The sequence below is a fragment of the Eurypyga helias genome, unplaced genomic scaffold (assembly GCF_000690775.1).
Source record: "Eurypyga helias isolate BGI_N326 unplaced genomic scaffold, ASM69077v1 scaffold17052, whole genome shotgun sequence".
NCBI lineage: Eukaryota > Metazoa > Chordata > Aves > Eurypygiformes > Eurypygidae > Eurypyga > Eurypyga helias.
The window spans coordinates 1-71,734 of record NW_010234219.1 but is presented as its reverse complement, the minus strand read 5'-3'; the positions used below and the strand labels follow the sequence as shown (position 1 = coordinate 71,734).

Below are 71,734 nucleotides of genomic sequence, written 5' to 3'. Positions count from 1 at the left end.
CTGGGTAGGATAGCAGAGATCTCTGCTTTGCTGCTGCTTTTGAAGGAGGGAGTAAGAGGCATCGTGTCTGTCTCCTGCTCTTTGGAGGTGTAGTTGGAACTCCAGTATGTAAGATGGAGTCTCAGAGACAGTGTTTACATCAACTGTGTTAGCTTTTGACACCAGGTTGGAAGCCTTTTGATAGATCATAGAAAAAGCAAGGGCAGGAACATTCTGAAAGAACAAATTTTCCAAATGAGGAGGAGGAAAGTGCCTGAGACAGTAGGTGACAAGCTAAATGGATTTGCATTGTGAGACCTTTTTCTAGAGGAAAATTAGATCATAATGTCCTGTTCTGGTTTGAATAAAGAAAAAAGGAGGTCTTGGATTGCTCCAATTTGCGTATGGAGCAAACACTTGGTTTGTGTTTTTAAATGCCACATCAATGAATCTGTGCTACTTCGTGTAACTGAGTAGTGTACCTACTTACTACTTCTCCCCTTTTGTGAATTATTACTAGCTTTGAGTGCATATAGGGGTCATGGTGGCTCTCCTAGATTTGGAAACCTAAACTACATGCATATTGAAAACATGAGAAGATAAGAGGAAGGGGAATATAATGCACTAGAAAAGGGAAGGTGCGAAAAGATGCAATCAGGCCAAAACTTTGGCAGGAAAAGTAGGTGAAAAAAGGCTTTAATTCTGGGAGGTTGATAAAACTGGCAAAGAATATATTTTAAATTAAAAAAGAGGAAGTTGAACTTAAATGCCTAGAAAAGAGCTTGACAAGGATTTTGGCAATGTGGTAGGCTCCCAACAGACATCATGGCAGACCAGAGGCAGACTGAAATAATTCGGTGAAGGCGTACAGCAGGAGTTTGAAGAAAAAAAAAAAAGGACCCAAAAAAAACACCCCCAGATGCTTGAGTGCATTTTAAAAAACTGAGTAGATACCATATTGACTGATCACTCCTGCCAATTTTTTTCCCCTTAGTTTGTTAGAAAAGCTTTGTGGTAGTTAACTCTGTTAATTTACCTTAGCAGGTTCAAGCTGTGAATGTGGAGACATTTTAATTCTTATCATACTCATTCAAAACTCCTAATAATGAATTAAGTGATGGTAAACTGGTTTTAATGCAGTTATAAACTGGAGTTCAGCTGTTCTGGGCAAGGTTTCTGCTAGTCTTGTCAAAATTCATGCAAGTGGTGTAATGTTAAGAATCTCTTGTCTTTTTGGGATCCAAACATAGTATGTAATGACTGACATCAGTGTGCAAAATATTATGTGATATCTTCTTGCTTGAGGAAAATCTGAGTCCAGAGCTTAAAAGAACAATGAAGGTTGCTCCAGAAATGCTGTGGAGTTAATAAGTTAGGGTTGCTTGGCTTGGAAAGGAAGATCAGGTGCCTTGACACAGGATTGTAAAAGATATTGTGAGAATTGGATATGGGGTTTTGTTTTTGTTTTTTAATGCTCTATACAGTAAAGGATAACTAGAGCTCTAGTTAATAGAACTGTAGTTGAGAAGGGTAAAATAAACACTCTGTAGGGATCACTGATCTGTGAACGTACCTGTCTGTGGCACCATGAAGCTGGTCTCTTGTCTTGGGCACAAGACTGACTAGGTTAGCCAGGCTACTGTGTATGCAAGCATGATCTTTTTCCCTGGATTATTGGTGGGGCCAGGGTAGGCAGGTGGTGTAAGTCCAGCGTTATGGAAGATGGACTGACTTTAGTTCCTGGTTTGAGCAGGTTAGAGTCACTGTTACCAGAAGGTAATGCAGGATGAGAGAGCAAAGAGCCGCAAGATCCATAACACACACTTCTGCAGTTGGTCTTCTATATATCTTCAAGCAAGGGCAGCAAATTTCTGTTTGTTACACTTTGGTTGTTTAATTCTGCTTGAGGTGTTCTAATCTGTGTATACAGATAGGTCACCTAAAGCAGCCTTTTACAGGGAACGCAGTATCGTTTCATCCTCTCTCCTTTGCTTTAAGCATCCGAGGTTGCAAGCAGCTGACTCTCTTGCATTTTATGCTATTACACATCTGTGATTTTTCTGTAGAAGTGTGGTGACATTAATTCACATTTTGGTGTCTGGTTTGAAATGGGAAAAAAACATATGTCACAGTATGTAACTTGAAATGTTTTAGTTCTGCACTGATTCTTACTGGGCAGTTCCCTGTAATCTTTATTTAGAAAGGTTATAGCAGACATTGAAAACTGTTCCAGTGAGCTTTGAGGAGAGAGTTAAGAGGTTGAGACCAAACAAAGCCAAGAATAAATGACATGGAGGAAAGAAAAGTAGCTTTTTATGTGTGTATATATAAAGCGAGTTGGCTAGATTTAGTATAGCAAGAAGTGTGGTAACAGGATATACAAATTGCAGTTTTAAACCAGTCCCCGAGTAAGCACCGAGTAAGTGAGGCATTGTCCTGTTTCTCGAGTTTGTAGCCAAAGGCTTGAAGACTTTCAGTGTAGGCTCTATCAGACACCTTAGATTACACTTGTGATAGATCACCTTAATGACTCTAGGAAATAAATAGGAAGCTCAGAATGTGGAGATACCATTCAGTGTTTTCTTCTGGTAAACCAAGTACTGAAAGCAAACTTCTTCCTGTTGTTATGCCTGCCAGGCTACATAAACAGGGAGTTCAGTTAGTTGCTGCTGAGGTTTACCACTTCTCTATGAGAGAGTTGCCTTGGGGGAGGTGTTTTCAGAATCCCGAAGCAGCTGTACATTTAGGTTTTGTGACTCAGAGCCAGCCTGCGCCTGGTCTTTGGGAGTCTCCTAAGGATGTACTCCTGTGTCTTCTGTATTCTGTACGAATGTTGGGAACCTAGGGCTTGCCTGGGTTGGATTCACCCTGCCCTCCCCTTTTTTTTTCCTCTTATCCACCCACTGCTTTTTCATACTGAGGGGGAAAAAGTATGTCCAGGTGAGCAGAGATTATTGGCTGAGAGCACTGTTATTAGTGTTACACTGTATATGACCCATCTCATTAGAAACAACTAATTTTTATTTAAACTGATGGTGAAATCTGATGTCTCAGGCATACTGGCAGGCTTGGTGCAGTTATTTCCAAAGTGCAGGTGAAAGGATTGTATTTGGCAGTTGGTTGAACAGATGTTTTAGTTACACTTGGTGAGCTTTTCTTTTGTACAATCACTCTCCATTTGCACTGAGAGAGAAATACATTCAGGTTGCCCCTCCCTTTGTGCTTCATTTCGCTTTAAGAAGTGGTATATTTGGTGCCTTTTTGGTTCCCATATTCTAGAAACTAACACTGCCACTTACTTCTGTTTATCTTTTTTCATTCTGGGTACCTGGGTACTTGCCCTTTTGTTCTGACAAGCTTCACCCCTTTGCACAGGCCTGGGGATGACCATCAGTGTCTGGGCTGACACCAGTGTTTTCACAACTGCCAGAAAAAGATTCTCATTTCACAAAACTCTTTTCTCTCCCCTCTACTGTATCTTGACTTGTGTTTCTGTTGATGGCTGGCAGCCATCATATAATGCTTTAGATTGCCTTCACCTTTGGATTTCCCCTTCCAGTGTAAGTGTTATCACCTCTGACCCTTGCATTTTTGGGAGTATTTGAGCTTATTCAAATGCCAGTTCTTTCTGGATGCAAAAGGGTTGAGAATGATGCTCGGGTACCTGCCTGTACCTGTTTGTTACTATGCGAGCTTTTCAGCTTGTTGTCAAACATGATGGTGCAACTCTTCCCACTTTTTCCCCAGTAACTTGGACAGGGAGGACAGCTTGTGGCAATGCAGCATTCCCACCCTGGCCATTTGCTTCCAGAAACAAGCTGCTTGGAAGCGGATGGAACAGTTTGCAACTCTCCTAGTTTTGAGGGTACTGAACCTGATATGAGATTTAGATACAGGGTATCAATGGTTTGCTTTCAGATTTAATTTGTTAAATTTTTAACTGACAGGTTTTTCGGCACTTTGCTGCAAGTTCTGTAGTGCTCAGTAGCAACGTATGGTCTCACTTGAGGGTACAACATAGATTTAAGCAAAGCTGCGTGTTTTGGGTCTCAGAGTCCCAAAGCTCCTATTTTTAGCAATACAAGGATCAATTTAGTGACCCCAATCTTGAGCCATATGGAGTAAGAAAAATAAAGTTGGGTTTGGTTTCTAGGAAGGGAACTAGTTGAGAGAATAGAGCAAAAATGACAAGACAGAGAAATAGCTTTTAAGGAGCTATAAATAACCAAGGCAGGGAACTCTAAAAGGGCATGGATGAATATGGTTCCCTGTACACCTTCATCTCCTCAAATCTTGCTTTAAGTACATACAATAGGGTGCGTGGCTTTTTAGTACGCAACTGTCTGTGAGTTACAGTTGTCTGTCAGCGGCCTGCATGCATGTTTTTCAGCAAGGCATTAGCACATTATTTTTTGTTGTCCCTTTATTTATGCCTCTTGTAGGCAGCAAATTGACTGCAGAGATGATTTATCCTTTTAATGGCACTTAACAAATGTTAGCCTGGCTGCCTGGTCAGTACCAGCACAAGTGTACCTTATCCTGCATTGCTGCTCTCCTGTTTTGGAGCCTCTGTGACAAAAAGATGTATTTGTACCTCCCAAAGGGGTTTCCAAATATTACACCATCATCCTTTTTTTGCAAACTGACTCAGAGCTCTTTTCTCTCAAAGATGGAAAATTACTCAATAAAGCTTTCCAGTTTCTTTGTGTAAATGTAAACTTGCGGTAGGATGGCAACAAAAACATCACCTCTAGTTTAGCAAAACCCTCAACAGCAAACTTTAAGCTGGCAGGTCATTACACATTTGCCCTGTTCTTACGTTCTTGCTACGACCATCAGTGTTAAATGCCTGGTACAGTATAAATTCTTTCAGTGCTTTCATCTCATCTCTAGTAAGGTATTTTGAAGAATATCTTTTAATGGTGTTGTAAAATGACTGCACAATTGAATGTGGTCTTTGGTTCAAGAGCATGTGAAAGACTTCTTAGTGTCATCATCATGTTAAGTACAGCAGCTATTTAACAGTGCTACAGTACAAAGTAGATGAAGTACCTTTTCTACTAGAGTTGAGAAAGGTGATTCAAATTAAACTATATCCGAATAGGTTAGGTCACAGTTTATACTCAAACACGATAGTTTCTCTGAAATGTAGTTAAACACTTAAATATATCTGCATTGTGGGTCTGGATCCCTTGGTTTCTGTAGTACGCTGGGCTTGAGTTCTCATGGTTCAGGCATGCTGGATCCTGCCACTGACTTCTGTGTAGGATATTTTTCTTTCATATCTTATCAGTTTATAGGGAAGTCATCTCAAACCCTTGCCTTTCAAGACTGCTTAGTGAACTGTTAAGGGACTTTTATTCTTGCAGAGCCTTATAGCACATACAGGGTGGGTTTTAATTTCCCCTATAATTAGTAGTCGTGGCACGATTCTCTTCCTTCAGCTGAACAAAGAAACAGGTTTCTGTCAGTATATTATGTCTGCTCCCTTTTATGCCTCCTACTTGAAGAGTCCAAATCTGCTTGTCCCTTAATTGGATTGCTGCTTTTGCTGCAAAAGAAATCGGAGTAGGGGAGCCTACTCAGTAGGGCTCCAGGTTGTGTTGAAAGCTGTAAGGCTGACTCTTACCTAGAAAACCTGAAAGATCAAAAATGTACCACTTTAACCACGACTGGAACTTTGGGGGGTTTTGTTGCCCTTTCAGCACGTAGTCCGTGTGAGGACAAAGCCAGGAGATCCAAGTGGCTGGATTCCCTGTGATGAGCAGGGAGCTTTGGCTGCAGGAAGGTGATTTCTGTGTGTGGATTAGGATGCGCAGTTAGGCTTGCGTTAATCTTGGCTGATACCGAACTTGAATTTCGTCACATAGATAGCGGTATTTGATGCAGTAGAGGAGCTGCCCTCGGAAGTTTATTTTTGTACTAATAACCCAAGCGGTGTCAGTAGGCCATGTGAGATCAAACACCGGTCTGCGGAAGGATCCGATTTATGACGTAACCCTGATGCAGCTGCACGCACTGGCAGAAAGCAGTGAAAAGGGCAAGGCTATTTCTATTGGAATCCCATATACAAGTGATAAGTGTTGGCAGGCAGCTTGATGTGGATGTCTGAGTTAGCAAAACCTTCTTGTGGTCAAAGGCATGTTTTTAGAGTAATGGACATGTCAAAACAAAGGAGCTGAATGGCACTCAAAAATCCAACTTGGAACAAGCATCTCTCAATTTGCAAATGATTGTAAATCTGGCAAACAAGTTGTGGCATCTCTGCTACTTTTTGGTAAGTTTCCTTCATGGCTTCCTTTTCCCTGTAACTGGAATACTATAATGGGTGTTCTCCTGGAGGATAGCCTGCCTTTGGACTGTCTGCTGCTGCTTGTATACCTTGCATAGCTTGTCTGACCAGGGAGATCAAGAGCTGATCAGCTGGAGAGGTGTTACTGGGAAGTTAGCAGTTAGTAGGGAGTAATTCTCTCCAACTATGGAGACCACAAACTTTTGAGGTAAATAAAGCGTCCCTCCTCTAAGCCCATCTCCTGCAGTGGGACCTGTATTTTACGTGTTGTTATTAGGCAGATCTTATTCTGTTAAAATCCTATATTAAGAAATATGTTGTACCTGAAATGTATCATACCTTCTGCTAATAACATTTCTTGTGCATATGGAGAGAATTTTTTTTTTCCTAAATGATTTGGTCTCAGCCTGCTTCAGATTGTGTGACCTCTTACATAATCCAACATTTCTGCAAAGGGCATTTCTTTAAAAAGGTCAGTGTATTAAAATGTCCTGCTTCTTCATCATGACGAGACAAAGCAGTTCGTACTTCTGTAGAACGCATAAAAGGGAAAAAAGAGGTTTGCCATTCAGTATGTGCTTCCTTGATGCTAAAGAGAAATGTAATCAGTGTCCTTTCAAGCACACGGTTGTTGGATCAGGAAAGGTCAAAGCAAAATCGAGGAGTACTTTAGCTCTCTCCCCCTTTAGCTCTAATGGATTTAAAATAGTCTGAGGATTTAAAATAACCAATGTGAACAGAAGATTTTTTTTTTCCCATTAGCTTTAGGGTGCAAATCTGGTGGTCTTAAAAAAATGTTAAGATCTTTTAGCGTGCAGGCTTCAGTTGCTGTGTTACATGTGAATGCTGGACAAATCTAAATTGCTGTCTACCATAACTCAGCTTTTCAGTGTTGTAAAGCTGAATTCCTTCCTCCTTTTTTCCAATGAGTGGGTTACCAGTGGCTAACAATTACTGTTTTGCAATATACAGGAGCATTTCTGCTCCTGCCCTCTTTTGCTTTAGAGAAATTATTGTATATTCCTTAGCTACAACAATATTATCTGTGTGGTGACCTAAAAAGAGGAGTTAAAACTAATAAATGCTGTCTTTTTTCTACCTGCATGGATGATTGCAAGTCTTCTGACCCTCAGTTGTGCCAGGGAGAAGCATAAAGGCAAAGAACAGGAGAATAATGCCTGCCTAGTCTGAGGATGATGCAAGCTTAATCTTTGGAAAAACCTTTGAGAAACTCTTCTACAAATTCTCTGTGGAAGGAAATCTCTTGTGATAAATGCTTCTTGATGCGTTCAAACCAGCTTCCTGACAGCATGCACTTTTGGACAACCAGGCATGCCAAAGCAGCATTTGCTACACAACGACACAGTTTTCCAAAGGCTCGGCCTGCGCTGTGCCAGAGTTGGGCAAGCAGCAGTCCCAGCTCCTGCACGTGATTAAGCCTGATACCAACAGCCAGTTTGAGTGTTTGTTCTGTATGTGTCTGTAGATAAGGGGATTTTTTGCTTTGGGATTAGAGTAGTTCATAGCTCAAGGTCTTACTAGAGGGAGAGCGTGGATACTTAGTGAACCTGATTACCACTTAGGTCTGTTTTGAATCTCTAATGGGTTGACTAGAGAATGCAAACTGCCTTAAGTCACCTGACACTTGCATCAATCCTCCAATGCTCAGCCTTTCAGTTTGTAGTCAGCCAGAGGAACATTTTCTGTTCATGTGTGTAGCAGGCAGAAATGTGGTGATGGGATTTTAAAGTATTTTAATATTAAGACTGGCTCGTGTTCTGCTGGTGTTGCCCTGAATCGAGATGAGTGTAGTGTGAGGAACAACTTGCTGTTTTCCTGCAATCTCTCAGATGGCTTTGTCATCTGCATTTGTCTAATTGGTGTTATGTAAATTGTTGGTCTACATGAACTGCCAAATGAAGTTACCCAGTCTTGCCTTTTTTTAAAGCACATGACTGAAATGACACATAGCTAAATATGATTCTGTTCAGGATTTTCTCCTGTGATACTTGTGGTGTATGTGAGCTACTTCAGAGGTGGCTAGGAGTAGTTCTTGACTGATGTTCTTCAATATTCTCTTTGAAATATGAAGAAATGTGCTTTTTAAGGCATTGAACAAATGCACAGACTTGCTGTTGATCCGGATACCATCAACTGTTTCACAGGCAAGTTACTGCATGCTTCAGATTGATCAGAGCTGGCTTCATAATGTCTCTGCTGACCTATCGTTTATTTGGGGAGTGTTGGTCCGTGTTATGAGCAAATGAGAGGCTTTTCTATACTTCCTATAGAAGCAAATACTTTATGTCTGCAGTGATACTGAACAATGTCCAACCAGGATATCTGAAGCAGAGAAAATCACTTTAATACATAAACTCACAGGGCAGAAAGGCTTGGAGCTTTCTAGTTTAAGCTCCTCCAGCTCCTCTGAGCAGATGGGCTTAAAACAAAAAGCAGACTTTGATAAGGAAGAAATTATAAATTGAAAATAGAGCTTGCACTCAGTAGAAAATGAGCTATGATAGGGACTGCAGAACGCACTTGGGGACAAGCTTGTGCAAAAGTAGCATCTTTTTACACCATGTCTACTCTTCATTTGTCATCTGAATAGTTAGTTTATGCATGTAACCCACTGCTTTAGTTATCAGCACTTAAGTCCTTTGCAGTAAAACAGAGATCCTTAACAAAGAAAGCACTTAAATGTTGATGTCAAGCTTTGCTTACTGTTTTGAAGTGGAATGAATTTGGTTTGTTTCATTGTCCAGCAAGGAAGTGAAATAGCAAGTTTACCAGTTGTTTGTAAAAGACCTAAGTCAGTGTTACAGTTACTTCTTCAGACTATGCTCAGTAGGCTGATAGCAATATAGAGCCAAAATGAGGGAGTGGGTATTAATTTCTTGTTCTGACTAATCCTCTCTTGCTGGATATTTTATTTTCACATCTTCTAACATATGGTATCAAACATACAGATATTGGGTTGTTGCTAAAGTAGAGGAATTGTGAACGCTGTCCACAACTCATGAAATTGCATGTGAATCTGAGGAAGATGTCTGGACAAGATTTCTGAACCTTAGCAGTTTATATAATGAGAAGGTATTGGGGGTGAAAGTAGTTTCCTGAAATTGGAAGTGTGTAGCTATTCTTGCTCTGACACACCAGTGTCTTTTCTACCCAGTAGTCTTTCTATGAACCATGCTTTCATGCATGTTTTTTCCAGTGAATTATGGTTACTGAGATCAGTTTTTGCACAATAAAAGTGACCATAAAATAATAGTTGCAGTTGAAAGTCATTGTGGTATGAAGTTAAGCATTGCTTTTTTTTTTTCTCTGCTGTTCCAAGGAAACTCTTGAATAAAAGCATCTGCGGTGTGAATGTATGTGGGAGAAGATAAAGGGGCAGTGTAAGGGCCTCAGCCTGATCTAAGGGTATCACGATTGGGGGATGCAGCTGGACCAGAGGACCTTCAGAAATCCTTACCAGTCTGAACTCTCTAATTTATAACCCAGGAGCTGATCACTGTGTCCTTTCTCCATCCCTCTGTGCAGAGAAGGGTCTCTTGGCTATGTGGGGCATATTCCTAGGGTGACCTTACAACAAGGAAAACACTGAAATCATTTACTTAAGGGCTTTCTGAAATTTACTTCAGCAAATAAATGAAGTCAGTTTGCCCATAAATCTTTTCTTCTTAAACTAAGCAAGGTTTTCTAATGCACAGAAATGAGGAATGTTGGTCTGAATCCAGAAAATGTTAATCCTTGTGTCTGTGGACCTGGAGAAAAGTAATCCCCAGGTTTCCCTCTCTGTGAAATGAATCTAATGCTGCATCACGGGCTGATGCATTTTGTATGATGCTCTCTGGGTAATTTTACCTCGTAGCAGGTCATAACTTACCTTCAGCTATATAAAGCTGCAAGATGAGATTGCAGGAATTAATTTCATGTATTGCTCCAATTCTCAGTGTGCTCATGGGTGGTGTAGGCTCATCTGGATAGATGATATGCAAGCTGAAGTGATGTTTTTAAAGCTGCCTGTGCAGCTGGCTAAAGAATAAGGGCCAGACAGACCAAGAAAATAAATGAGTGTTTTAGTTTATGAACCTGGTGTGGTGCATTTAGGAGCCAATAGCCAAAGGTTGATGTGGCACGTGTGTGCTGTGGCAGCTGGTGAGTCATACCAGCAAGGAGTAAAACTTAATCACTTCACTGATAAAGGATGGGTCTAAAACTAACCCATTTCTTATCAGCGGTATGATTAAAACCCATGCTTTCTAGTGATAAGAGATTGGGAAACCATCAAACCTACTAGACAGGGTGAAAACAGGCAGGATATTTCAGTGCTTTCCATGGAATTGAGGCACCTTCACGCTTCTCCTCCAGCTGGCATGCTGGCTGTCACTTTTCTTGTAGATTTGCCTCATTTCAAATACTTTTTGTTTGCTGATCTTTGCAGCCTCTTTTCAAGATTGTCTCCTCTTGCTATTTGATGGTCTTGTGCTTGGTTTTTGGCTTTAATTTTCCTGCTTGATGTACGTAAAACTGAAAAAAATTAATTTGTCCTACCTCGTTAGGGGTTTTTGCAATACCCCTATTTCATTTAAATGTGGTTGTTTCTGTCTTTGCTGGAACTGGCTTAACATTTCCTTTCCTCTGCTTGCATGTACCTACACTCTCTTAAGGTAAAACCCAGCTTTATCTTTCAAACCCCTTTCTTTAGACCAGGCTTTAACTTGGGAACATCAGTATCCCCCCCACTTTGCTTCTCCACTGCCACTGGCATTGATTGTTTTGCAACCCAGTGTATTGTTGTGTTAAATCTTGGTAGCAAAAGTATATTTAAATCAATAGCGCAGTCATTTCTGCAACTTGAGGCTGATTTTTGCCAGGTGCTGCTTTCTGTATATTCTTAGACTGGCAGATCGCTGCTGGGATATTTTATGCTTGTTGTTGATACCTCTATCAAGATGATTTTTCATGCGTTCTTTCTAGCAAGTGAGGAAGTTGAGAAGCTGTTTGGGCATTGTGATGCTGGTCCTAAGCTATTCAAGAATTCTCTGTTGCTTTCTCATTTGGGCTCCAGCCAAGGTAGAACTCAAGCTGCTCTACAGGCTTCAGAAGCTGGTCAAAATTAAATATTTCCATGAGTTTTTAATATGTATCAATATCTAGCTGTACACTGTATCTAATCCTACAGTTCTGTGATCACATCAGCAAGAGGATAAGCCTTGTTCTTTCTCCCACCCGCACCTCTACCAGAGGTACTTGGTTACTGACTTTTCTCTGGCTTCTCTCAGTGAGGGAAATGGTGACAGTTGGAAAGGATGCTGCTGCCATGGGAAGTTGGAAGGGGTATTGGCGTAAGTAAAACTCCAATTTGTTTATATGGTGGAAATGTAGCTTGGCCTGGCCTCCCTTGCTTTAGGAGGGAAAACTCATCTGAAAAGGTGTCTTTCATTGATAAAGTGTCATTAATGAAAAGTTAGCTCAGCGGTAAAGCTCAGCTTTTATATTAGTTTCAACTCACAATCTTTTAGGATTCTTGTCCACTCTCCTCTTCTGAAGTCCAGATTTATTTAATATGGAGCTTTTCCAGCTTTCTGACTGTGAGAGTCTGCTGTACATGTTTCTCTTACTGCATATGGAAATTCACTCCCCGTTCAAGTGCACCTGTCTCTCAAAATTCATCTTTTTCTTACTCGGGATTTAGTGGCTCTTCACTACAAATCTACAGAGTTTGCACATGTGAAGAACTCTGCTGCCCACTGGGTTTCATTAGTCTTTGGCAGAATTGTATGTGGAGACCATTGTGTTTCTAGTTTTAGAGCATTAGTCCTTTGCTTTCCTCACCTTCCATCCTCACAGTTGGTGGATGAGATCAAATCTTCAATAAGCAAACATCACTTCAGAAGTGATTTAATATTGTTGTCACTTGTTCTTAATTCTGTTCTTCAGGCAGATAACTATCAATTAACAAAAAAAAAGGTTATATAATGAAAATTTACACTATCAAATCTTTAAGAATATTGTCTTGTAAGCACTTAAAGGTGCTTCTTCCTTTTGTACTTGACATTAAGGATTTGAGCTATTCTGCTACTTCCCATGGTTCCATGTGATCTTAAGGTACAGTCTATGGATTATTGTCTCCTACTTCCACCTTCCCAAGAGCCCTGACCTTTGTGAGCTTTTGAATGTTGGCTGCAGTGTTGCTCTGCTCTTCTGTACTGAGCTGACACTTGGAAGCTGAAGCTGAAAATGATTCTTGCATCCAGTGCTTCCTACAGTTTACCCGTTGGAAATAAGAGCTATAAATCACAGATAAGGGCAGGCTTTCAGTTTTAAACAGATCCAGTATAGTCACTTAAACAAAACCTTAACCTCTTGGCTTGATCTGTTTGTGTTTTGATATGTATTGGTTCTTTCAATGTTCCTGTCTCTAGAATTGTGCAGAACATGGTAATAACAAAGCGGCAAGTACTGTGCTTGGAGAAGACTAAGTAAGGAAACGTTGGGCTCTGAAAGCCTCTTATGTAAGCAATGAAATCTGTATAGTGTCGCTTTGTTTGGTTTTGAACAATTATGGAAATCACTGACAGTTGCCAAAAAGCAGCAGTACTTCAGTTTCCAGACTCCTGTTGTGTTACAGGGAGCATTCTCTCTAATGTTTAGCCTTTGTCTTTGAGTTTGTGGTGGTGTTTTTGTTTGTTTGTCTCTTAACTTCTGCTTGGTACTGGCAGATTTCAGCTCTTTTTGTAGCTTCTGGCTGGATATCTTAATCAGAAATGGCCCTCTGGCAGATGTACAGTAGCTGGAAGCATCGCCTCAACTTACTGATGCCGTTTGATGTATTGCCTTTCCTGTTTCTGAACGACTGAAAATGCAAAACATGAACCTGAGAGTCTAGTGTAGAGTTTTTAATAGCACTGCCAGTCCTTTGTAATGCTAAGTTTTTATTAATTTGCATATGGAGGCTTTTCTACCACCTTCATTGCCATTTGTCCTTCCAGGATTTTATTCTAACCTGGAATATCTTTTTACAAAGCATTTTTATTTATTGTTGGGGTGGGGAGGGCCAGCAAATAGAGATGTGCAGGTTTTTTTCTTTGCCATTGTCATGAGTTACCTGTGCTGATGACATGGTTACTCAGATGAAGATAGCGTTGTATTGAAATTTATCATAATCTAAGACATTGTTTTTCAAGAGGATTGGAAGCTGATGGGAATGTAGGGTTTAGAATTTAGAGACCTTTTGATGCAGTTGTGCAGTTTAATACTTCTAAATTATTTTTAGGCTTTGTGCAAAAGTTGTTATACTTTTAACAGCTTAGTGAACACAGAATCATATTCAAAACCAAAAGCTTTTGACAGCTTGTTTTATTCAAATCACTGATACTCCTTTTATTAAGAGGATTTACAATACTCTTTCATACCACGTCTCTTGTGTAGCCCCAGCAGCAGTGCCACTAACAGTCTTATTTTAAAATAGACAATTACACTCCTTCACCCTGCCACGAAGGCTAGGTGAGAAGCCTTTCTTTATGCAGAAATGGTGCCTTAGTAGCCGGAACAGCTGGAGAAGCAGGATTGAATTGCAGCTTTAGGAGTTTGGATCACTTGGCCTTTGACTTTAGGGATGCATTTCACGACAGGGGAGTTAGTCATCTTTGTGCATCAGTGTTCAGTGGAAACTGGGAACCTGTAGAAGGGGGATCACTTGCTGAGCAGTCTTTCCTCAGCTACCGTCCTCTCTTCAGCTGTGAGTGGCGTATTATGGTGGAAGGCAGGGAAAAACGCTATAGTATAGGAGAGAGAACTGTTAAGATTTGGAAAGAAGCTAGCCTATGCCATGTGCTACTGCTTTAGCCTTTTGCATCTAGTAAATCACGTTGAGATAGATGCCGGTCTCACTGTTTGATATATGCCTCTATGGGAATTCAAAGTCTTCCTTGTTCAGCATCCTTGAAATGTGGACAGTCCAGCAGAGCAAGATCACAACGCAGTCTCCTGTGTTACTTCAAGCAGCAGTGTGAAAACAGTGTGATCCTTGTTAACCTCAAGAAACAAGAGTGGTGTTACTGTGGTTTGTAACTGCTAGTAATTAGGGCACTGCTAGTGCAATAGCTTTTCTTCTCTCTCCCTGGAGCAGTGGGTTATTTGCTGTGGTGTTTCTACTGAGCGTAGAGCTCGCCTCCTTTAGTGCTGGACTGCAAGCCTGGAGAATCCTTGTCAAGTGAGTTTGTAATTGGAACAGTTTCTGAGGCTGGTATTTTTTGGTTTTGAGTGTTTCTTGTAGCTGTGATTTTCAGCTGCTGCACAGTTGCTCTTCAAACAGGACTGTGCTGGCAAGGGACAGTTTATACATGTGCTTTAGAAACTTAGTCTTGTTTTCTTGCCCAAATGGTGCTTTAGGGATGCATCTGTCGTGCAAACGTCCCTGTAACTAACTGTCATTGTACAGTTGTGTGTTTCACGGTTTCATGAGTGTGGTCAAACGAGGGGTGGGGGAATGCTGTTTAATGGGTGTGCATCAGAAATTTTACTGGGGGTTCAAGTCCACCTTCCCCTCTTGTAAAATCTGTTGAATTGTCTTTCAATCCTCTTCCTGAAAACAAGCCGTGAGTTTGAGGAGAGGGCTGAAGCAATCTGAGTTCTATCAGCTGTGTGGCACTCTAGCTCTGCTTGCTGATGAGAAGCCCTGCTGCCCAGGGAACACAGCAATACGACGGGTTTTGCTGCATAATCTGTCTGGCCAGCTGTATTCTAATCTTTTGGTTTTAGGGGGGGCCTGGCAGGGGAAGAGACTAGCTTTAAGGCAGCACTGTTTTCAATAGATACCTTTGAAAATAGGATTGAAGGACAACTTAGTATTGCCTCTGCTCTTAACACAGCTCTGAAGTCGGTAAGTATTGAAGGATTTCGTGCCCTAATAAGGATATTTTGGCCTGATCACACATGTCAGCACGGCATCTCGTTTCAGAAGGCAAAAATCATGTGGTCTGTTGAAGCACCTTTGCTGTCCATTTGCTAACTGACGACAGTCTTTTGGCCTGTGTGTGTATATACCACTGAAATTCCCCTTACCTTAGAAGGTTGTGAGATTGCTGGAGCTGTGGTGAGCCAGCTACTTCAGGAAAGTAGGTCACTCGTGAATTGGGGAATTCTCGGCCTCAGAAGTCCAAAGTAGATGATAGAAAAGGTCAAAGCAGAGTTCACAGTTGTGAGCTGTGTAGGGCAGAAGGTTAGAGTTTTACCTTTTTTCCCCTGTCGAGAGGTCATATAAAGCAAGAAGACTCTTCAGAGAAAAGACATCTGGCCACGGACACAGCACTTGCCCATTACAAGGTCCACACAACTGAGAACTGCTCTGTGACTTGGAGGTACCTCCTAGCTGGTGTGCGTTGCAGACCGTGGCCTCCACAGTACACCTGCCACGGCTGGACTCCCCGGAGTGGCGAGGATAAGCACTTGGTGCCAAGAAGCCATGCCTGCCATGAGTGCTCTGTTGAGTGGGAGTGCGCTGGTCAAACCATCAACCTCCATCCACAAGTGTTGTCCTTTCTCTATGAAAGTTGTGGTAATGTAGATGCTAATGTCTGATCTAATGCTGTTTTTTGCACCTCATTGCTTTGTTCTTGATAAGATCTTTTGTTTTCTGCTGCTCTGTCACTGCGTTTCTGCTGCCCCTCCCTCTAGCTGGGTTTGTCAAGTCGCCCATGTCAGAAACTAAACTCACGGGGGACGCCTTTGAACTGTACTGTGATGTGGTTGGGAACCCCACTCCAGAGATCCAGTGGTGGTATGCTGAAGTCAACCGGGCTGAGTCTTTCAAACAGCTGTGGGATGGCGCTCGGAAGCGCCGTGTCACCATTAACACTGCCTACGGGGCGAATGGGGTGAGTGTGCTGAGAATAACCCGCCTTACCTTGGAAGACTCTGGGACGTACGAGTGCAGGGCCAGCAACGATCCCAGGAGGAATGACTTGAGGCAAAATCCCTCCATAACGTGGATTCGAGCCCAGGCTACTATAAGCGTCCTTCAGAGTGAGTCCAGCACCCCACAGTAGTGGTACCGTAGTATCTAGAGGCAGTCTAGTGACCATTACCCTCCTGTTACCCCAATAAATCCGTCTGCTCCCTTTTCCTGGTGTTTCAAACCTAAGACTGCTCCCCCACCTGTAGTGCTGACATTGTCTGCCTTGTGTCTCTTGTCCTTAGGATCAAAGGACTTGGGAAAATCTATGGATCTGGTTCAGAGCTTCTGTGTGAAAACAAACCCAGTGTTGAATTTGTTTCTTCCCGACCCCCTTTAGTTTTGTAGTAGGTTTCCAGCCGCCCTAATGCTGGTTTCTCCACGAGTGCCTTTATATTTGGCTTCTGTGTTCTTCCCAGGTCTAACAGTTTTATTTTTATTTCTTTTGTTCTCTTGGAATTCCTCTGAATGCCTTCTCACGTGGTTTTGGTTGCATATATGCGTCTGTACAAATCCTTCCCTTTCAGTTACATGTGACCTTTAATGTTTAGATTTTTCCATGAAGTCGTGGTGTTTCTTTTCCTTTCTGAACAGCAGCATGTTCCTAATGACTTCTCTGATGCAGCAGCACTGAACTGATGCAGCTATTCCTAATCCAGCCTGTGAAAGGAGGCAGGGGGAGAATATCCTCTCCCAGTGTTGAACTAATAACTTTAGCTAAACGGCTTTCATCCGAGAATGCAACTTTTGGCAGCAGAAAAGCTTTCAAAAGCAGAGAATGTGGCTGACCCAGAACTGCTTTTTGTTCTTTATTGTTACTTCTCTGCATTCAGCTTGCTTTCAAAGCAGTCCCAGATGAGTTTGGAAATTTATATTGTCAGAGCCAGTAGAAAAGAACCCTGTTTCGTTTTGTGTAAGATGCGAAACTCTTGCATTTTCTAACAAGATGAAGCAAAACCTAATGAGTTACAGGAAAAGTGAATTAAATCTGCAGTGTGAGCCTGCTGCATGGAGGTACAGGAGAACTTGCTTTCCCGGTGATTTCTCAAGGTCCCAAGGTGGCAAGGAGTAGAGCGTAAGGGTTGTCTTGCTATTGTGCTCTGTGCATAAATAAACTTTTTCTGTACCACTTTGAGTTTTGTCTGGGTACAAAAATGTCAGACTCTAGAATTATGTCCCAGTTATGGTTTTGGATACCTTAAAAACCAACCCAAAACTCTCCCTGAAGTGTGGTGCTTCAGTCAGCACTGCTGGATCAGAGACCTTCCTTTTGGAAAATGGAAACAACATTGATACATGTGGAAAAAGAGTGAATCCAATGATGCGGATTGACTTGAAAATTTAAGTGCCATTGGGTCTTTCAGCTCAAACCTGCTCAGCTTTCAGTCCCAGTGCTTGATTCCTCCTTTGTCCTTTGAGGTCCCAAAGGACTCGGATGGGTGGAGTGCTTGCATGACCTACAACAGCGAGAGCTGTGTAAATTTGGGAAATGATACGACTTCAAGACAAAGCTATAAAATTTGTCTTCTAGGGAGTCTCCTGGAAATCCCCTCTGTCCCTGTTACGACTTAGTTTGAGTGTGGCAAGTCTGTGGTGGTCCTGTGTTCCTCTCTCTGTGTCCAGTCAGTTTTAGTAACCTTCGGAGGGAGAAAATCCTTTTCATATGAAAGTCACCAGTTGGGAATGAATTACTGTGAAGATGTCTCCATATGGAAACTGGGTTTTTCCTCTCTCAGGTTGTCGATACTAACCTGCTTCAGGGGTTGGAGTTTAACCTTTTGTCTTCCTTCTAAGTTAACACCGTCTTGTTGCATCTGGTGGTACTAATTCTGGAGTATGTATCGTGACTCTGTTGCTAAGTGCCTTCTGCACGGGGTAATTCTTCTGCTTTTGTGTTTTACTCACGGGGGGGGAAGTGTGAACAAAATGCTTCACTGCTTTTACTCTGTAATACTGTGTTAAGAGAGCTGACCGGATACTGCTTGGGAAACAGACCACGTGGACGTCAAACTCCTGCGTGACCATGCTGTAAACGGAGATAAGGGTGTGAAGCAGGTTTCCAAGCCATCCCTGGAAGGTGGAGACCATCTTATCTGAAGCTGCTTAAAACATCTCAGCTGCTGTATATTCTGTGTGAACAGAATTTGTCTTTGAAATGGGAATTTTCTGACCAAACAGTGTTGGAATTTCCAGCTAACGGTGGCCATTTTGCTGCTGGCCTTATGACATTGACATCACTGAAACAGAACATCACATGTATCAAAAGAGCACAACCTCTTTTCCCTGACCTTTACATCACAGCTCGTCTCTAATACCAGAACTCCAACACAGAGAGGTCAAGTGCAACTAAATTTTTAAAAGTTAGCACCCAAGAACTAGCATCTGGCTCCTGTCATTCCTAATTTAGATAAAGAATTTCACGTATTGATGGCTTTTTTGGTTGGTTGGTTGGTTGGTTTGGGTTTTTTTTAAACTTTAAACCCTGACTTTACATTAATTGCCCGTTTAAAGTGATCTGTAAAAAGACTTTTCAGCATGTTGCTCCTTCAAGTGGATATCCTTCTTTGGATGTTGCTGTAGTATTCAGTTTGCAGTTTGTCTTCCAGAGTGACATCAGGCCAGGACTGCCTGATTGCCCTTTTTTTAAATTAAAAAATTAAAATAACATAAATGCAGGTAAAAGATGTAAACGAGACTGCCACTGTCTTTGGTTTTCTTAATCTAAAACTTGGAAAAGTTTTAAAAAAGTTGGAAGTTTTAAAAGTTGGAAGTCAGGCATAAAAGCCCACAGAAAATTCCAGCAAAGCAAGCTTGAGACGGCTAGAAATATTTTACGGAGATCACAGCGTCACAGAGGCGTAGGCAGGAGCAGGTGTCAGCAGAAGCAGTTGTTGGAGTTCCAGGCAGGGGTGTGCGTATGCTCTGGTTCATTAGTGGTAGAGGCTGAAGAGTCCGTTATCGACAGAATTTGAAAGCCAGATGATTACCACTGTCAAAACCCGTCTGGATAAAGTCTTAGACTTTGTTTTCTGTAGGGGCTAGATTCAGGTGTTCTGTGATTTCTCCCGCTGCCCCTGTTGCTAGCATTTGTGACATGCATTCTGAGGGCACCATGTATGTGCTCCGTTTCCAGGATCGCTGCAGGCTGCTCACCGCTTCGGGTTGTGACTCAGCCCAGGCAGCATCAGCATCTGCTCGAGCAGCGCTGGCCAGATGCCCTGCAGCCTCTGTTACAGCAGCCTGAAGCCTGTCCTGCCAGCGTCCTCCCCCGGAAAGGAAAACATAACTATTTCACAGGCTACAGACTGGAAGACACTGCTTTCATCATCAAAATAAAAACCTTTAAAACACCCCAGTACGATCAGTGAATTCTAGCAGAAGTTATTTGTCTAGAGAAGTGTTCTGACACAGCAGTACACTGGAGAACCTGCCAGCTTTTCTGCGGTGAACTGATAGTCCTAGTTTTAAATAGCTGCGTAGCCAGCCTGCTGAAGAAAGGGGGAAAGGATGCACACGAGTCGAATGCCTTTATCAGGTTATTGGTAGGCAAAGATTTTTTTTCTCCCTGCCTCACTGGGCAGTAATCTAAGTACTGTACTGCTGGATAGATGAATGCTTTATGTGATTAAAAATGCAACATTTCTGATGGTACTGGTTATTTCCCACTTGCCCTCACTCTAGTTAATAATTTGTTTGCCAAGTCCTTTGCAGATGAATATCCAAAGGGCTGCATGGGTATGACTAAATTTATATTCCAAACGTTACCACAATACATAACAAAATTTACGGAGTTAAAGGTCCTTTGCTGAGTTGCAGAAGTCACGCAGACGTTTATTACTGAAGGACTTGCTTTTGCGCTTTGCTGCTGACCAGAATGTAGAATAGGCAGGCCTTGCGTTCAGAGAGCTCGGCGCTGCAGGAATGTGGTTGGTGAAATGAGTAGCTGGCAACATTGGAATTCATTTCACCCTTTAAAGTAAGGAAATACATCAAAGACAGAGGATATAGTGGCATTTACATGGCAGACTGCTGCAGCAGTGGCCCTCAGTTCAAGCTGAAACTGTAGCCAATACTAAATCTAGACATTTTTGGAAGACTAATAGCTAGAATTCATAAATTTCCTTTAAGTTCTGTTATCCTGTGTTCAAGGGTATGTTTTGTGTTTGGTTTGGTTTTTTTTTTACAGGATACTTGAAACCAGCTATGAGCCATCAGTAGGTCTTTTATCCAAGTTTGGGAAGAAACTTGCTCAGACTCTTCTAAAAATTCATTAGCCTTATTTGTTAGGGAGTAATCTTAAGAAAATCTTATATCAAAGATAAGGCCAGTGCCCCCATACTAATCTTAGCACTTCTGAAAGGCTTTTCTCTGTGAAGTGTGAGTTGATGTTACCAGGTGAGATTGTACTGTAAACCGCCTGGGTTCAGTTCCTAATGCAACCAGCAAAGTGTGTAACTTACGGTCTGTGTATGCAGCGAGGCTCACGCTTTTTTTTTTTTCCCCATAAATATTTAGGTTTAAGGTTACTTTAGAAACAAAATAGTTTCTGACTCAGATTCTGACATGATGTACATTCTTACTTTTTGTTGTTAAGCATTGGGGGCTGCTTTCAGCCACTGTTGGTCAGACATGTGCCTTATTCACACTGGGTTTTTTCTCAGATTTCAGACATCAGAAAGTTATCCTATTTGCAATATCTTGTGTGCACAGGATATTTTCCTTAGATAGATATTAGCCTTCTTGCAGGGAGAAGCCCAGAAACATTATTCAAAACTATCTAACTTTGAGGGCTATTCTGCATAGAAAAAATGGGTTTGTTTTAACCTCAAGGTAGAGGAACCAAGGAATAGCCAGAACGAAGTTGCTTCTGAAGGACTAGCTGATTTCTTGTGTATAGTCATGGGACAAGCGTTTTCCCATGTTAGGGTCAGTTGCGTAAAAAATGATTAACGGTATTACATAAAAGTCTGCAGTGATGTTAAATAATTAAAAGAAACAATGTAAAATAAACCTCTTTTTTCCATATAGGGGCGCTGATCCATAGGTGTTGCCTTCAGTAGTGGTCAGCCATTTTATTGTGACTTTCTTGATGTCTCCCAAATCAGTGCAGTGACGTTCCTTGTGTAGTGTTTTTCCCCTTCCCGATTCCCCTTTGAATTTTAAACCAGTGTGGCATAATTGCCAGTGAAGATTTGTTGCTATTTAACGTGTCCTTTGTTTCAGAGCCCAGGATCAATGCCAGCGAGGATGTAGTCATTCATCTGTATGGTCCGGCCGTCACATTGCAGTGTAACCTCACCACAAGTCCCAGCCCCCTTTCTGCCAGTTACTGGGTGAAGAACGGAGAGGAGATCCCTGGCACTAGAAAATCTTCAAACACTACAGAGTACAAGTAAGCCTCTCTGGAATAATCTTAGTGTTACGCTGGAGAATGACAAGCCTGGTAGACCTATGGCTTTTGGGATAGGTGATGGGATGTTGGGACTCCAGGGTCTCTGGTTCAGCTTCACAGTGATCAGACAAATTGAGTTGATCTGCTTTAGAGGCTCCACAAAAAGTATGTCTGAATAGTGTTAAAAGAACAATTCTGGAAAAGTTGTTGTCTACAGTTGTCCCAACTGGCTCACGTAAACACAATGTCAATGAAAACATATGTGAACTTCTGTGAACTTCTCTTTTCAGTCTAAACTCATTTGGCTCTTCTCTAGAGTATACGTGATGTGTGGACATAGGCACAGGCACACGGCCTAGTTTTCTTCACCTCAGAGTATCTTGTGCAGTCTCTGTCCTGCTTATGTCTGCATAAAGATGGATCTGCAGCTGTGCATCTTTATTGTGCAGGGAAATGCCACATCTAAATCACTGCTGAAATCCGCTGGTTCAGTCATTTTTTGGCCTTGGGAGATGGAAGATGGCATTCTCTGCGTTGTTACCGATGAGTTGTCAGACCACTATAGGAAACAATACCAAATCTTGATTAAAGCAGTACAGCTGTATCACTTGTGCTTCTATTTGTCAGTACATTCGTGTTTTCAGCATTAATCTGTTCCATGTATGCAAGCTCTGGCTTTGTCTCTGCCTTCCATCTAAGGTGTGAAGGAGAATGAAAGCAGAGTCACCTCTCTTGTTTCACTGTAGCTTGTATCGAGCAGAAATCCTTGGAGGGTTTCTGTATACCTGACATGGGCTTTCTTGCCATGGAGTCGACTAGGGCATGTGAAACGTGCTCAGTGATGCCATCAGAGAGCTGGTTTGTGTCTGATTTTCTTGCATATTTTCCTTCCATTTTCTTGGTGGCGACGTGGATACAAATACAACTTTTTGTTCAGTGTTAAGCTGAGATGAAGAGCACTTAAGGCATGTCTTAACCACTGGTGGTAACTTGCTCTTTGGGGATATTAGACCACTTCAGACCCTCTATTCAGCTGTTATGCCAGAAAGAGGTGCTTATTTCTGGTCAAGGCCTGCTGTATTATGGTGCATCTGTACTCTAAAGCAAGGAAACACGCCTGCACACTCAACTGGCTTTCCCCATCTCCAGCGGAGTACTGTGGGCTCTTTGTAAAACCAGTGGTGCTTACTGGCACAGGAAAGTGCTCAAGGTTTTCATTGCCTTAGCAAAGCATCCTTTCATCCCCAGGATTATGGAAGTTGTGTTTCATTCTGCTAAAAACGTGTTCAAGTTGTTTTCCTTTTATTTTCCACTTTAGCTCACTTTGTATTATCTGTTCAGTTTTGCAGTTAAAAAAAGTCTCATTTAGTTCCATAATTACATCCTGTTGCTTTCTCAGTACAATGTTTAACACTGGGTCTGAGTTTTAAAGGCTTTGCTTTCTTATCTAGTAATTACCTTAATGAGCAGTCTTGTCCAAAAGCACTGGCTTGAGTGGTACAAAATGTACGTTGCATCAAGATTACTGAAAATTGCACATTATTATTCAGGTAACTAAGTATCGAGGCTGACTTCTCTCAAATCTGTTCCAAGCTAGGGTGGATTTTTCCATCCAAAGTCCTCTCTAAATGAAGAATTAAACTTGGCTTCAGTTTTAACTTCCTGGAGAAGGAAGAAGGAAGGTGGGCAGACTGTAAGACAGTCACTTTGTTCCCAGCAAATGATGGGTTCATAGAGCGTGCTGCAGTCACAGGACAGCTGGAGAATTTGGGAAAATGGGCATTTGCAATGTAGACCTCAAATTCCTGCTCCTGGATAAGCCGGTTTGCTGTATATTGTGGTTTCAGGCCTTCTGGGGCATTTCTTTGCATGTGGTCACACTCCATTTGATCTGTTGGTTTGATTTCATTACTTTTTTGGGTTAGATCCAGAAATACCAAATTCGCAAGAAATGTCAACATAGTTGTAGTTAAAAGAGGTTATTTAACTTCGGCATTTTTTACGTGATTTAGTCTTTTGGAGTCTTTTGCATTTTACTTATTTTCCTTAAAAAACCAAAAACACACCAATGTTTCAGGTTATGGGTGTTTCAGTCATTAAGATGTGTTGTTTGGTATGAAATTAAGTGAGTTCATGGAAGTTGTGTTGTTTACCATTCAGAAGGCTTCAGAATTGGTCAGTTAAACTACTTGCCTTAAGCCCCTGTTTCATACAACATCAGAAACTGAAGACATCTTTCCTAATTCTTCATACGTGATGCAGCTGCTCTTGCTGGAAGGCAGCAGTAGTCAGAAAGCTCAGGGTTAAGTACAGCTTTTCAGTTCACCACTTCAATTAAAAATGGCATGAATTATTTGTAGTGTATTCTTTTACAAGCAGGAAGCGCTTGGAAGTGGTTCTGGCAGGTCCTGTGCTTTGATTCTAGTATCCTGTCCCTAGTCTACGTTCATAGCTTAGAGGAGAAAAGCGGGGACATCTTTTTGAATTCCTTATCAGTTAATTCAGGGTTGGATAGCAGGTTGCTGAGATAAATTGAAGCAAATGTGTGTTTTGCATCTGCTGTAAAGTGTATGTGTACAAAAAGCTGGGCTCTCCCTAAAACCACAGGACTGAAGGAAGTTTTTGGCCAAACAGACTTGTTTCAGGTGCTTGTCTGACTTTTAAAATGTGCAGCTGTGTCAGTTTACACTTGCTTTAATGATTGATGGTAATAATGTTCTAGTAGAGGCTGCCATAGTTTCACACATTAAAAAGAACTGAAAGAATACAATGTCTTACTTTTTTTGCTTCTTAAGCATTGACTATAGTGGGTAGAAGATCAGTGGTCAGAGTATGTTTACTTAACTATTAAGGTCTTAAGTGCGATTACTGAAAGACAGGTGTTCCCTGCCATCCCTCGCTGTCCCTTAGGATGGCTTAGTAATGGAAGAGCTGGCTGGGGTTGCCCCGTTGCAGCTAGGCGAGGAGCGCACGCGTGCCAGCCTTGCCCAGCGGCGTCGGCAGGCACTGATGGTCAGGGCTGCTGCCCGCTTCCTAGGGATACTTCACCTGCCTACGGTTAACCGGCATGATTGCTTTGATGTCTGACATTCAATGATTGTTCTTTGTAGTTAAGAGAGTCTTTAATTTAGTGAAAAGTTGGGTATATTGCTGCTTCTCTGAAGGATGTGTTAACTTTCTAACCCACTCTAGCCTTTCGCCAGCGACTCTGGAAAGTGCGTGCTGTAAAGATGGTGAAGGCTTGAGGCAAAGGATTGTGTTAAACTGAGCAGTTTTTTCCATGTGTCTGAGCAGTTTCCATGTGTAATTAAATTATTTTGTTACAGTGCTCTTCTGCAGGGTTTCTGTTCATCTGCATGCTATTTACTTAATGTGCTTTAAACAAATTATTAATTAAAAAGGAAAGCCAAGAAGCCTTTCAGCAAAGGGAGGGAGGGATGGGGAGCATTCTACCTTATTTTGTGCTGTGTGGAGGTTCAAATTCTGCATCACACCGTCGTATGCTTCTCAAGTCTGAGTCGTCATTTGTAGGTAAACAGCTGAAGAACATGTGTCTTTTCAAAGGACAGCAAAAGCTGGTAGACTTGAAGTTTGCACCGTTTTGAATGTAAATTCATCTTGGGGTTTTTTTAGTGTGGGTGGCTGGTGGTTTGGTTTGTTGTTTTCATTTGTTGCAGCTCTTCCTTCCTTCCGACTGGCTTTCTACTCTTTTTCCCTCTACTAGTTGCTACTGCACTGGGCTTCCCTAAGTAGTGGCAGATTCCTGTGAGGTGTCTTCCTACATGAGTTGACCATCTTTTGCAGTTTTTCCACATCCAGTCTGAATCGGAGAAAACTATTAATGGGACAGTCTCATACCAATTATGGGGAAAAAACCCCAACAGCTTCCGAGATGACAGTGTCAGCCTTGATTGTACTTGGTGTCTGTTGCTTTCCAGTTGGCCATGTATGATTTTTTTTCAATGTAGGTGGCACATACAAATCACACTTCTCCCTCAGTGGCAGGTGATATCTGCCTAATATGCTAGTGACTAGAGGATGACTGGTGCATGATTAGCAGGTGTCAGGATCCTTCTTTGCTTTTAAACTGAATGCAGCTTCTCCAGCTGAATCGGTACTGACTTTCCAGACGAGAGCTCGCCCTTTTTCTAGGCCGAGAACATCCGTTATTTCAACAGGTGTACGTCTGCACAACATACCTTGGATTAAAAAGTAATAGCTGTGAAATTCAGTTAAAAGATTAAAGGGGGAGGGGGAGGGAGATAAAAATTCCTAGCCTGCTCGTTTTTGGTTGCTAACACAGTACTTAACACGGCTCATGTGTTCTCTCCCTGTCTGCAGGATTTTGAAGCCCAGAGCAGAAGAGTCAGGGGAATACTTGTGCGTGTTTGTGTTTTCAAACTCTCCTATAGCCAACGCCACTATAGAAGTGAGAGGTACTCTTTTTTTGTTTTGCTTTGTTTCCTCTCCCTGAAAGTGAAGTGCTTTCACTGTCTCTGCCATCTCGTTCCATCTCTGTACGAGAGAGCAAACTCAAGAGGCCTTTCCTCGTGAAATCAAGCCTGTGTCTCATCCTTGGTTGTAATTTCAGGGAAAGTGTTGCATGCAGTCCTAGGGGAAAGGTCTTGCACGTAACGGGAATATCACCATTGCACTGTGGTCTGCACAGAGGGTTTAAAACGCCTTCTAGCAGACACTTCTGTATTCCTTTGGAAAATGTGGCTGTCACAAGAGAGCATGCCTGTCCAGCAGGATAAAGATTGCTGCGGAATGTGTTTGTGTTCATGCAAAGACAGCTGCGCTTTCCTCCCTGCTGCTCAGTAAACGAGGCCATCTGAATGTATTCAACGTACTTTCAATCTGTCCATTCTGAATACGAAAAAGGTATGAGCCAGCATCTCACGTGTGGCAGCTTGGAACTGATGTACTTGTAGGTTTATGTCTGCAGAGACTATTTGGCTGTTGGGATAGCCTGGGGTCTGGTTTGGACAGATGTCCTGTACCAGATTGTGCTTTTCTAGTTTCGTGCACTTTGTCTTGTGCATGTTGATGCTCTTCTGACATCTTTAGGATTCTAAAATTGTGGATGGAAAATGCGAAATGTACAAGTAGCACATTTGCTGCTGTGCAATACTCTCTTTCAGGCTGTTTGCACTGGTTTTTACTGTATTTGTTGAACAAAAGAACATTTTAGATGTACAAAATAGAAGTAACATGGAGCGGATGGTGTTTTTATACAGTGGTGCCGCCACAATGCAGTTATTTGTTTGTGGAATAACTGTGGAAATTCACTGGCCCACTGCTCTGCAGTAGCTGTGGTTGCCCCTTACGTGCTGCAGTTAAGATGTAATCGATGCATTGTGGGAGCTTTGTTAGTCAAAGACAGAGGAGATCATGCAAAAAACATATTGATGAGTCTTGCAACCAGCCTGTGCGTGTCTGGGACTATACTGCTGCTTGTTTTATGAAGGGGTACTGTGAACTTATTTAAAATCTAAGTTAGCATTGCTTACTGTCTTCCTTACATCCCCATCTGAAATGTAGAGCCTCTGCTGCTGTTTGAAATAGCAAATGGGAAGGAGGATGCTTCGCACTGTTTCAGAGCATCCCTGCACCAGTGACGCAGCCTATCCTGATCCGTACTGTGATCACTGCCGTTAAAATGAGGTGCCATGGATCTGTAGCAGAAGCTGAAAGCTGACCTCTTTCCTGGGGAGTTCTGATGGCATGCTGCATGGTCGGGTTCCTGAATCCAGAGTGAGGAAGTGGGAGTAATTTGTCAGTCCGTGTGTGCGCAGTATTATTCTGAATGCTGTCTTTCCTCTCCAGAAAACAGCATCTTTGGAGCCATACAAACAGTTTCCGGGGTTAGAGAAATATTGCTATATAAATAAGCATTCTGACTGATACTGCACCAAGAAAAGCTTGCTGATTTCCTCTGTCAGTTTTACAAGTGTGTTTTTTCCAATGACCCAGCATAAAACAACCTATCAGACTGTACGCGGTGTTTAACCAAACCTGGTGCAGAAGCTAGCTCTGCAGGGGAGGAGGTCAGCTAAGATGCCTGCTCGTGCGAATGCATCACAGGTTCCTGTTGGCCCAGCGAAGAGCTGTTCAGGATGTGAACATAAGGGAAATGCACTGTTGTTGATTACAAACCTGACTGCATCACTAAAAATAATTCCTGCCTTGCTTAGTTGTATTCAAACTTAACTTGTACTTCTGGGGAGCTTGTCCCTGGGGAGTCAAGATCCATCAGTGTAGGGGTTGGGGTTTTTCTTTTTTCTATTGGGAGATTTTTTTTTTTTTTGCATTCTGCTCTTAACGCTCTAATTGCTACATCTTCAAATATTATCTTAATTAAGATCTTAAGTACTTTCCTTCCACTCTAGGCTGCTTTGGGTGACAAACCACTTCCAGAGACAGGAAATTTAACTTTGATTGCAGGTTGAGTAAGACCCTTTTCAGCTTTGTGTAATCTCTCCAAAGACCTGTTAGAAACGTTTGGCTTAGGGCTTCTCTGCTGTCCTGTGCCAGGCGGGGACACCAAGAGAACCTGGCAGAGGGGTTTACAGGGACATAGGGTTTAACCTTGCAGAAAGAAAAAACCCAGTATATCTGATTGAGGTACTGGAACGAAGGGCAGAGGGAGAAATAATAACTAATCCTACTAACAACTCCTCACAGGTAATTTATATATAAATACCAATGAATAGTCATCAGTTAAAAGTTAATGATTGCAGCACCACTCTGGGGAGGCAGTACACCTGCAGCGGGCTCAGCAGTCACATTCCTAGGACTCAGTACCCATATTCTCCAGCTCCTACTTTACAGCATCATGAGAGTGGCTGATGGGCCTTGAATTCCTCCTCTGCAGAGATGGGTACCAGGGCTTGTCTAGAGTGGGAAGTCGTATGCAGAGCGAACTGGAAATTGGAATACGTGTACCTTTTGAACTGAAAAGATGCTTTTCTAACTCCTGTTACTTGGAAATGTATTTAGTATTTAAAGCATAAGTTAAACAGAACTTTGCAGTCTCCTTGCAGTTTTAGTGCTGTACATAAATTCATTGTGATTGGGGAGTACTCGTTTGATTTACTGCTCCTGGAAGAGCCATACAGCTATACCTGTATAGCATCACACATTTCCTTGGATGTGTCTCTGAATAATATCTGTGCTAGTTCCAAAGAATTACACAGGCTTATTTTACTTAGCAAAAGAAGGCATTCTCTGTGATTCCTGCAGTTTGGTGTAAATATTGTGCATCTTCTGCCAAAGCAGTCCTCATTCTCAAAGCAAACCCGTTTTGATACTGCTTCATGTGTGGAGATGTTACCTAATTGTTAATCAAGGCACATGTAATGCACCAGTGATGCATGACTCTTGTCTGACCATGCAGATGCCCTAATTGAATGCTTACCTGATGTGTGGCCTGTCACAGTACTTGCGGACGAGCAGTCGTACACAGATTTAATTGCTAGTCATAATTGCATTGCAGTTTTTAATTGTGGATGTATGTAAAGAAGATGGTTCTGAATACAGAAGTGCTTGTGGACCGAAATAGTCACTTTCTGACAACTTGTGAACAGCTTTAACGAATGCCTCACAGCAGATGTAATCCAGGATATACCAGTGCCATTTGCCTTTTATGTAATGTTGCCTATTTTCTTCCCGAATCTGTGTGCTGCGTAAGAAGATAAAAATGCAGGAACATGAGCATGGCTGTTCGAATCGCTAGGTGTGCTTGTATATTTAAAGCAGATTTTCTTGGTAAAGAAATTCCTGGGGCAGCACTAGTACAACAGCAGTTGAAAATGCTGAGGTTTAATGTCAATCTCAGGGAATTCCCAGAAAGGGCATGAGTCTGGCTTCCCTCGTACAGTCAGCTTTTGGGTGAAGTGTCTGGTGGATGTTCTGAGTATTTCTGCTCAGATTATCTCAGAGCTGTTTGGGGCATTGTCTGAGTGCAGCTCTAAACCTGAAACAACAGGCTGAGTAAATGCTGATATTAGGAAGATTCTGACTTTAAATAGGGCTTTTTTGACTTCATTGCGAAAGCAAAGGGTGGGAGAAGGCCAAGAGCACTGCAGGTAACCAGCTCGTGGTATATGATGTGGTGGTTGTCAGGGACTGCGACGATGGTCCTGCCAGGCACTAGCTGAGATGCAGTGTGCTTCCGTTCCCTGTCTGGAAGTAGGCTTTTTTTAATTGCTCCACTGCCACACGGTGGAAATAGCTGCAGTGCTTTTGCTGTGCTGTTGTGATCCTAGAGCCTGAAAACCTGAAGATTAAAAGGGGAAAAAAACCTCCAAACAAACAAAAAAGGCAACTCTGAAGAATTCTGCCTCTGCAGTCTTTGTGCTCTCATCAGGATCTTGGGAGGAGGACACAAGTTTGCCTTTGTTTTCTGATACTCCACCAGCCAGCGTCCAGTGCAGGAGCACCAGTGAGGACCAGATGGGATAGAACATGCCTACGGTTTTCCTCTGGCTGCCCAGAAGTAGTGCGAGCATCAAGAAAGATGTTGATGTACGTAGCATAACTGACGGAGGGTGCCTGTTCTTTCTGCCCAGCAATGGCTCCCTTCTTTGCATGCACCTGGACAGGTAGGGCTTTTTAATGCCTCCTCCTGTAGGGCCTTTCTGCCATTGTCTCATCAAGGGGATTCTCCTGACTCCCCATCCCTCACTCATTTTGCATCTCCTTCTGTCCTCCCCGGTTGCTGTTGATTTTCCCTGTAGCAAGTGCTCAGTCCAGTCCCATTCACTGCTTCTGAGGGACATAAGCGTTGTTCGAAAGTTTTATTATTCAGCTAAGTTTTGCTGAGCCTGGGGCTCTTGTTTCACATGCAATACCTGCTCTCAGTGTTCCTGTTCCGCTTGCACTCCGGCTCCAGCTCAAGCACCCTGCTGGAAAACCACTTGGAAGATCGTGGTTTCTTGACTCCTGGCTGTCTTGTGAAACTCTGCAGAGGTTTCTTAACGCCGTACCAGAAATTAATTAAGAAGTCGGGCGTTCTCGTAGCACAGGTGCATCTTAGGAGTGGTCGCAGGCACTACACAGAAAGCGCACGTTGCGTTTCCCGGTCTCGCGGTGCCGCTGGTGTCCTGGCGCTCCGCCCAGGCTATAAAGGTAGACCTGGATTAGAATTACAATGCAGAAAAAGAAATCTTCCAGAGCCATTTTAACTAGGTCACCTATAAGACATAATAGTTCCTACATGCAAGAATATTTTTAGGTGCTTTTGCCCTTGCTTTAATTTTATCTTTTTAATGGGAAAACTTGAAGGGATTTCGTGAACTGGGACATGGTTTGGAGGTGTTATGCATATTAGTTCTCCTTTTTAGTCATGCTAGGAATATATCTTGAAGACACCTGGAAATTAAGGGCTGAATAACTCCTAATCGGGCAGTGACATTGCACGCCCTGTAATAAGAGAAACCCCACCCATGTTTCAAGGCTGTGTTCAAAGCATGCTCTTCAGAAAGCACTTGCTGCAGAGTGCATTTTGTGCATATTTGGTGCTCGGAGCATAAAGGCCCAGTGTTCACTGTGGCACAAACCCCTTTCTGTTGTGATTCAGTTTAAAACTGTCAAAAGAATGATGCTCACAGAAGCTTACTCTTGTGTCAAGAATGACTAAATCTGTATTCGTTTTGATTTTTTTTTAAGTTGCAGTTAATTTAAAGTAGCCCTGCCTCTTTCTGCTCTTCCAGATGCTGTTTCAAACAAACGTCCAGTGTTTAGTTTTCCTGTTTCACAGTGTAAGAATGAAAAGCTTGCTTTCTTTTACCGGGGTATTATCTTGGTTTTGTTGATGTAGGTGCTGACGTAGCATGTTGTGCCCACGTCTCCACGGCCAACTGTCTCTGGACAGAGAATGTGGATTCTGCTGCTTAAAAGCCAAAGTGAGATCTAAATCCTTTCTGAACAAAACCTGCTTCATTCTGTGCTTTATCTGTTACTGGCACTGGAGCAGAACGGTGTAAGAAAAATCTTGGCTTGAAAAGCTCCACAGGAAAGCATCGCTCTGTTACTAAATCTGTGATTGAGGTCAGTTGCAGTGATGCTTAAATTGTCGTTTGTGCAGCAGAATGCAATTAGCCCAACAGTTTGGTAGAATAAGTTCTGGATGAATGTCTCGGCCATAGCTTGAAACTGGCTGCAGCAGATATCCTGGAATATTAATATTCCATGTAGTGCTCCCCTCAGACTGCGTACAGAAATAGCTCCTGTCCTAGAAGAGCTGGAAATGGCTGCTGCAAAACTGTGCCTGGCAAGAAGGAGGAGAATGTATTCTCGTCGCTGGTGCTCTCATTGGGATAACCTGGCGAAGATGGCCTGTTCTTAACGAAATATAATTATCCCTTGGCTGTAGCAGAACAGTAGGTCACCCTGCAGTAGAAGTTATGGTGTCCTAGAAAGCTTTTGTTCTTTCCCTCTCGGCAGCCTTAGAGACAAATTGGGCCAGCTGCAGAGCGCTGACGTACGGTACCCGTTTCCCCTGCAAGGGTCTGCTTTGACTCGCTGGCTGCTGGTAGGTGGCAGTGAAAACCAACGTGCTGACAGATGGAGACTGTGCAGCCTCAACTTTAAGCTGATGAACCCCATTTCTTCTTTTCCTAATGGAGATAATTTGCAATCACTTCTGACAGCCCTTCAGTGCCAGTTTTGGGACCGTTTCCTTGCCACCTTAGGTTTGTCTCTTGTGCTCCACTGCTGCTGGCCTTTCGTTTTCATTAGGTGGGATGCGGTCTCTGCATATCGTCCTCAAGTAAGCAAAAACCGCGGAGAGGTCGTGGGGCCCGCCTAGTTCCTGCCTAAGAGAGCGCTTTCCAGGCCTAGCAAGGAGATGACGGATGAACTTCACTTCTTGTTGAACCACCATCTTTTGGAACCGATGTTACATTCCTCTTGGAGCCTGCAGACAGTGGTTTGAAGGGACATTGCAGGTGCATACTGATGCTTAATATCCTGAAGATGTAATGCCGCACACTCAGCCCTAAAGCTGATTTATTTTCTTCAAGACCTTCAGCTTGAAAACTTAATTTCATCCAAGTATTATTCCCCCTGTAGGCACAGGTTGTATGTGTTCACTTAGCAAGTATGGAGTGTTCTTTCCTTCCCAGCTTGCTGCAGTCTCTCTACCTGGCAGCTGCTTCTTGCACAAGAGCGGAGAATTGTCATGATCCGTGTCTTCATTCAGGTCAGGTATTTGACTCCCGAAGTATTCTCATGTTTGGTGTTGCAAGGTACATTTTAGGTGTCACTTTTCTTCAAGATAAAATAAACCCTCTAGCATCTTGTTTTTACATACCATGGTTACCGTTAGCATCGTCTTGCAGCAGCTCAGCATTTTTCTGACTTCATCTGTTGGTCTTGCTGTATGGTCAGGTGTATTGAATATTGTTAGCAAAGCCATCATTTGCCTGTGTGGATACTTACAGACATGGGTCGAATACCTCCTTCACCTTCTTCCTTATGGGATGATACAATCCTAGTGTTTTTTCTTGGGTAACGAGCTCCTTTTCCGCTCCCTGCTGGAAAGGTGTTTACTTAAAAATCAGAGGAGAAAAAGGGAGCATGCTTAACATATTAAAATATTTTTAAATGGCATAACTTCCTTAAGGGTTCTACCATAAGTCCTGGAGTTAGTTTTAATTTCTGGTGGGCAATATCTCTGCTAAGGAGCTGTTCTCTGCCTCCTCTGCAGCAGCATCCAGTGTGAAGGATCTGTCGGCGTGCCAGTGCGTACTGACAGCTCTGGCTGTTGCTGAGTTGGAGCAAATCCGTTAGAAAATGCACCTAAGAATGAATAATTCAGCAAGTACGTGTTTGTTTACATGGCAAGTGGTCAGAACTTCTGCAGAGCTCATGCATGTGTTGGAAATCCTGTTGGAATTTACACAGGGTTTTTGAGAAAAGCCTGGGTTGATCAGCCTCCCCGGTGGTGTCTTTTCAGGCAAATACACACATACTAGAGGAATGCTGTAGCTGAAATATTCTTATAACCATGGGTTTTCTGTTGTTCAGAAACTTACTTTAATTCTGCCTTTAGCAACATCAGCAATCTGCGTTACTGTCCAAAAAGAATTTTGCAGGAGCAAGGCCTTGGATGCTTTCTTCATTTGAAAAGCCCTTACCTTTGAACTATGGTTATGTCTTTAGTACTTAAACTTGCCAGACGTTTTCACAACGAGTTGTAATGTAATTTTTTGAAAGAGTGGGTTCAGGTGATGTTGTCTGGTTGCACAGGATGTTCTGCTTGTTCTTGTTTGCTGCCATTGATGACAAGTGTGAAATTTGCTTAATTCTTTTAGCTTGCAGCTGCAGATGAGCCGTCGCAAACCGGTGCTCCTTCTGCGTACCGGTATGTAGGGGGGACTCTCCTTCAAGAGACCCTTGTAATAGATTCCAGTCCCTGGGGGTCTTTTCCACGAGCACTCAGCTTGGACTTTGACAGGATTAACAGATCAGCGACCTGCGATCACACAGCAGGCCACGTGTGACATAATTAGCGAGCTAGGAAGCGAATGGGCTTTAAAGGTGGTCACTACGGCACCAAAGCCATCTGCTTAAGGGAAGGTTCAGCTCGGGCAGTCCATTGATCCATCGTAATCTCTCGTGAGGTATTAGGCTGCAGCGGGCTGCTGTGGCAAACGCAGCAAACGGCAGCGATGTTATTTATAGCTAAATTAACGCAGGAGCCCCTCTGCTGATGTTCAGGGTGGTTTGCTTGTCGTTGCCCAGTTTCACCTGCAACCCTCCTTGCAAATAAGGATATTCTGTATAGGCTAAATGAGACGAGCCTGCTGGAGGGATTTTGACTTGTGCGTTACAGATACCCAGCGGTACCCAGGACAGAGCTCTCTCTAGGGGTAACAATCATAAAGTGTGACAGGTGGGAGCGTGCCTGTGGACCAAATCTAAAATCTTGCTGCAGGGAAGAATACCTTGATTCAGCTTTCAGAAATTCATGTTAAGAGAGCATCAGCTCAGAGTCCTGGCGCAATGGGCAAGTTGTAACTGGAATCTGACAGCTCTTGTTTGAAAGCTGAAGGTACTGCAGACCCGCAGGGACCTCCTGAGCGGTGGGAGACGTGGATGTTTCTCTGGTTCCAGCACCCGGGAGCATCTGAGCCATCTTAGTTTTGTAGGGTTTTGGTAGACAACTCCATTTTGATGCCGAGATTTCTCCCTTGTCTGTCAGTTCATCTGGCTACCCAAGCCTGAAGGACATTCCTGCAGATCTTCAGTTGAGATGCTGCTTGGAGAGACATGGGAATTGCTGTTATCCTTCTGTAAGGTGTGTGGGAAAGGAACAGCTTCCAGGGAACTTGTCACTTACTTTCTGTGCAGATTCTCAGAGCTTGAAATAACTCACTCTTTAATGAGCAGCTTGTAAACATCAACTGTGTTCTTTTATTTCGCAGCTATTCCTGACATCACTGGCCACAAGCGAAGCGAAAACAAAAATGAGGGGCAGGAGGCACTCATGTACTGCAAATCTGTGGGCTTCCCACATCCTGAGTGGGTGTGGCGCAAGAAGGTCAATGGAATATTTGAGGTAAGAAAACTGGGGTGTCAGGCGTGTATTAACCTGCCAAAGCCCAGAGTAAGGAAGGAAACAAGCACCTTGGGTTTAGGGATAGGTATTATTGAGGATGCCTTGCGACTTCTCCAATTGCAGTTCCTCTAAAGCCTGATACATGAGTGAGTGAAGCTGAATTTTTTACAGCAGCAGTGAGTATGAAATGGTTATTAATATTGCTGCTGTGCGAACAGAGCTGCTCATTGCGCTGCTGCTGGGCAGAGTGATGAACTATCCAGAAAGATATGATGTTTGGTGGTATTTGCTATAAATTGCAAAATGTGAGCTATGAAATGTGATTTTTAAAAATGCATTTGGTTATAAATTTCTGAAACTGTTTTCTGGTTTTACTGTTTGAGCTCACAAGACTTAATATGAGGACATGGCAGTGACACTTCTTAGGGTTTAAGTGGTCGTATTTTTTCTGTGTGACTGATCTAGTGGGCAAAAAACCTTGACCAGCAATTGAAAGAGCAGAAGAGAACCTGGAGGTTGCTAAATCCTCAGCCCACCTATTTTTTACGTTGTTGTATGACCTGCGAGAGGCAGCCATTTGATTGATAGAGGGGAAAAAATGTAAAGCAAGTGATAGCTTTTCTTTTTTCCTCCCTGCACATTGAAACCATTTTGTCCTCTGGTAGGGAGTGTGTCCTCTCTTCTGTTATTTCTACTCTGTTTAGGTCGACCTGTTTCATCTTGCTGCTGGTTAACTGGTGAGTGGAGTCGCAGCAGTTTCTCTTGAGGCAGAAGGCTGAGAACATGGTAGCTTAGTTGGTCACAAGCACTGGCATATTTCATGGCAGATTGTGTTGAAGTAGGATAAAAATACACCTTGCCAGTCAAGGTGGGAGTTTGTCTTGTTTTGAAGCACCGCCCACTTGAGTGAGGGGTACGAACAAACGCTGACCGGGGGTTTTTCTGTTGTGTTAAGGAGCCAGGCCCTTTGAAGAATCCCTCAAATCTCTTTGAGTTTCCATGACAGAGAAATGAAAAGGCACCAAAACTTACTAAAGCTCTTGCTCTTTTCCATTTCCACCTTTCTCCTTTTACCAGGACATCAACAACTCCTCCGGCAGGTTCTTCATTTCAAATAAAGACAACTACACTGAGCTCAGCATCACAAACCTACAGATAAACGAGGATCCTGGCGAGTACCAGTGCAACGCAACCAACCAGGTTGGCTCTGTCACGGTCACAACCATCCTTCGTGTCCGCAGCCACCTGGCTCCTCTCTGGCCCTTTTTGGGGATCTTGGCAGAAATCGTTATCCTCGTGGTCATCATAGTTGTTTATGAGAAAAGGAAGCGGCCGGATGAAGTCCCAGACGGTAAGTGTGCTCAAAGCCACTTGTAAGGAGGGGGAAGGAATAAACAGCAAGGCAAACTTGTGGAAGCAGAAGAGTGGAGCTTTGTGGCAGGAAGGATCAGCAGCGCAGGTCATTCAGCTCCGAGCGCTTTGCTTTCTCATCTGTTCACTCTCCAGACATTAAGCCCAGCAAACGCAGGGGGTCCAAGTGCTGTGCAGAGTCCTAACGCTGGATTTCCCCAAGATCTCAGACTATGGAGTGGGAGGGTGGTTATTTCATTATCCTTAAAGCTTTTCTTACATGAGGTGGGTCTAGCACTCCCGTCTCTTTCCTGCTGTGTGAGCCCTGAGAAATCCTGCACGTCAGCCCTAAGGAGCGTAGAGCAGCACAAGGGGAGAGCTGGAAATGCTCTAATCCCTGACGGCACTCCCTCGTCCGTGTGGCATCCGGATTGGACACTGGGCAGGTTTTGTAAGGAAACCTTGCACTTAAGGGGATTGGGACCGCAGAGATGCTTCAGAAACAAAACATGTCTTCAGCGTTAAAAGGGTGGGTGTAGGGCTCTTGTTTTGGGCTGTAACTGAATTTGTATTAAGTAATGCTCTGGAAAGTATATCCAATTGTAATAGCCACTGAGTTATATTTTCTAAAGATTGGATATTTATTATCAAGTTTGATGGTAGCACTAATTAGTTACTGTGTTTGGTATACAAAAAAGTAGTATCTGTTCTATCTTTGAGCTTCTCCCACATGCCTTCCTCTATTAAAGATGGGGGAAGGGGCAGTGTGAGGCTAAAACGAAAGAACCACATGGGGAGCCAAGCTTACTACAGTGTTTATCCCGAAAAACTGTCCAAGGAATCCTTGTCAGAAGCAGCTGGCATGCCATCGTGCTGTAGGAACACGACGCGTCCCAGTTAACGGAGCAGGCGCTTTAGAGTGCGTGGAGGGCAACGTGCTGAATCCGCACGGGAAGCGCGGAATCGTCGGTGTCTTCCTGGGTTGGACGTGCCCTCTGGCATGGTGCTAACTTCCCAAGGCAGCTCTGCTGCAGCTTGTGCAGCAGTGACGACTTGTCGAGCTGCACAAGGGATCCGTGACACCACAGCATGATGTTTGCCTTTTGGGATGAAAATGGGGGTGCAGAAACACTGACCTGCTTGTGAAGTTGGGGCAAAACCACCTTCACGGTTCTGGAGTTTGTTCCAGAGAACAGGCAAAAAAAGTAACCTTATAGAACATACAATAGATGTTAATACAGTGGGAGTGGCTGAGGCTTGGATCGCTTCGGTAGCAGATCAGAACTGTGTTCGATAGTGCATACCTAGAGGAAACCAGCTTTTGATCTTAACCACTTGAACAGCAGTTAGTAACTGCTTAGAGCATGCTTCGGGACTGTTGTAGGTGTGTATCCACCAAACTGAAACTGGGTAGTGCATGTTCCTCTGCATTACTAACACCTTCACAGTTCCTAAAGGAATTACACTGCCAGCAGTTTGTCCTCAAAGTGGCTCTCAACCAGCCCAGAAAACTTCCAAAAAAGGCCATGTAGATGTTCCCTTGCACTTTCCCCATGCGGGTGTCACGTTGGCCTAACCGGTGTCTGCACGCCCAGAGAGCATCTCGCCTCTGTGTTGGTGACTCCTCATAGTTCCCTGCATTTCAGACTTCCTTCTGGTGAAGTTTCCTGAGGACAGAAACAAGGTATTGGTGGCTGTAATTTGATCTGGAAGTGCTCGTTGCAAGCAGCATCGGATGGACTTAGTCCGGTAGAAATCGGCTTTGCCTTGACCGGATCGCAGTGCAACCACCATGTTTGTGTGACTAAGCACACGTTGGAGGTGAAGAGTTTGCTACCTGTTGGTTTCAAAAGCTGAAGTTTTCCTGGCTGGTCCGACTGCCCTTACGATGCCTGCGGGATCCAGGCTCATCATCTCTGATGGAAGCGTCAAAGATGATGACCCGAGTAACTGAGGTTACCAGGTTTGCTTGCGCAGTTGCAGCTGTTGTTTCAAAGGCAGCTAAGGGCGAGTTCTGGAGAGTGATGTGCCTCCGTGGTGGACAGAAGCTTGCTGTCTGCTTCCTTGGAGGACAAAGTCCGTATCTCAGTGTGCGTTAGGTTTGCCTGGATGAAGACACAATCGGCATAAGACCTCACCTAAAGGCTGACTTGAGCCCTGCGCTCCCTTGGGTACCCTTGCATTTTCTGTGATGGCATTTGAAGCTTTCTATGAGACCGTGGTGGGAAACACCCCATAAGCAGGGACACTTCACAAATGCATACGTGAGAAATCATTGATAGGCTGCTGATTTCCACACTGGGATGTTTTACTTAGGTTATTCTTAATTTTGTTGTTTTAAATACATTGTTAGGAAATGCCAAAGTTAATGTTTTAATGCAGTGGCATGCTTATCGTTTGGAATTGAAGCTCTCTGCTTCCAAAATTGTACATCCACCTCGGCATGCTGCAGTGAGCTGTAGTGGGTAACATCAATGAGCTGAGCCAGCAACTCCTGCAGATATTAGTCTAAACACCATGTTACATAATATTATTTGGCAACGGCCGTGATCTCTCTCAACTGTCAGCTGGTTTTCCAAAATTTTTAGTGTTGTTTTTGATGTGTTCAGCTTTAAGGTCAGGGGTTGTGGTTGTGGCAGATCTGCATACGAAGCTGCTGCAGCAAGGATTGAGCTCTTAACAGGGCCAAAACCTGGTAGCCTCATCAGCAGAATAACCTCAGTAATGGCCCTTTCCCCCCCCAGAATCCTCTGATTACTGTCTGTCCTGTGGAGAGGATCTCAGGAGTGAGGATTTCTGCACAGACCTAGTGCAAAGATGACAGGATTTCTGAAAGTTTTGTAGAGAAATAGTGATGGTAAATGTGGTGACTTTCCCTGTATACTGAACATTCAAAATCTTGCTGGTGCTGAAGAAACTGTTAAATCCAGAGTCTGGAAATACACCTGCAGCCCGTGCAGAGCCCGGCTGCAAACGGGGCAGGATGAAGTGCCCTTGAGCTGCATTTGTCTCGGGTCCGGCTGCGAGATGCTGATGCCCACGCTGAGCGCTCGCCCCTTGCAGGACCCAGGTGCCGCGGTTTCCAGGGCCGGCTCAGTTAAACCTCTGGAAGTTAGGGGCAGCACTTCCATGTGCTCTGTTCATCCCCTCGGGCGAAACCAGCCCGAGCTGGAAGCTGGAGCAGGATTGCTCCAGACTCCGCTAGTAACAGGCATGCTTAATTGGAGCCCTTTTACCTTTCCCAGCTGTCGCAGCCTGCCTTCTCTGAGGTGCTGCCTGCAAGATGCTGCTCGTCTTGCTGCTCTTTAGGAACTGTATTGAAGTATTTGGCATTTCCACATCTCCAAAGAATCCTCCAGTTCAGCGTAGCGTAAGGTAGTGAGGCAGCATGTCCTGAGGGTGCCCCCACTCCACCCTGACTGACAGAACTGCTTTCTGGAGGAGTACCATGTTTCTCAGATGAACCTCAGATGCATTTGACAAACCAGATCAGTAACTTCAGTGTATACACACGCTGAGGATAGAAGAATTTCATAGGAAAGTGAGTGCTCTTACAGCTGTGTCAGCCTAAAAAGGAATAAAAAAAGCCAGGCCTGAGGGCTGTACTTTCGTGGTGAGTCCAAACAAAGAAGTGCGAAAAAGAGCTTTTGGTAAGTGGTGCTGACCAGAAGCCCCCAGCTGCTCATGGGGGATGTGACTGTTTGGAGAGAAACACTATCTCTGTCCTGTCTGGGATGCTTTCCAGCGTGCTTGGGAACTCCACCTGGCCAGCCAAAATAAAGCTAATTGAATTAATTAATTCCTTTCTCTCATGTCCATGTTCCACACCTGCCTTAACATGCCAGTGACCTCACCTCCCGGCAGGTGGGTAGAGTGACAGATAACCTGGATAGATCGGGAGCAGTTCTACTCCATTTACCATTGAGTGAGGCCACTTAGGTTTCAGCATTGGAGGGAAAAAGGGCTGTGTGTTAGGAGGTGCTTTCCCATGTATTTGCTGGCCTTAGGAATGGCGTTACCTCCGTCTGGCAGCACTGCCGTGCTGGAAGAGCGAGGACACTCCTTTAACTTTGGCATTTCCTGACTGCTGGTTTGGTTTTTTTTGCATGGACCTTGCCTTTTTCTCTTCAGTTGAGTTGCTTTTTTTATGCCCCGGAAGAGGGCTGCTCAGTAGCTCTTTGCTGATAGTTCTTCCTTCACGTCGTTTATTTTTCCTCCTGCTGCAGTGTAGCAGAAAAAGCAGCTCTGCAGGAAGGGAGGGCAGATTGTGTTCAATTCCTGCATCCTTTCCAGATGAGAGTTTTGCCTGGCTTTATGCATGGTAAAGCAACGGACGACTCTCCTCTTGCGGAGAGCGGCGAGGTTTTGTAAAATCAAGGGCGGGTGAAGAACGTGCAGCTTCGGGAGGCGTTTGGCGATGAAAGCTGCATGAGCGTGGCACGTCAGGCCCGAGATGCTGGCACGTCACTTTCAGCTGCTGCATTTTGCTCAGGACGCAAGCTGCTTGGACTCCTTGACAGTAAAAGGAAGCAAATAGCTTTTCACTCCTCTGTGGTGTAGCTTTAAGCTGCTTATTTCTGACAGACGTAGCTATCAGCCATTGTGACCTGGATGTGGTACATCAAAGATTCCTAAAGAAAGTGTTTTCTGTTGTTGTTGGATCAAATAGCCTACAATTAGCAAAGACCCTGGTTTAAAGGGTGTGTTCTGGGGTAAGTAGAAAGTAAAAAGGTCTTTGGCTGCATTCCCCCAGGGGAACGTGAACAGTTTTACTTTAAAATCCATGTTCTACACTTGGTTAGCGCAAAGCCGCCAGGTGACTGGGTTATAACATGTCCTTTCTCGTTCTTCCCTTCTCATTTCTCAGCGTAACACAAAGACTTCCCATAAATGTTCTTCTGCTCCGGCTCTGCAGAAGCTCCATCCATATCCCCACATTCTTTCTAATACTCACTTTTTTTTTCCCTTGACTTTCCCTGTTCCTGCTGTTACTGTAAGTAATTTAAAGAACAAAATGTTTTCACTGAAATGGTTTTACTTTGTCACGAGTTAATTTGGGGGTTTTCTTTTCCTATTACCCTCACCTTTCTCTTCCACGCTTAAAGTTCATCAGGGGGTGGAAACTGAGACAGGCACGCTGCAAGACGGCGTAGCTGTCGGCTACACCTGACAGCGAGCGTCGTCGTGTCACGGGGGTGACGGAATGGCCTGGCTCCTCTGGGCCTTCGCCTCCTCCTTCCTTAGCTGCTATTCTAGGGTCAGAATTCCTCCAGCCTAATGTAAGTAATCTTGGCCAGAGAGTCTCCGTTGCCGATACGCTTGTGCCTTCATTCCGTTTCAGAGCAACGCTTTATTTATATTGGTTTGCTTTATGGAGCAAGACCACTCACCGCCTCTTCCCCCCTCCCTCCAAAACACTCCCCTTAACGAAGGCAAAGAGAGGAGCATGACTCCAAACCCGCTGTGAATCGAGGTGGTCGATGCCGCCCCTGAATCTTCGCGCGCAACCGCAGCCCTCCGGGGTTGGTAGGGGTTGTGACGCTGGCGGCCCTGCGAGCAGCCACCCTGGGAGAAAGCGTCACGGTCCTGCGTGGCCGTGGACTGCTTGGAGTGCTCCATGTGGAGCCTTCCCGAAGATTTACAAGAACTGGGAAACTCAGAAAAACATTAACATTTTTCCAATTTGGGCAAACACATCTAAATTCTTACAAACGTTGTTCTCCATAGTTTTCAAGCTACTGTCAAATTTTCTCGTCCCAGAAAAGACAATTTTAAGCTGGCTTTGCGAAGCGGAAGTTCCCCGGTGGTCTCTGTGGCAGTTCCCACAAACTGCCCTGCGCACCGTGGAAGCTGTACCACGGGATCCCGAAGCCGCCGCAGACGCTGGCTTTCTTTCCCCCCGGGGCCCGTGAACGGAAACGGAACACGGTGTTCGCCTGCTCGGGTGTGCGTTTCGGCAATGCTCCGGCTTGCTGGCCATCTGCAGAGGCAGCTCCGAGGGTTGCCACGGGCCAGCGGAAGGGAGAACCGTTGCTGAAGCCGCCGGTCTCCCCTCCTCTCTCTGGGTTTCTGCGCAAGTGTTAGCACAGGCGGCAGCGTAGAGCTCCTCCGGGTGCGAAAATGTCAGTCTCGGTGGTGGAAGTACCCGTTAGTGTTTCATTTGTGACTTCCGCCAGTAGTAAGAGGCTACACAAGATCAATTTGGTATTAAAAATAATGGCTGTAATCTGCCAGAGGAGGTAAAAGTGACCAAGTAACACCTAAAATGCCGTATGAATTAAGGCTGAAAGCGAAGGGGGAGGCACAAACACCGCCCCCTCCTCAGACTGCCAAAGCACGAGTTATGTTCCCAGGCAGTTCGCGCAGGTGGAAGGGCTCAAGCGAATCCTCCGTCATCCTCTTGCAATTTTAATGTCCAGATACGTTTGCCGGGGAGGATTGGTTACACGTGTCACACGATGCGCTGGAGATGGCAGCGGTGTAACCAACCTTTCCGGTCAGGAACGGGCTGTTGGAGGCCCACAGGAAGCAGATAAGCACCGTACCCACCAGAAACCTTGGCTGGTTGGGGCTGGTTTATTCTTGTGTTGTGTAAACAACGGGGTTTTGGAGCCTGCAGATTCCCTCTGAATTCAAAAGCAAATTCCTGCAAAAGGAGGGGGTTCGTGTGGTCAATTACAAAATTACAGCTCTCCTGGCAACGTTTTGGGAGCGGAATGGAATGAAGCAGCGTACTGGGAGGAGGATGTTCTCTGGGGCTGTAGGTTTCACGTGCTAGCAGAGACAATCGGTTGCTAGAGCAGGTCTTCTGGCATAAAGGTTTTGAGTTATATTGATATTTGTCGGTTACTATGACTTCTTTTTTTTTTTTTCCCCCTTCAATTGCATCATACCCTTAAAAAAAATGGTGGTAAGTGAGAGATCTGCATGCTTTGGAGTTTGTTTAATCTCCGCTTCAGTCTATACAACGCACAAGTCATGACGTTAACACTTTTCCTTAAAACTTCTTCATTCACGTTCACAACTAATTTGGATTTCAGTTTGCTGTTTTTAATCTTTATTTAGTCTAATTTTGTACTTATTTTTCTGTTGTTCTGTTGCCCCCTGATTTCGCTGAGGTTTCGGTCTTTGTCTGTACTGTTCGGGGATGCTTTTCCGGCAGTTAAACGGCTGAGCAGGATGGGAGCGCCCAGAGACCTTGTCCTCGGTCTCTTTATCTCCGCTGAGGTTCTAGATGGGGAACGGGCGCGAGGTGGTGTTCCACCAGGTGATGAGTATTCCAGTAGGGACGTTGGATCTTTGCTGGGAAGAGACCTTGATAAACGTGAAGCTTTTTTTTTTCACCTGTTAAACGCACAAAACTACTTACCTGAAATAGGCACCTAAATATTTTGGCGGAGAAGGAACAAAGGTTATTTTATAGCGAGAGGGAGCTTGTATCTTAACGGCACAGTGTGAGATTTCTGAAGTCCAGTAAAACAAACTCTCAAAGATACCGATGGTGCTTGTTAGAAAGCCGAGAGAAGCGAGTCCTGACGCCGATCTGGGGCTGGGGGCACTGAGGGCTTGCTCGCTGTCCGAGGCTCTTCCCAGCCGGCGTGCGGAGCGCAGCCTGCCCTCAGATCTTTTGTGAACCAAAAGATGCCTGTGGAGGAGAGTTGTAGAGCTGCTGTACTGTGCTTTGTGTTTCAGTACCTGATGTGTCTCTGTATATCTCCACCGTATATACAACAGCACATTGATGTCTGGTTGTCCTGACTAGTCCTAGTTCTCTCTGTACCTTGTCCGATAGTGTACTGTTGCTGGTAATGGACTTCTGTGGACACTGGCGTGTCGCTAGTCTGTTATTTTGGCTGTAAAGCTCTTGGTTTGTGGTTAGTTCTTTATTTTTTTGAAATATTTTTTTTGTTCCGGTCACTGTCTGTGCTAGCGGTGGCTTTGCCTATCCGTTGCCTTGGAGGTACAGGTGGAGTAATGTCCCCTCTGCCCGACATTACTCCCAGCGTGTGCTCATGCGGATGCCTACACTGTTAAGACTGTAATTTCCATAACTGCTTCATGTGCACTAAGCACCCTTGTGGAATCCTGCTGAGAGTTTCTTAAAGACTTCAGTGAAAAAACCCCTCTAGCACGGGGTAGGAACGGCAACTGTTGAGTGCCAAAAACAGCAGGCCCTGAATTGCCCCCCCCCCAAAATACTTCCACAGGAGCGTTAACTTTCTGCATTGGTTTTGTACTGCCGTTTAAATGCACGTCTGTCTTCCGTACTGCAGCCTGGGGGCAAAGTAAGGTCCTTTCTAATTAAACAAAAATGTTCAATTGGTCATGAAAGAGCTAATGCGAAACATTACTCATTGGCAGATCTTTTTCCAATTCTTAAAAGCGTGTTTTTGCCAAGAGACACAGGCAGAACAATGCTGTCAGTCCTCTGTAGCTGAAGTCTGTTGTGCCTGGAGGTATTACAACACCCCTGACCTTTCCTGTGTGTTGAGCCCTGCGCTCTGTCGGCTGCAGGCACGATGCCTGCCGCTCTCCACGGACTGCGTTGGGATACTCCAGTCGAGCATTGCACCTTCAACCTCCTCCCAACCTGGTCCCTTCTAATTAGACATTGAGCAAAATGGAAGATGTCGAGGTTGTATCATCCCTGGGGGAGGATGAGCACGTGGTGTATACACCCTGTTGTGTATATAACCACCCATCAGCAGTCGAAGAATGGCTTAAAAATGCGTATCTGTATCTTAAACCCAACCAAACAAACCCCCAACTATGCAAGAAAACAACCAGCAGGATTTTACAACTGAAATGTTGGTTTGTCTTCTCATCTATTTTTTACGAGATTGAACCACTGGAACTTGGGGACAAGATGAGCCTGACCATATTGCAACAATCTGTCCGCTACAGTTGCAGTTCTTCATGACGAGCATTCAAAGTGTTAACTAAAACCATTGAAGCCACATACCTGCCATTAAACCTTGAATCCAGAAAAATAACTCCATGAATCTTTGCACTACCCAGTGGAATGGCCTTTAATGCTGTAGATAGGTCGGTTTGCTGTTTGCAGTTCAGCCGGTGTCATGGTGCAGAGACTGACTCCTCTCTTTTTTTCTTTCCCCTCCTTGTCTTTCCCTGGACCGCGTCGGAATTCTTGCTGCAGATGATGAACCAGCTGGGCCAATGTAAGTGCACTTTAAGGAAGAAAATACCATTGAGCTTAACGCGAGGGTTTGTGGGAGCTTAGCGAGGCCGTTGTCAGGGGTGACACTGCTGGCGGTTAGGGAGCCTGTGGTGTGGTTTGGTAGCGTTGGGATCAAGTGGTCTCGGCAAGGTGAGGGCGTTGGGAACAAGTCCTCGGGCTGGAGAGGTGCGGTCTGCCCACTGCCCGGCGCGGCAGGTTTGGTGCGGGCCGCTGTTAACAGGTCCCTTAAGCTACAGGCGAAGGGCGAGGGGAAGGAGGTTTGGCTGCGGAGAGGAAGCAGAACGGCAGGTACAGGAGGTGAATTGTGCTGGGCAAGAAGGTGGCAACGTTCGGTTTAAAAGCCGTGTTGTCCCGCGCCACTTAGGAGGAGGAGGAGGAACAAAACGCAGTTGAACTCGGTACGTACAAAGGTGTTTTCCTACAGCTGTCACTAATTTTGGTGCCTTTTTTTTTTTAATTCCCCCAGGAAAACCAATTCTACAAACAACCATAAAGATAAAAACTTACGCCAGAGAAACACAAATTAAAAATGCTTATCGTGTAAGTATGGCTCTCGCACGTCTCAGAAACGGTCGGGCCGTGTCCTCCTTTTCCTCTGGAGGTTGGGGTGCCTGAGCATTGCTCCGCGTGTGAACGTGTTCCCAGCTGCGCAGAGGGCGGCGCTGGCCCTTCTGCCCGGCTTCGGGAGCGCTGGGGGAAACACGCAGGCAGGCTCCTGACCCGGTAGCTGTCAGACTCTACGCAGTCGCTACTACTGCTGATTAAAAAAACCCCAAACCCACCCTCAGTCGGTCTGACAATCCGGGCGCTGCCCTCGGTGGGGAAGCCCGTGTCCGCAGTCGAGACCCGTGCGGATGCTTGGAGGGCACGCGGTGTTGGAAATGCTGCCAGGCATTGATCTGCGCCTTTTCTCCTTTCTTTTTTAGAGCTTTAAGTTTCTGAGAGACTGATGGCAATATGACCTGCTAAATTTAAGGGTTGGAACTCTTGGTTCTAGAACTCCAGTTCTGTCTGATTTTTTTTTTTTTTTTTGGGTTCCTTTTCAAGTGAGCAACAATATGACTGTCGAACGCATGCCTTACGTAGCCTCTCCTGCAAGGTGACCTAGCCAGATAAACTAATAATGCTTCAGTGTAGAAGGTGTAAACTATTTCGGGCTTGATGTGCTGTGAATGTTGCTTTTCTTTTCCTTTTTTCTTTTTACTTTTTTTTTTTTCCTCTCTCCTGAATCTATTTAAACAGGAGAAGTAGTGAAGCTGGTTCACGCATGCGCCGTTTTTTACTTCCTGTAGCTGTTGGAGTTGGCAAAGCTCTAAACCGCGCTGCTGCCATCTAGTGAGACTTTTTGTAAAGTACAGCAAAACTTAAAAACATATACAGTATATATTTATATTTCGGGGAGGGGGGCAAACCAAAATACAGTCATTGTGTTTCATTTTTAAGCTGCTGCTGTTCATTCCTTACTGTGTGTCTGAAAGATGAGAGAATTACACTGTTCTGGTACTTAGAGAAGTAATATAAATCGAAATTATCTTAAGGGCTTAACCTCTAGAGAGACTTGGGTGTCCTACAGTCAGACTTCGGAAGCGGGAACGGTTCGACGTGGTGGTGGAATGCAGTTAAAAACAAAAACAAAACTTCAGTTTATAAATATATATATATATGATTGCTTTTTAAGTGATTTTTTTTTTTGTTAACTCATGTAAATTCTCAAATCCTTTTGCACTGATGTGTTCAACATATTCTTGTACATTCAATTCAGGCAAACTTTTATAATTTTCTTTTTGTTTGTTTGTTTAAATGATGAAATGTTACAGCATGGTGATATTCTATGCAACTAGTTATACTCTTGAGTTTGACACTGTAATTTCTCATGATTTGAAGATTGTAGAAACAGACCTGACAGGGTTCTCACGATGTGCGTAACTGTAGATGCATGAACTTGTGTTCTGTGTATTTGTTGAAGTGCAATGATGTATAAAAAGTGGATTCACCTGTTTTTAAAAATAAAACACTGACCAAACAACCAGCGTGAGGCTCTTTCCAATATTTAATCGCACGTACAGTTGTGCATCCCGAGCGCTGGGTGTCCTGGAGCTGTATGTCAGGGGTGGTAAGTTGGTGCTTCTCAACCTTCTGTGAGTTTTTTCAATTCCTTCTCCACATCTTCCACAAAAGCTGGGAAACTCTGGTCCATGAGACAGAGGCGGATGAAGGGCCCCAGCTCTTGCGCACGCCAGGCTGCGTGCGGATGCAGGAGGGGGAGCTCGGGGTGGTTCTTCAGCACAGCCTGCGGAAGTAAAGCGAAAGGTTTTTCGCTCACCTTGTACCTCCCCCGGGTTTGTAACAGTGCCGCTGCGCGCGCAGTGCAGGCGCGCCTGCCCGTCTCTCTGCGTGGAGCAGGCACGCCTTCTGCCTGTCGCTCTCTCCATGACACCTGCCTTCGCTGCCAGCGTCGCCTCTACCCAATTCTGACTTCCTCTGCGGCACGTAAACCAGAAGTGCCAATTCCCTGGGGAACGGGGCTTCCCCGGGAACAGCCACGCCGTGCAAGAGAAAAGGACTCTGGAGTATGTGCACCACCACGGATGCGCTCCTAAGCTCTTAATTCAGCAAGGTGTCTTTTGGAAGTGAATTATGGGGCTTTTCACGAGTTAAAGCAGCCTTTTTGTGGCCGTTTAGCCCCCTTTCACCCGGTGATTGGCAAATGATGTGCATTTTTATCACTTCAGGGTTAAACCGGTGGCAGCAGTGGAAGATGTGCGAGGTCCTGTGCTGCCTCCCAGCATCCACACCTGACGTCGCTCACAGCCACTGGATGCGCTGGAGGAGCGCAGGAGTCTAAGGGGACCGGGAGGTTATTGGGCAGCTCCCACGCACGTTTTGCACTGCTGTTTCTATGACAACAATCTGATGCCACTCAGCTAAAACTTTATTGTGGCGAGCTGCCCCCTGTCCTGCTGGGCGTGCGGCGCGTTAAGGAAACTGTCATGTCACAGGGGCCGTCACAGCCACTGGATGCGCTGGAGGAGCGCAGGAGTCTAAGGGGACCGGGAGGTTATTGGGCAGCTCCCACGCACGTTTTGCACTGCTGTTTCTATGACAACAATCTGATGCCACTCAGCTAAAACTTTATTGTGGCGAGCTGCCCCCTGTCCTGCTGGGCGTGCGGCGCGTTAAGGAAACTGTCATGTCACAGGGGCCGCATTGGCTTGATCGCTCACCGTACGCATCGGTGACCCAGCGCTGGGGCTGCCAGTGTTCTCTAGACCTCGCTACCTTTAACCTTCTGTACCCGTCTGTGCTGAAGCCACTACAGCAGCAGTTATGGATGCTGCTGGGAATGTTGGCGTGGGAGAGCAGCAAAGGAAAAAGCCGGGGAGTGAGGTGGGTATGATGTGGAGAGGCAGCAGGGGAACGGTTCTGGTTTGGGGGAAATGCCTAATGCTAGTTCATCTGTATCTGGCTGTAAAGCACTGCAGATTTGGCCTCTTGGATGTGCCGATGCAGGGGCACAGGCTGAACAAGGGCTCTCCAGCTGGTAAAAGCAGAACCGCTGGCAGCTTCAGCCAGGCCCCACCTTCTCTGCTCGCTCCTGGGACAGCGCAGGACAAGTGGCAGGGGGACCAGGACCAGGCACCTGTGTGACTTGTGGGGAGGGGAAGAAACCACCCAAACCGTTTTCACTAAGCTTATTCACGTTGCACTATTGCTCTTTTCCTGGCAGAGACAAAGATCTTTGACGACTGAGTATCTTTTAAAAGAGCCTGTGAGAGAACGCTGGAAACCAACGCTTCTGCCAGCTTCCTGAAGCAGAAACGGAGAAACCTAACTCCCAGTGTTCCCGCAAGGCTGCTTCTGGAGTTGAAGTGGGAAAAAGTTCAGCCCTGAGCAAACTCGGTGTGGCAAGCCTGCGGGCCAGGGCCCGGCTGGGAGCACGGTTGTGCTCCGCTGACTGAGGAGTAGAGGGGCACGTGGGGGAGGATGTAGGGAATTACTATGTCAGGGGGTCCCTGTGTGCTGGGGTATCTGTTGGTAGCTCGGGTGAGAGACGATCAGCGCGTACAGCGAACATGGGCCTCGGCAGCAGAAAGCTTTGTTCAGAAGCAGGTATGGCGCAGTTGTCACACCGCGACCAAAAAAGAGCAGCTTCCAGAAGGTAAGTTCTTTTATAATGTTGGTGGTTGTTTACATTTCCTGGTGTTGCCTCGTAAAGCAGAGATTGGTGATGGAAACTAGCTGCTAAAGGCAAACTGCCTTGTTTGATCGCGCTGGCTTGTCGCACTGGCGCTGCGTGTCTGTACGAGGGCAAAACCAGAACTGCGGGAAGGGAGGTGCAGGGTGCGTAACGCAGCTCTCTGTGCTGACAGCAGCGCAGAGGCAACTTTGCTGGCTTGCAAGGCTTTTCGGGGTTTGAGAGAGGACAGATTTGTAATAGGGAGCATAGGAATTGTCCCTGACACCACTGATGTGAGGAAACATGACTTAATCATCCCTGAGTGTGGGGAAAGGGTAAGAAAGACCCGTAGAGGCACCTGCACAGACAGATGTTGGAAAGAATAGTTTTTAGTCATCTGAGACTGTACAGTCACAAATTCTGAGTGAACAAGCAATAGTTAACTTCCAGTTATTTTTGAGCACGGCTTTACCCTGATTTCTCCGTGAAGCTGTCAACTGAATCACGGGATCTTTTGCTGTGGGTCAGGGGTGATTGATAGGTTCCGACTTCAGCGGTGACTGCAGCAGCCATTCCTGCAGTCGGAACGAGGAAGCCATCTATTTGGGTGTGACCTCTGGGTATTTGCTTGTGTGGTTTGTTCTTATGCAAATGAAGTAATTACAGGATGAAATACCTGGGTACTCAGCTCGCTTCGAGCTCCAGCTGATTACACAACAGCCTGTGGTGTTAGCTGGTGTAGGTGATGGCATCCTGATGTTCACTGAAGGCACCAGATGTTTGTGCCAGAGATCCAGTTACAGGATGCAAATACGAGATTTTTAAAATTATTTTTTACCTGTGCTAGCTGTGCTACGGATCTTGTTTCTCCAAGGCTTGAGCAGGAATCCGGTAGAGGCTCATCTGGCTAGGAAATATCAAATGCAAATCAGGGCTTGTTACCAAGCAGAGCGTGGGTATGTGCAAGAAGGGGAGTAGTTCCATTTTTAGAGATAACGGGAAGAGAATGTGCTCAGCAGCACCTTATGCAGTAAAAAGGCATCTTTTTATGGAACCTGAATGCACATCTGCTCCAGTCTTTAAAAATGAAAGACATGAAAAAAACGGGCCTGTAGTTAAACTGTCATGTCTAAACGAGGAGAGCGCTGCCACTCCCTACTGGAAGTTAAAAAAACGCTCTGTGTGGATGCTCACCAAGAGCACACTGTTTTCCTTCCCGTGGGTCACAGCACGGAGAAGGTGGGTTAAGCTGTCAATTCGGCTTTCTGAGTAAGGTTTTCAGTCTTAACTTGTGGAGCAAGGGCATGACTCATACCGTGGGTATGACTGTTATGCCATGACGTACGTACTTTACCTCTCCTTCTTTGCTTTAGCCTACCCGGAGGTGAGCAGAGCCCAAAGCGTAGGTCATCTGCCTAAAGAACCAGCAGTAAGTCTTGACTATCGGCTGTTGGAGGTATCCCATGTGCCTTCCTGGAAATGGGGTGTGGGTCAAAATAGCAGTATTTTTTCCCCACACTTTCTCTACCAAATACAATTTCACTGTCCAGTAGAGTAGGACCCTCCTAGAATACACAATGAAAGTTAGGTAGCTGAGAGCCTTGGCGTTCCTTTTTCAGGGCTCACTCTTGGTCCTGGTATTTTTATCATGTACCCAAGAGCTATCCTGGCTAAGGTAGCTGCAGGGATGATTTTTTTTAAGCTGGAAAACATGCTCCCCTGGACCCAAGAGAGCATGTATTTAAGAATTAGTCACCCTCAGAAACACGGTCTGCCGTTGCCTTTACCATTTCTCTTCGATCTTTGTCTTGGAGAGGGGAAACATTCTGTTCCTACCCTGAAATCGCTTTTAAATGTACCAGGTTAAGCTCACAGTGATGCAATTGCATTTACACTGCAAACCAGGAGTGGGTAATCACAAAAGCAGAACACAGTTTGTGGTTACTTAAATGGCTTTCATGGGTTTTCTTACCCTGTCAGTTATTTGACAGCTGGTTCCCAGCAGTCTGTGCAGAAAGCCACACTGATGAACTGGTACGTGTGGGGTTTGGTAACTATTCAGCTCCCATCTGCTCAGCAAAAAGCACCCAAGTCTTTCACCAAGCTATAGCCACCGTCTGATTGGGTATTGCTAAGTAACTCTTGGCGGTAGTGTTTCTTTTAAGGCTACTAACCGCTACATTGCATCACGTGTTCGCTTCCAGGCTCCCTAGCTAAGGAGAAGCTCAAACCCCAGAGCAAAGCTTTCTTCCCCACCTGTAAATCTCACTCCATACTCCTGCTAATATTCCTCGGATCACGTGAAACGTGCGTATTCTGGTTATTCCTGACCTTTTGGAGGCCAGAGCAAAGGCATCTGATCCTCTGAGGGGGTATCACAGCAGGCTTGAGGAGCTAGAAGCACTTTTTTGAGCGCTGTTCTGTTACCTTTTTTCAGGCACACTAAGAAACCGGGAAGACAACAGCCAACTTCAGCAGCTGGCTTCCCAGAGAACGAGCCCGGTTCGCTAATCACATTTCCCAGCATGCAAACGGAATTTTGGCTTTCCCAAATCATTATTTCGTATCGATGGTCTCATAGTTGCAAGAAACTTTCTTCAGCAGTAAAACTTGTCATTTACAGATCTAACGCTGAGTTGAGTGGTTTTCTGTCTCCGTGCTCTGGTTTACTTACTCCATGTGGGACTGATGGATGCTGTTCCGCCTCCTTGAGCTGATCCCCACCGTCAGCCAGCTGACCGAGACTGTGACAGAGCTGCTGCCCGCGTTCATCCATTACTTGAACCGGCACATACTCTGCAAGTTTCCGAACGCAACTGCAGCAGTGTTCCAGCATCTCTTCCTTGGAATCCCCACCAAATTGAACGCGAAACATGCGGCATTCGTTCTGCTCAGAAACCAAAGAGAGATTGCATTAACTACGAATCCCCTCCAACTATTCAGTTTTAATTAAATTCCTCTTTGTTCAAGTTAGGAAGAAGGCGATAAATTTTTGGATCACTGCACCAACTTAAAACCAAACAAATAAGTTTTCCCTGCTGTAGCTTCATTTTTTCCAGCAGCTAAACCAGAAGACTATGATTCCCAGTTCTAAAACCAGTTAAAAAAAAACAGGAAAATCATAGAATGGTTAGGGTTGGAAGGGACCTTAAAGATCATCTAGTTCCAACCCCCCTGCCATGGGCAGGGACACCTTCCACTAGACCAGGTTGCTCCAAGCCTCATCCAGCCTGGCCTTGGACACTTCCAGGGATGGGGCATCCAGAGCTTCTCTGGGCAACCTGTCCCAGTGCCTCCCCAGCCTCTCTGGGAAGAATTTCTTCCTGATATCCAATCTAAACCTCCCTGTTTTCAATTTATACCCATTCCCCCTTGTCCTGTCACTACAGGCTCTTGTAAAAAGTCCTCTCCCAGCACCCTTGTAGGCCCCCTTCGGGGGGGGTGGGGGTGGGTGGTAGTGCCACTTGTCAACTAATTAAAGGTCTAGCCAAGTAAACAAACCTTGCCATGATGATGGTTTTTACACGTATCGCATAGCAGGGAGATTAACTTCCTGTTGTTGCTGCAAGTAGTATCCTATAAGGACATGCCAGCTCTGAAGAGTTCCTTGTGGCAGAACATGCAATGCCAGAAGTTAACTTGGAATGTAAACTAAAAGTGCTGGGAACTGTACGTTCTGTGTAGGGTGTGTGTTAGTGTCTGCCTCAAACCCAGCCTTCCCTACCCACCTGGTCTGCCTGGGCATAGCTGAACGCGCAAATTCAGTCTGGCACTGCAGCTGGGTGCTGCCGGCCCTTGAACCGGCGCTAACACAGCTGGTGAGGAGGGCAAGAAGCTCAGATGCAGGACTTTCAGTAGTGAAGCAATACTAAAAATTCTTTAAAATCAGGGTAGAACTGACCCCCTGCTACAGGCTGTGCTGTAACAGATTTTTTTAAATTCCATGAAGTCCAGCAAACTGCCCTGCCAACGGAGAGCTGAAGAGTCTGTTGTGCACGATAAGCTCATCCTGAGCAGGTTCAGCTGATGGAAGGCAGACACACATCAAATGCTCTTGTTTAGAGGGTGAATTAATGGGACTTCCAGTTTGATCTTGAAAATTCAAATACAAACCACAGCTAAAGTATTAGAGAAGAAGGAAGTTTTCCTTGGACTGACCTAGCTTATTTGAGCCTTCATCTCTCTGAGATTTCAGCAACACAACCATTTTTTAATGACGAGGTGCTGTTGACTGCTGATCACACAGATACCAGGACATCTTTCACCTTGAAGACTTCTGTCTCAGAGGTGAGCCAGCTCTCCCTGACAACCTGTGTGTTTACATGTGTGTTATTTTAAAATGCTTGTACTACATAAAATGATTTTTTAGGGCACTCCAAGCATAAAAGCTTGTCTCAGTGTCTTTCAAAGGGAAAAACATGTCAAAGTAATTCAAACTGGTGCTCATTTTACCAGTGCCCAGTTACTTTTCCTCTAATTAACAAAGATGTCAATTTAACTGGGTCAGCTTCACATAACCAAGAACTGATTTGTGGCTGAGCTGGACAGGTGAATTGTCATTAAAATGACAGAAAAGTAACTTGCATCTTAGCTTGAATTGCTTCTGGAGATGTCCAAAACCACTGGTGTCAGTTACCCCTACAGTCACTACATCCATTTTCAGTCAGAACTGTCTGAACTACCTGCCCCTTTTTCACAAGCAACGTTAAGTATTTAAGATTGCAGTTTATAAACAACAATAAACTTTGTAAATTAAACCTTTTTCCTTTATGGAAAGAGAGAACATGCTCAGATTCAGCTAAGATGATGTCAAACTTCAGCATAAACTGAGTACTGGGCTGTTCGAGAGGTGAAGTATTAATGGACCTTGAGGTCACCCGGACCATCCAACGTGCACCTCTTCCCACAGTGGAGGTGATTGAGCTCAATGAACACAGCATGAAGGGGAATTACTACAAGAATACTGAGAATGTTTGTCTTGCTGCTTCTTCCAGATCATTCCATATGGAGAAGTTTTTACGCACAGGGGCACGTCAGACTCGTGTGAGAGAACGGATGGCTAGAGAAGGAGCCGTACAAAGGGCAGTCTTTCCCCAAGAGTAAGACACAAGCATGCATCTGAGCTTCACGGAATAAAGTTCCCACTAGTACAGCTGAGTTTCAGTAGTGATCTGTGACAGGTGTCTTCTCTACATGTCTTGTTCCTCCAGGTATATTGATTGCCACAGAGCTTCTCAAAACTCATTCTCCTGGCTCGCTTTCCTCTGCCTTCTGCTTGACTCTCACCTTACTTGGGTCTGCCAGGGTTGGGACATAACCCCTTCCACTGAGTGGCTGGCTTCCTGAGTTTTTAAAATATTTTTGAAGATTAGCAGAGAAGCTGTAGACACTGACAGCATTTATGGGATTGCTTCAGCTACAATTTAGGGTGTAAAGCAGAGAAACTGTATGATAGGACCACTGCAGTGCCACTAAATCCCCTTTAAGCCATGTGAATTTATGGTAAGTAAACATTTAGATGCACCAAAGTAATTTAAGACTATGTCACTATTACTTCTTCTCTGAACTGTCCCTCAGAGTTTTGTTCAAGTCTCGAAGTGACTGTGATGCCGATGTTGTGTTTCTTGGGAGATGCAGCAGAATCCCCTAATGCTGCTGGGGAACTGGCTCTATTAACTGTAGAGGAAAACAACGAGGTACTGATTCACCAGAACTGATGTGACAGCTCGATAGTCATCTTCAGTAATAATCCACATTTTATAAGAACCTCACAAAAATCAGAGAGCAAAGGTGCTTTGGTTTGAGGCAAGCATAATCCATGAATTTAAAACAGCTTAAGATGCTCCTTATGCACTTCCTAGTGGCACCATCAGACCAGGCTTATTCTGAAACAAGAGGAGTCCTTATGTTTGAACAAAGTTTATTACACCTCACATCTGTTTTTATCCTGCAGTTATCTAGCAAGGCATTCCCCACTCTGCAACCTACATAGTTTGGTTTGTAGCATCCTATGAAGACATACTTCTGTGTCTTTCACAAAAGAAATCAGATAGAAGATCGAAATACAACTAACTAGGGAGTGTTACCCTTCTCAGCTATTCTGAGTACTGCTATTACCTGCAATTACAATAACCCTGTCTGTACCAGAGTTCCTGCCAGGGAGAATGCCAGAACATCTCAGAACAGTTGAAATGTTTTGATGCCTTAATGGTTCTGTGAATGGGGCAAAGAGTTAAAACTGGGCTCTAGCAGCTCCTGAACAAGGGGCTCATCATCTTTTTCCAGAATTCTTGTTTCTAACCTAGAGATGAATTCTCTTGTCAAGTAGAGAAAATTAAACTAGAGGTAGCTGTTTCTGCTGAAACCACGCAGTCTAGAAACTCTCCAGGGAGAAGGGAGAGCTCTTCTCACTTTGAAACAGGCTGTGTTTCTGACAAACCTGGTGAGTGCTCAGTGCAGATGAACAAGCAGCTTTTCGGAGTTCATCTAAGAACAAAGACAACTGAGATCTATATGTAAACTGGTAACGAGCAAGTGCCATTAAATTATTTAAAGGCTAACTAACCACTTTTCATGCAATCTGAGGGGATGACCAGAATCCTAGGGTCCCTTTCATTGCCTTGAATACTAAATGCCTGAATCACCAGCCTGCCACTACTGTGCCAGGTGTCAGGGGCCAGAAACTGGCTAAAGAATTGTTTGGTTAGATCATTTGTTTGCCAGAGTGCAGCGTGACTCATAGGTAGCATGCTTCTGTACATCTTTTTAATTGGTAGCAGTGGCAGATAGATTCCAAAATAAATACCAGTCTGGCTGGTTTAGTAGCTAACTCACAGAAAGCAGTCTAGAAGACCTGGATATGGGCACTTAGAAAAGCTGTTAATCAGAACGAAGTACTGCAACAGCTCAATAGTTGTCTTCACTCATACTCCACGTTTTATAAGAATCTGACAAGAATCAGAGAGCAAAGGTAATTCAATTTATGCAGGTTTTATATCTAGAGTGAAAAAAATATATTCATTGATACAGACAGTTTGCAGTACCTCAGAACTTCTGGTTTAGTTTATCCAATATTAAGAAATCTTACACAGAACTGTTAGCGATTAGAGCTGTTCAAAGCAACTCACCTTTGACTGCGCACAAAGCAGCAGGCAGTCTGCTCGTCTGACTATCTTTAACCACTTGTGGGAATCAATTAATGAAAAGCCTTCCTGAAATAAAGCAGAACACAAACTACTTGCACAGCAGACACGCAACATGCGGAAGCACAAGGTTATGTGATGTAATTCAATCCCTAACGAAGGTCAGTCATCTGTGTATGTGCAGCTTTTGTGTATCTCAGTTGTCAATATGTGATTTCTACCACACTAGGAATTAAATCTGAACCTGTAACTCCAGTAACAACACTGTCATGGTACATTCTAATTTCCATATATATTTTACATTTCTGTTTGTGCATATTATGAAAGTCTCCGTGAAATGCATGATAAAACAGCTGCAATAGAGTGCTTTACATTCCTCTGCATCCCATGGCGTTGCCCGAGAGGGCAGCAGAGGGCAGGCAAAGCTGAAGAACGGGACTGCAGCTGGTTTATCTAAGGCTCAGAGAGGCATTTTCTCCAGGTGGAATTCAGGTAAACAAGAAGCAGTGTTGACAATTTGATAAAGATGTTTTTATACTCCATTTGCATTAACTGTCCATCTCTTCAAACAAGACAGGCTGCTCAGCATTCTGTAAAAATACCCCCAGGAAGCTGAAAACATAAAAATTGCAAGGCAATGGACTCCGTCTCCCAGGGCACTCCACAGATTGCCACGCAGTCGTTAGTTACCAAAGCTGGGGGACGGTAACAACAAACCCCAACAAATTTAAGGGCAGGGAGGAGATTACCTATTTGTTTTATCTGAACTCATAATGCTTTCAATGACCATGAATTTTCACACTGGCTGCTCCTCACAGGTGTCCTAAGGGTCAAGAATCACAAGTCCTGTCCATCCTGGACTGCCTGCAGCGTGTTTTTGCCAGAGTTACTATCCATCTTACGCAGGTCCAGGCTGGGAAACCATCTGCCAGTCTATTTTGGTACAAGAAGTCACCTCGGCAAGACACTGATCTTTTAATGCGCTGGCACTGGCTTTATAGTCTCATGCAGCAATTTCATGTAGGTTTTTAAACTGAACTTTTACGAGAGGAATGTCTAGCAAGCATTGAAGAGTTGAACCAAAGGCAAATGGGTTGCAGGCACGGAGCTGATCAGATACCTGCTGTGATGGGCTCCAGAATGGTAAGACAACATGTAAGTGTAATTCCCAAAATATCTGAGGTCAGAGGGAGAAAACAATTTCCCTCTGCACTGTAAGAGGTGCTGGCAGCAGGTAAGATGGGCCAGTGGCTTGCAGCACGTATGTCTGCACTAAGTGCACTCAGAATGCTTCGAGGTAGGACGTGCTAAGGTGTGAAAGGCCTCCAGGTCAGAAGCAGGGAAGCCCCTGCTTTGTGGCTGATGGGAAGTACCGAGCTATCCTCTGCTCTCACAGGAATTAGTAAAGGAATCTGGACAAGCTGCACATGAGAGCTTGCAACAGAAAAGAGCATCTTCTTTGGTAAGTCAGTGGTCTCCAGCCATACTCCGTGACGCCATTAGACTGCTGAGGCAGTGGAGCAGGAGGCTGTGTCCAGCACACTGAGCGCATCCACATACAGACAAAATCCTCTCTGATCTCAGGTAGTAGGAAGTCTCTGAAGAAGGTCAGTTTGTCACGTAGCCTGAATTTACGCCTGACACAGTAGAGGAAGCCTGTGAAATACCCCTACCCCTCTGCACACCGGGCATTTCAGCACCCGTGGCTTTGCGGTGGGCAGCTTTAGCCTCTCGATAGACCTGCCCAACGGGAGCTTGGCATATGGACACTGAAGTTGAGGGGGGAGATACTGAGCGGAATGCCTGAGGAACGAGATGAGACCAGTGGGCTAAGGAAAGAGCGCAGCACTGCTAGAACACTTCTAGAATAATCAGCAGCATTCATGTGTCACATTTTCAATTGCACCATAGAATATATTACTTTGAAATTTGGCCAAGGGCGTTCACAACTGTGCAGAGTTTGGTCCCAAGATATTATTCAATGCTGAAAATGGAAAAGCATCAGCAAGCTAAGCTAGCAACTGTGCACGGCAGAAAGTTACATCGAAACTCAAAAATTTCATTCGTGCCAACGTCATGGAAACAGAGATGACAGCAAAAAAAGAGCATTAATTGTGCATATACATTGCAAGGAGGCCTTCGTACACGGCTGTGCAAGATTAAAAAAGGCAAATTTGTGGTGTGTACAGAAGTACTTTAGAGGAGACGTGGAGTGACATCCATCTGTGATGCTTATCAGCTTGGGCTGTGCTCATGCTGCCGTAATTACTAGAAGGGATCTACTGAGGAAGCAAGCAAGGAGACCGAACTGAAGTCAGGGGAGTAAGGTACAGCCTGCAGCCCATCCATGAAGGGAAACAACTGGCTGCAGAAAACCTACAGAGTGCAGAGGGTTTGAATGGGGCAGGGGATAGGCACACAGGTCAGGACAGAGGAAGATGGGATATGTAGAGCTGTAATATATAAAGAAAAAAATCAAAATTTAAACTGTTCCTTTCAGAAAGGGTATGTTCTTGATATTTATACAAATATCTGAAAAATAAATGTTCTCACTGCTTGGAATGCAGTAGACCAGATACATTTATTTTTGTGAAATAAACAGAAACTAACAGAGGGTGAATTCCATATTGGCACAAGGACTTATTATCGCTTTTAAAACTATAAACTTGGAAGATCTTTTAACATATGTTGAGGGGAATATCCACACCTCCTCAAGACACAGGGGCCAGTTCAGAACTGCTCACTCTGGATAAGCAGCCAGAGTCCTGGACAACCAACCAGCCTAGGAAAACAGCTGCTCGTGCTGGCACGCTTAGTGCTTCCTGCCATAGGGAATTTCTCCATTGCCAGTGGCCTTCCCACTACCAAGCCCCAAAACACTGTTAATGAAGCAATTCTCCTAGGCCCCTTTAACTAGTGGCCGCTTGTGCTTACGCTTCTCATGTCAAATAGTTTGTAGTTTTGATACATACCAACTCTGTTTATTTAAACATAGCTGTTCCCATATTAAGTCTATTTTTATAGTGTTTTTTCTTTCACTGTACAATGTAGGTAGAACAAGTGTTGTCTCCTTAAAATAATAACTGTTTTCAAAGAAATCATAAAAGGCAGCCAATGTTTAGCTTTCCTACCAACTATTTTACTGATGTTTCCCAGGTTGTTGTCCTTTTATGTCCTGTTTCTGAGGTAAAGAATGCTGAAAAAAACCAGCATTTGGAATTTTTATTTATACACTCCTAATTATTCAACTCCAAACCAAAAATCTAATTAACAAATTTAATTTACTTCAAGTTTAATTAACTGAAGAACAAAGCAGAAAGTATTTCCTTTACTCTTGAACTTTTGGTTGATGGTATGAGCAGAAACACATGACTAAGAACAGCTAAACCATATAGGAAAACTCAGTGCAGTACTTGAGCAACACGACAGAGCTGATTTGGCACAAACAAGCTACCTGACAAAGGAGAGGGAATGTTTTAAACAAGCACAAGTCTGCACAACTACTCAGACTAGACTCCACTGTTAAATTGTTTACATCAGTAATTGTCAGTACAGTCAGGATCCTCTAGATTTTCCTCAGTTAAGCAGCAAATAAGCCCGATTTTGCAGCATGTTAAGGTCTATTCTGTTCCTCATGGGTTACCTCAGTCAGAATAGAGTGTATTTGAGGCTGCCTGAATTAAGATAAAGTAAGATTCTTAACAATGACTATTGTCAACAATGAAATAGTTATGAAACTGCTTATGAAGTTAGGTATATTAATTCAGAGCAACAAGGAGGAAGACCACAGTAAGTCCATCCCTTGTTTCATCGCTGGAAGTCAAGAGAATCTCTGCCAACATTCAGGAGCTAGGCACAGGGTAGATCCTGGAAACTGCATGGCAATATATGGAGACTATAGTAAATTTGTGTCTTTCTAGAGATAAGGAATTGACTCAGATTTGCTCTGGACAAATGCACTAACAAAGAAAAAAGCAGTAGTCCTTCGAGACTGCTGCCACCACACTGACAGAAATATGGAGAGCAAAGCAGCTGTGGTCAGTGTTCCCCTCAAGCAGGCACCATCCATACCCCCTGCACTCAGAGCTGGGCACTGCTGAGCAGTATTGGGCATGAGCAAAGACACATGGCAGTGGAAGATTAATCAGGAATATAGACAAAAAGGCAACCTAGAACTGGGCAAGAACATAAGCCCTCAAGTGTTTACAGTCTGAAGATGTAAATGGCAGCTCTTTTCCAAGTTGGATCATTAACCTCCAATCACGCATATACTCCTTGTGTCATTCTCCAGGATCATACTTGTAAGAACACTCTATTAAAGGAAAACAGTTTCATACATCTCTGGCAAAAATCTCAGTCTCTCAGAAGAAGGGCCCTGAGAAGAACTGAGCTGAAGCAGAAAACAAAGACAGACGTTTCCTAAATATTTTGGAAGCAGGCAAGACATGACCCCACCTTACATGAGGTGGAGAAGCCGATAATGCTGGTCTAACTTTACAGCCGTCTAGACCATTATTTGGAACACTTTTGTTCTGATTCTGCATTTCAGCATTAAAAAAGCTGCTGCATAATGAGGCCTATGATCTATGTTGGAAGGTATTGTGTATTGTTTATGAATATTTCTATTACTGTATTATCTAGAAAGCCTATGGTGCTAGGCAACATATGAACACAGGAACAAATTATCTGTTTTATGTTAGACTGCAAGGCCTTTAGGCCACCTTATCTCAACTAAAAATTAATATGTATTTAAGAAATGTTATTTGTGTAACAGTTCAGCTATGCTGGTTTACATCACTTAGTTTGGATTTACTCGTTCATGAGACAGATGTTTTCAAATGAAACTGAACGATGTGTAAACAATAGCTTAGGAAGAAAAACTTCCTTTTTCCCACAACCATTACATACTCTGCCCTTAATTACAATCAATATTGGAAAAAAAAAAAAAAAAGCAGCAAAACCCCAGAATGTCATACACAAAGACACACATTCTCCAGTTTTGGCCACCACTTATAATAGGCTCTTGAAATGCAAATAAAACAGTTTGTTCACAGGTCAGAACGGATGTATGCATTGTGTAATGTAACAGATTAAGGAGTCAGCTGGGTATCCCACAGACTAGGAATGCGCGTTTGCAAGAAATGAGGAGTTCAGTATGAGATTAAAGGAATTTTATGGTATTAATTAATATCCCAGTGGATAGCTGCCAGAGTGGTCCTGTCTGGTAACTGAAGCAAGAAGGCTGAAGAGAAAGGCTAAAGGCCTCAGACAACACCCCGCTTGCAGGACTCTGATTCAGGCTGGGCAGCACCATGGTACAACTCCCCAGAAAACAGGGCAGTACTTGCAAAGGCCACATTTGGTTTTCAGGGAGGCACCTGTGAAAGTCCCTTAATCCAGTAATTTCCCAAGGTAAGCTACCAAGGCACAACTGGGGAACAAAACTAGTATGGTACCGTTCCCGGTGCCTTTGCAGGGCAAAAAAAGATTTGGGAAAGCACTTTCCTGGGGAAGGGTAGGACACACTGCTGCTCTGAGCACCCCACCTGCAAGCTCATGCAACACTGCACAAAACCAGTAGGAATGGCTTCCACAACCTGCCATTTTCCCCAGATGGAGAGATGGTGCCCTGATGCTCTGTCACCCTACCCAAAACTCTGCTCCATGGGTCTGCTCACCAGGCTGAGGATGTAAGGTACAGTGACTATTATTTCTGAAAAGATTTCTCACTATCTAGATTTTAAGTGTGATTTGTTGTTACAAATACCAAAATTTTTTGACCTCTAATATACTAGGTACTATTATTTTTTACCACTTACATTGAATAGCACCTTGCTTATTCTCAGAAGTGACTCATTTGGGAAAAAAGGAATGGTAGTATTATTTCCAGGTATCTACACAATGTGGTCAATACAGCTGATAAAAGCTTGCAACAACAGAAATGTAGTAGTTGAGAAGACCGTTATTAACCATTATCTCCAGAGACAGTAAAAATAAGGATATGAGAGCAGACAGTCTGAAAATGCTTGTAAATGATGTTCGAGTATTGTACTGAGCACTAAAGTAGAGGCAAAACTCAAATGTGTTCAGAAAACTAAGTAAAACTGGAAAATGTTCACAAGTGTTGAAACTTGACATATAGAGTATAAATCAAATGCTTGCATATATGTGAAAAATACCAATTTTTAACTCATTGCCTTTCCAAAAGGGAATGTGAGTTACCATTTTTCACTTTTTAAATTAGAAAGCTGCTTATTCTGTAAAAACCGGAGAAATCTTCCTTTCATTAAGGACTGTAGAATAAAAATGTAATTTCAGCTTACAGTTAGAAGTTGTGATAATCAAACTTTGAACATCATTCCAATCAAATCTTCATTATTACCTTGTAAGACCCCTAGAAGTTTTCCTTACCTGTATCTTTCTTCAAGATCTAAATAAGGCCAAATACATTAGTTTTCACTCCTGCAGCATGAGCTGTCTTGAAAACTGAGTCGAGAGTAGGAGTGTCATCGTGACAAAAAAATGATCCCCAAACATGATAACTGGTAGAGTGGGGAAGCAGAAAGGTTAGCCTGCAGAGATTTCCAAGCTTCATGGCAGTACCCACATGTGTCATGTACAGTGTCTTGGGGAAGATGAGAGCAGAGCAGAAACCATGTGTTACCCAGGCTGTATGTAACTTAAGACGTTAGTGTGAGCATTAGCTGTCTCAAACAGATCTGCAGAATACAGAATAGGAAGTGTGAAGAGGTGAAAGGCTAAAAGAATCCAAACCCAAGGCAGACAGACGGCAAGCTAACTGGAATATGGAATAAAAGGATGTTAAGCTCTTCATGATATTTTTGCATGCAATTTTTTTTTTACCCCCAATCTCTTAGAAGCTGGAGCTTACATGTTGCTGTTAAGCTTGTTTGATTGTGGAAAAGAACACATCAGGGTTGAACTTATTAAGCAGAGTGCTCTGTCTCTACAGAGGCAGGAAAGCTAAATGAAGCAGCAAATGCTGGACACGCACAGCCACCATGCCCAGGGGACTGCGCAACCGATGACCGTCTGTGGCCCAAGTGCAGCATCAGGTGTGGGAGCATATGCTGCCACATGTCATGAAGTAGAGTCCCTGCCGCTGGGTACAAACTACAGCCCCTTGAAGGCTTGAATAGCAAAAGATAAGCTCCTAACTCAGGACAAACCTTGATATCTCATAGTGAGAGCCTGAAGATTTTCTTTATGCCTGAACTACACTTTAGAACAGGGACACCTGACCAGGGACCAGGAAAGCTGAACTGGATGCTCATGGGTTTGCCTGGCTAAAGCTCTTCAGGGCATCCCCTTAACAAGTCAAGCTAAGCAATTTCTTCTTTAATTCCTGATACAAAATGTATAGCTCCCTAGATCAGTATCTGTCATGGTTTAACCCCAGCCAGCAACTAAGTACCACACAGTGGTACCCCAGTAAGTACCCCAGTGGAGGAGGAGAATCGAGGAAAATACAAGGAAGCTCATGGATTGAGGTATGAACAATTTAATAATTGAAAATAAGTGAAATATTTTACTAATAATACTAACAATACCAGTAACACTAATATTACTAATAATAGGTAATAAAATAATCCCACCACTAATATGTAATTGAAATAATGGAAAACAAATTATACAACTGCTCACCACCCACTGACCAGTACCCAGCCACGTCCCGAGTAGTGAGAGCCAGAGAGCCCAAGAACCAGAGCCCAAGAGCAAGGCCAAGCCCAAGACAGAGATTGTGTCAGAGCCACACACTAGCTAATGTAAAGAAAATTAACTCTATCCCAATTAAAACCAGCATAAAATCACATGTTAAACTAACATTAGGGTAATCCCATGTCATTAATAGACATCACTATTCTTTAAAACTATTCTGGGTTTAAAAGAATTGAGACAAAAGTAAAGATCAGAACCCCATAAAACTCTCCACTGCTGCCGATCATCAATTCCTAATCATTTTACAACAGGAATGTATCATAATATCAAACATACATGGGAGAGATAATGCAGAAAGATACTCAGCTTGTCCAAAACAACTACATCAACAGCACAGGTTGACATAAACAAACTAGAACTGAAATTTTTGAACTACTATTGTAGTACTGAATAAGTCAGTAAAACCAAGATTCCTTCACCCTCACAAATAGCAATCATAGGACCTTTGATAAAAAAACAGCCTTCCTCTATCTTTGCAATGTACTACTACCAAGCAGAATTAGCAACCTGCTCACTTCCCAAGGTTTCCATCAGATGTCCTGATTTATTGCACAGGGACCTTCGTCGACCCAAGGTACTGGTGTGAATATCATCTCAGAAATCTGTTGCATAAGTTTCAGGGACTGCAAAGAGAGCATCAAGAACATCAGGACGTCTGCTGAATGCCTGCCTAATTAACGAGTTAGGATCTACTGTATCCTAAGCACTGTTAGCTTATTAGAAGTCATGAGGGGACCAGGAGGGTACTAAGGACACTTAGTCTACACTTTAAAATACCAGGTCACAAATAAATTACTTGGGATTAATTTTATTCTATTAAAGTCCTCTTCACAATTTGTTTAATTTGTTGGATATTAAGAATTCTATCACCAGAATTAATTGCATTGGACCAAACACCGAAACAGAGTTTTCACGATGTCCTAATGCTAAGGAGGGAAAGGAAGTAAGAGTTGTTGTAACCAGAACATGATGTATCTTGAAAGTATGTCCAGAAATGGACAAAGATGCTGTTGAGATATTCCTGTAAAATTCCATTATCTACAGTATGCAAGAATGAGATTTTTCTGCAGTCTGTTAGGCAGCACTGCAGTAAAACCAGGTTCTAACATGTTATGTAATTTAATTCCAAATGAAGATCTTTGTCCAAAAAAAAAAAAAATCAAAACACCCTTTGATTTGCAGTACACATCAGGGATTTTAATGTTCCTCGCTCTGAAGTTCCATTTACCCTTCTCTTTATTCCATTTAGCTGATTACAAGAAGTAGATTGTATTTTTAAAGGAAAGCAGTTGTTTCCTTCTTAAGATAGTTTCAAGTATGTCTCCAACAGTATCATTAAAAAAATGCCTAAAGTAATCTTGAACGCAGACCTATTCCACAAAAGTTTACCCATTAAAATAAATAATTTCTTTGAGCAACTGATGGAAACACCAAACATGTCCACAATTATTTGATTTAGAAGCAGGGAAGTATGTTAATTACCTGTTCTGGAGCTTTCTCAGATACCTTAATCAATTGCTACGGCACCTCACCACATAGCAGTGTGCACAGCAGGAGGTGCTGCACTCATCTGCCTGGTTTAAAGTGCTGAGACTCAGTACATAACACTGTAGCATTCTTTCTGGCAAGAAAACAGTATTTCAACTTCCATTAGTGAAAAGACTGCTAGAAAGGAATTCATTAAATGTTCTACTATTTTATTGCTCATGAAGATAATTCTGTAGTCTTCTGTATGTGCTAAAAAAATCAGTTGTTAGGATATGTGAGTATTTTATTGCTATTTTATAAATGTTGTTCTTAGAAATGGATCATAGATGAGCCACAGTCTTACTTGGCTCTGTATAGCTATCATTCTTTAAGGAAAAGGTCTCTTAACACTCCTGCTTTAAGAAAATAAAAAGGACTAAGAATACATAAATACATCCATTATAGAGAAAACATTCAGATATTAAGTCAGGAGCACTTGAATATTCTTCCTAGAATGCATCATGTTAATCCAGCCATCAACAAAACAAAGACTTCCATTTCTGCACAACTCTCTCTCCTCAGTTTTGTGCAAACGGAGCTGCAGTGAGTGTTGCACATAGATGGAAAGTAGACACCAAAGAGGAGGATTCACTGAGTAAATAACTCACACAATAGCGATCTCCTCTTGTTTTCACACTAACACGTTACAGGATGTTACAGAACATGTAACAGTATGCAACAGAAAAATAGTTTATTTATTTTAGTATTTCATAAATCATCACTTGACAAGAGAAAAGTTTGATGACAGGTCACTAAGCAATGCAAGAAAATATGTCTTTTTCCAAAAAAACAGTATTTGTTGGCCCCGTGCTCAGTGAGAGCAAACACTGGGAGCTATCACTAGCATGTTGGCCAACTGAGATTAGTTGCGAGGAAAACTGCTATGAAGCCAGTAGTCAGTTCACTTAACATCCCTGTTCACTGCAGAAGAATGAACAAAGGAAAGTTCTACGTGCAATACACAACAGGCAAAGCACGGAAGTTCACATTTTTCAGTACGTGACTTTGACTTATTTCTGGACTTTTTAAAAAGCATGCACCCACAGTATTATCAGCATAATGCAGGCTTGCTCCAGCTAAAAAGGTTCATTTTGGCTTTTGTAAAATGTACACACTGCTGAAGAACAGATGCACTCTTGACTTTTATCTTCCTAAAGAAAACTGAAGGCACAAACGAAGATAGTTTACATCTATTAATGCACTTATTTTACTACATTCCTTGACAATTTTAAACCAGAAGAGACAGGAATACATCATGCTACAGTATTACCCATTTTAAAAGCATCCAATTTGTTACAGATGTTAGACGGAAACCTTATTTTTTTAAAACACTTACTTAGGATGGTTCATGTTAAAATTCTTGGGGTTGGGTGAGGGGTTCCTGCTGTACTATTACTGCTGCAGTACAAAAACCCCAAATAGTTAGGAACATTCACCACTGAATGAATTGTTTAATCTAGTTAGCAGTTCAGTTCATTCCTGGATTATTGTTAGAGGGGAAAAAAATCCCTTTATTAGTCATCCATGGGAATTTTACAAAAATACAACATAGTTATTCACGCTGAGAAAGAAATGGTGTCCCTGTGACACAAATCTCGTGCCTCACTGTGTTCCTATGCAGAGGTACAAGGTACGGTAATTGTTATCCAGTTCCCTCAAAACCAGGAACCTGTAATACATCAAAAGATCTGAAAAGGAGGGATTAGAAGACAGATCAAAAGACCAGACATCAACAACTTAAAGGATGCAGTTACTACACAGCAAGAATCAGTTCTGTAAGTACATCAGAGGGAATTTCAATGCAAGTAAGGCAGGATGTACGTGTTGAAGAATGCCTTGGCAATAAAAAGGAAATATTCAGTTGCCCTGGCCAGCAAGTGGCAATAAGCATATACAGTACAAATACAAGCCGACTCATTCCAACAATTGCAGCATTCCATCAAACTTGATACATTCCCTCTGGAGCAGAAACTTGTTCGTTATCTCCTGTGACAAAATGTCCATTATAATGGACCCCCAGTGAGAGGATTTGGTCTGTGACAGATTGAAAAGAACTATATGTACTTAGTCATGCAAAGCCTGTTTAAATATTGTGACAGGTTTCTGACAACTCCTGAGAGCTGGAGACTAAAGGGAGATAGAACCCATGAGATTAACCCTGTCTGAAGGCTGGTAATTTCTACAGCGATAACATAGACTACACAGTATCGCAGCTGTTTTGTTATATGGCATCTCAATAAGGAGTTTGCAAAATTTCACCAGTGGCTTGTGAAGTTCTGGCTGGCTTTGAGTCTACTCCATTGTAAGCTGGAGTGTCGGCTGCCCAGATCCTGTTGTCAACAGGCCTTAGAAGACTTATGTCCGAAGATCGTGGTATAACTGTCCTTGGACAATGGTACTGAGTTTCTAGTGTCCCTGCCTGCCAACTGCAGAAAACCATTCAGAGATCCACTAATGTCACACTTATTTTGATATCAATGCTGCTATCAGCTACTGGCCAACAGCATCACTGCCTGTGCTGCCTTTTTCAGCACAATCCCTCTGCGTCACTTTTCTGTTTGATCATACTGGCTGCTTTACTAAAGAGATTCCACAGGCTCTTCTTCAAAGACTGAAAAGATACCCGTAGATTGGGATTGTCCAAGGCAGAAGAATTTTATCACTGTATATCAGTCTTTCAGTTGGGAAAAGGGGCGTATTTCTGGGAGGGCACGTACGTAAGGAACAAGCCTAAGCAGTAAAGCTAAGCCAGATGTGCTGGACCAAATCCTTTGTAAACAGGAAACCTAACAGTTCTGAGGATGCTCGCCCATGTTCAGAACTAGCAGACTGGGTATTTGCTAGGTTTTTCAGCGAGCCAAATGTGTTTAAGAGGAACGGTGGGAGGACTGCAACTGCTGCAATCTGAGAAATATAAATAGGCACAGGGCATGTTGTACCCACGCACTTCACACTAGTTTAGTTCTGTATGCACAGAACACACCTGTAGCATGATCCCAACTACATGCACTCGAAGAAGTGCACCCCGAGGAATAAACAATCAGGTTTTAAAATTAATTACACCGGTTTTGTATAGCTTTTCTTTAAAATTTAATAAAATGTTGCTGATGTTGGCCTTAAGGTTGGTATAGAAGCATTGCCAAAATAAATGCCTGGGTTTTGTCCTTTTTTTAAAAAAAAGGGACAACTTCTTTTCCCTCTTAAACTTTCAGTGTTAGAGATCGGTCACATTTACCAAGCATGACTGTTCCACCTCTATTCTGCAGTATTCTTAGGCTGTGATCGTTACTGCAATATCTTAGTGTCTCTTAGGAGCTGAAACAGACCTGATAGATCTCAAATTCTCATCTGGCATTTCAAGCAAGACAGCTGCCTGAAAGCTTCACTAGCCACTACACCCAAGAGCTGCAAGAAAGTGCTTTTCTCAGCCAAGTCTTTCTAAAGCTTTCCTTATACTTCCCGCACTCATCCCTTATGACTGGCACACTTTGATCTGTCCATGGTTACTTACCAGATTCAGCCTTTGAAGGGCTACAGCTTTTGTCTGTGCTTTTTTTGCTCTTTAGTTAGTTGTTAAAACTTGATTTCCTTTAGCCTTTATATGGTTATTTCAAGTACATTCCATAAAGCAATACGAGTCCAATAGTTACTAAACACAGCCGTCTCATCGGGATGCTGAAAACAGGACCAGCCCCAGGAGAGGAGCATTCTGCACTGATTCATTCCAAGCAGAATTTGGCAAAGAGATGGCAGCAAGTCTCATTTCAGTAGCATTTCCACTACCTATCTGGATTTTCAATTACTCCGATTCCTTTTTCTTATTCAGCACAACTGCTGAAACACTTTCCCTGTTCTATTTTCACCTTGTCCACAGAACATTCAACTTGTGTTCACAAAATACATGAGCAAATACCATGTCTTATATGAGGGATATCCAGGCTGACAGCTCTCTGTTAGCTCATTCATTATCTATTCAATATTCTTAACACACTCATAGGCCAAAAAAAATTCAAGGGTATCCTCGGTTGTCCCCCTATACTCACCATATATGTTTATGTTATAAAACTAATTTATAAGCTTATACATATTTAAAGCTACAACATACTGTCATATATTCTGTATCAAAAGAAGTGTTATTTTCATACTGCGGCATCTTCCAGTGGTTTGTAACAGCATTTAATATATTTATCAGCTAATTCCTACTTGTTATCATCTGAGTTATTATTCCTAATGGTTATCATCATCATATCACTGAGTGATATGCACTGAACACACTTGATTCCACTTTCCAGCACAGGCCTTCTCCATCAAACCAACTCCTTCTAGATGGAATGTTTCTGTTCTTCTCTTTGGTGTCATTGTGAAATATTTACAGTTCAGTAGCTGCTCATGCTTAACTACAGGGTGCAGCAAATTCAGTTGACACAAAAAGTTATTTTGCCTCCATACATATTAGATCACATGACCCAACATAGAAAAAATCCCATATCCTTTGATAACCTAAATTATCAAAACCAAAATACTAACAAGTCATTGTCAAGAAATTAGCTGGATCATACAGCAAATCTTAGAGGGACTATTATTTGTATTTTTATCTATTTCTTAGCCATGTGTTTTCAGTTTTGTTCAGCAGAAGAATCATGAAAAAAACCCTAAATGCCTATCTTTCAATGCCAGCAGCACTTAGTATTACGTCTTAATCTAGATTTTTAGAGCCGCAGAAGAAACACTGTTCCTCAGTATGAAATCAAGCATTTAGTATTATTCTGATAAATGTGGAGAGAAAGCAGCATGAGAATTACCATGAGCAAAATAAAATTGGCAGTTTCCTGTCAGGGAGAGAGAACATGAAGCTGAGAAGGGACACTAAGTTAATATTGATGCTAACATGAATGGCAAAATGTTCGCTATACACGAGAAACTTACCAGTACTGTTCGTCCCTGGGAAATAAAGAAATGGCCAGATACAACAATGGTAAGGATAAGATGGCCTGATTCTTCATTTGATTCAAAAACCTTTAAAAAGATAGACAAAATAGAAAGCTAGTCCTGTAAGCTCAGAATCTACATTTTCCATTTCTAGTGCCTAATAGGAGGTTTCACAGGTTAGTGCTAGAAGATAGGTGTATAATTTACCTCCCAGTAATGTAACTTGCCCTTCAATCCCACGAATAGGTGGTACATTTCAGAATTTTTTACTAATTATAACTCCATATACAGATTTAAATACATTAAACAACCACCTGGACTCTTCCAACTTGATCTATAGGATTTAAGACAAGTCACCGATGAATAAAAAAAGGGCTACTAACATCATTAATGTGTTTACACCAATAATGTATTAAGTAAAATTGTTCCCGATTCCTGCATTAACTCTGGACAGGCCTCGCTTATCACTGCTTGCT

The 71,734-nt window shown here is 43.5% G+C and overlaps 2 protein-coding genes across 2 annotated transcripts; one reads left to right on the top strand and one right to left on the bottom strand.

Moving 5' to 3' along the window:
* Positions 1 to 15,905: 15,905 nt before the first annotated feature.
* On the top strand, positions 15,906 to 47,762 carry NPTN (neuroplastin; the record flags this gene model as incomplete). The annotated part of the gene is made up of 8 exons (XM_010161997.1): positions 15,906 to 16,306; positions 21,459 to 21,627; positions 25,969 to 26,063; positions 35,061 to 35,194; positions 36,272 to 36,545; positions 45,702 to 45,723; positions 46,210 to 46,283; positions 46,670 to 47,762. Coding segments are annotated over 7 exons (1,156 nt in total), but the record flags the coding sequence as incomplete, so codon positions are not given.
* Positions 47,763 to 47,871: 109 nt separating this feature from the next.
* Positions 47,872 to 71,345, bottom strand: REC114 (REC114 meiotic recombination protein; the record flags this gene model as incomplete). The annotated part of the gene is made up of 5 exons (XM_010161996.1): positions 47,872 to 48,033; positions 50,759 to 50,827; positions 52,595 to 52,810; positions 57,048 to 57,131; positions 71,256 to 71,345. Coding segments are annotated over 5 exons (621 nt in total), but the record flags the coding sequence as incomplete, so codon positions are not given.
* Between the last annotated feature and the right edge of the window lie 389 nt (positions 71,346 to 71,734).